General features: G+C 41.9%; 2 protein-coding genes and 1 pseudogene across 3 annotated transcripts in view; all 3 read left to right on the top strand.

The window, feature by feature from the left end:
- Nucleotides 1–5,643, top strand: part of LOC115667070 (putative ABC transporter C family member 15) — a 10,566-nt gene extending 4,923 nt beyond the window's left edge. For both annotated transcript variants that reach the window (XM_056317563.1, XM_056317562.1), the window contains 10 exons: nucleotides 1–748; nucleotides 870–956; nucleotides 1,205–1,855; nucleotides 2,477–2,641; nucleotides 3,129–3,423; nucleotides 3,695–3,909; nucleotides 4,091–4,396; nucleotides 4,778–4,841; nucleotides 4,917–5,156; nucleotides 5,250–5,643. The exon at nucleotides 1–748 is cut by the window's left edge and continues 1,603 nt beyond it. In XM_056317563.1, coding sequence (XP_056173538.1) covers nucleotides 1–748; nucleotides 870–956; nucleotides 1,205–1,855; nucleotides 2,477–2,641; nucleotides 3,129–3,423; nucleotides 3,695–3,909; nucleotides 4,091–4,396; nucleotides 4,778–4,841; nucleotides 4,917–5,156; nucleotides 5,250–5,377 — 2,899 coding nt within the window. In that variant the 3' untranslated portion in view covers nucleotides 5,378–5,643. The remainder of the gene's footprint in view (nucleotides 749–869; nucleotides 957–1,204; nucleotides 1,856–2,476; nucleotides 2,642–3,128; nucleotides 3,424–3,694; nucleotides 3,910–4,090; nucleotides 4,397–4,777; nucleotides 4,842–4,916; nucleotides 5,157–5,249) is intronic.
- Nucleotides 5,644–13,383: 7,740 nt separating this feature from the next.
- On the top strand, nucleotides 13,384–27,253 carry LOC130134640 (ABC transporter C family member 9-like; annotated as a pseudogene).
- A 4,424-nt stretch (nucleotides 27,254–31,677) lies between these two features.
- Nucleotides 31,678–39,779, top strand: LOC115684434 (putative ABC transporter C family member 15). The gene is made up of 11 exons (XM_030609165.2): nucleotides 31,678–31,799; nucleotides 32,499–34,849; nucleotides 34,971–35,057; nucleotides 35,276–35,926; nucleotides 36,597–36,761; nucleotides 37,249–37,543; nucleotides 37,815–38,029; nucleotides 38,212–38,517; nucleotides 38,867–38,930; nucleotides 39,010–39,249; nucleotides 39,354–39,779. The coding sequence occupies exons 1-11, from the start codon at nucleotides 31,766–31,768 to the stop codon at nucleotides 39,479–39,481; spliced, it is 4,536 nt and encodes a 1,511-aa protein (XP_030465025.2). The 5' UTR covers nucleotides 31,678–31,765; the 3' UTR covers nucleotides 39,482–39,779.
- Nucleotides 39,780–72,089: the final 32,310 nt, after the last annotated feature.

The following is a 72,089-nucleotide window of genomic DNA, read 5'->3' as shown; positions in this document are numbered from 1 at the left end:
ACCGGCATTCATCTCTGTTGTGACTTTTGGCGCATGTATGCTAATGGGCATTCAACTTACTGCTGGAAGAGTCTTAGCTGCCCTGGCCACTTTCCGAATGTTGCAAGATCCCATATTCAATCTACCGGACTTGCTCAATGTAATTGCACAGGGTAAAGTTTCAGTGGATAGAGTTGCTTCTTACCTGCAAGAAGAAGAAATTCAGAAGGATGCCATTGAATATATTCCAAAGAATCAAGCACAGTTTGATATAGAGATTATCAATGCTAAATTCAGCTGGAACGTGGACTTGAGTACTCCAACTCTGAACGATATCGAGTTGAAAGTTAAGAGGGGCTTGAAAGTGGCAATCTGTGGGACGGTAGGATCGGGGAAGTCGAGCCTTCTGTCATGTGTCCTAGGAGAAATAGAGAAGCTCTCTGGCCAAGTGAAAATCAGTGGTACGAAAGCTTATGTACCTCAGTCTCCTTGGATACTGACAGGGAATATCAGGGATAACATTCTGTTTGGAAATCCATATGATCCCGAAAAGTATGACCGAACAGTCAAGTCATGTGCTTTGATTAAGGATTTCGAGCTGTTCGCAGCGGGCGATCTCACGGAGATTGGAGAAAGAGGCATCAACATGAGTGGAGGGCAAAAGCAACGGATACAAATTGCACGTGCAGTTTACCAAGATGCTGATATATATCTGCTTGATGACCCTTTTAGTGCAGTGGATGCTCACACGGGCGCACAACTCTTTGCAGTAAGTTTTTACACTCTCATGCAAGAATAACGGTACAATGATGGATTGCAAAATGAAATCCTATGATGGTGTCTCTCATGCTTTGCCACAAAAATTTGCATTCTGAGTTTATTCCCTGTAGGACTGCCTGATGGGAATGCTCAAAGACAAGACAGTACTCTATGTGACCCACCAAGTTGAATTCCTTCCAGCAGCAGACCTCATTCTGGTAAGTAAACTTCACAAAAGTGATTCTCCATTTGACCACGGTGAATACTCAGAAAGAACAGATATTTACTGAAAATACACAAACATCACCTGAAAATAACTCTGAGAAGTAAGATTTTGGCAATTAATTCATCCTTGAGAATCTGAAAGTCCAGAGACCATGGCATTGAACATTCATGTTATGCGTCATTTAAGCGACATCTAAGCTCATATGTTGACTATGCTTCTGTTGATCTCTGACATCAACAGGTGATGCGGGATGGAAGAATAGTACAGGCTGGTAAATTTGAAGATCTCGTAAAACAGAATATAGGATTTGAAGTGTTGGTGGGTGCCCATAGCGAAGCCCTCGAGTCAATTCTCACGGTTGAAAATTCAAGCAGAACAACTCAGGACCCAACAGCTGATGGCGAATCCAATGAAGATTTTGATTCTACAGCTGAACTTCCACCAAGAAGGCAAGACTCTGAGCATGATTTATCCTTGGAGATATCAGAGAAGGAAGGGAGACTAGTGCAAGATGAAGAACGAGAAAAAGGAAGCATTGGAAAAGAAGTTTACTGGTCCTACATGACAACTGTGAAGGGTGGAGCTCTAATCCCGATAATTCTCCTGGCTCAGGTCTCATTTCAGATACTTCAAGTAGCCAGTAATTATTGGATGGCATGGGCTTGTCCTCCAACAAGTGATACTGAACCAGTGTATAAAATGGATATCATCCTGCTCGTCTACATACTGCTCGCTGTTGGAGGTGCGCTATGCGTACTTCTTCGAGCAATGCTTGTTGCAGTAGCAGGATTATGGACAGCAGAGACGCTATTCACAAAAATGCTTCACAGTGTAATGCGGGCTCCGATGGCATTTTTCGACGCAACCCCAACTGGAAGGATCTTAAACCGGGTGAGCAACATAGCGCTCCTGCATTTCGAGTCCTAAGTATGTCATCATACATGAACATCAAAAATGATAGCAAGCATAATTATTTCTTCGTTTCATCATCCTTTCAGTTTCTTGAGAAGCAGATATGAAATCAAACGTACAAGCAACCAGAAAATCAGACATGACCAGTTGAAATGTCACTTAATAACATGTAATTGCTTGTCTGCAACTGTCAAAGATTGCTTAACACCTTTACTCAGATTGAAATAGTATTGCCAGTGTCAGTAGAAATCTGAACGAATGAAACTAGTTTTTCACGCAATTTTCTCTTTATAATTTTAATGAATATAGTAGATCTTTGAAAGAGTTAGAAAGTGTCCAATCCCTGACCAAGGATTCTACATGACCTCTATAAATTATTCAAGACAAATTCTTCAACATTTCACAATTTAACGGCAACTCCATCAGGAACAACTAAAAGACAGATTGAAATCGTTTCATTCCTGGATTAAATTGAATCAGGATCATTTTGCAGTGCCAAATAACTCACCACGACTGCAAATAGTATTTAGTTAGGCCTGATTACGTAACAAGTAAAAAGGCTGATGTTTATAGGATGACATTTTACCATGTTGTATGCAGGCATCTACTGATCAAAGTGTGCTAGACTTGGAAATGGCATGGAAATTAGGTTGGTGTGCTTTCTCCATTATAATGCTTCTAGGAACAATTGCAGTGATGTCACAGGTAGCATGGGAAGTATTTGTGATCTTCATCCCAGTGACTGCAATATGTATATGGTACCAGGTAATTCCATTCCCGACAATAGTCACACAATTCTTTGAAGGACAAGTTTTTGGAAGCGTTTAGCATATGATATTCCATGTATTTTATGTATTTTAAATGCTAGATTTCATTGTCACCTACAGGGAATGGTGTTGGTCGTGATATAAATAACAAGAATCTATAGCTGTATCTAGAATCTGAATCAAATTCTTCAAAGCAGCTCAATCAATGAGTTGAAAAGCCCAGTTTGATAGATAATGTCACGACATCCTTTCCACTTTTATTCTTATGGCATTGTCTCAAGCAAATCAGGATTTTTTAATCCATTCTTTAAAAAGGTTCGAAGATGAATAGGTACGAAGATGTTTTTACTCCCCAAAATAGAGTGACGTGAGTCGGCCAAATTATATGACAAGTAAAATGCTCCTACTAAGTTGCTCCAGAATGTCACCAAAAGATGATACTATATTGAACTACTTATATAAACATTCTTCTTTCCTCATTTCAGCAATACTACATACCAACAGCGAGAGAACTAGCCCGCTTATCAGGGATTCAACGTGCTCCAATTCTACACCACTTTGCGGAATCACTATCAGGAGCCGCAACAATTCGTGCTTTTGACCAAGAAGATCGATTCAGTTATGGAAATTTAGGTCTTGTAGACAACCACTCAAGGCCATGGTTTCATAATGTGTCAGCAATGGAATGGCTTTCATTTCGCCTAAATCTTTTGTCTAACTTTGTCTTTGCCTTTTCATTGGTTTTGCTGGTATCTCTCCCTGAAGGAATTATCAATCCAAGTAAGTCCTGCAAATTTTCTCAGAATATCTCGCTATGACAAGATTATAAGTAGTATGTACTATGCATACCATACTCTTCATTATTCTCCGAACAATATCAGACATCTGCTAGAATCAACAGTACATAATGAGTAATCTCAAACTGAATAATAGTCAAGCAGTTAGTATAAAATCCTTTATGATAAATTCAAGCATAATCTAGTATGAAGCACTTCTCAGAACAGGATATATACAGATAACAATTTAAAGAAAATCAATTATTGTTTTGCAGGCATAGCAGGGTTGGCTGTAACATACGGAATTAACTTGAATGTTCTTCAAGCTTCTGTTATATGGAATATATGCAATGCTGAGAACAAAATGATCTCAGTCGAGAGAGTACTTCAGTATTCAAACTTAGCAAGTGAAGCCGCTCTTTTGATAGAAGACAGCAGGCTTCCCAGCAACTGGCCGGAAACTGGAAAGATTTGCTTCAGAAACTTGCAGGTAAGCCAAACATCAGCTTCCGAGACAATCAATAAAAATTTCAGTTCCCACATCCCGACAATAGTTTGGGATATTCTGCATCACTTATGGATAAGTTCTCTATAATTGCTATCGATCTCACTCTCATCCTCCGGAATGCCCATGAGATGTCTTTGACTGACTTACATGTTGATTCTCCCAGATCAGATATGCTGAACATCTTCCATCTGTCCTTAAAAACATCACCTGTACGTTTCCTGGCAAGAGAAAAATTGGTGTAGTAGGAAGGACAGGGAGTGGAAAATCAACCCTCATACAGGCCATCTTTAGGATTGTTGAGCCCAGACAAGGAAGCATTATAATTGATGATGTTGACATATCCAAAATAGGCCTTCATGACCTTAGATCAAGACTCAGTATCATTCCTCAAGACCCTACAATGTTTGAAGGAACAGTAAGAGGGAACCTTGACCCATTGCGGCAATACTCTGATAGAGAAGTATGGGAGGTAAAACTTCTCTCCCCTAAAGCTTTGCCTCATATGTGACTTGAAGTAAAAGAAGAATTTTTTAGTTAGGATTATTTAGTATGAGAAGATGTCATCATCAAGTCCAAGTTATAGAAAAAGCACATGTGTACGCTCACACAAAAACATTTTACCAGATTAATATTATTGACACAATTTGCAAAGTAATAGATTTTGCCACATTCTGATTATAAAAAAGAAAAGATTTTGCCACATTTAAGTACAGTGGAGTGCAAGCAACTTCATCATGTTTCTCTAACCTACAAAGTTTCTCTATGAGAAGTTCTATAACCACAAATTCATGCATCCCTGTGGAACGGATCTACTTTGGACATCATGATAACAGAATTTCTGATATTACAGGCATTGGACAAATGTCAACTTGGTGATATTGTCAGAGGAAAGGAAGAAAAGTTAGATTCCGCAGGTCTGATCCTTTAATCACATCCATAGTACAGAGTGGCAAGCTTTGTGAAATCTACTAATCATTTTTTTCTTACAGTTGTGGAGAATGGAGAAAACTGGAGTGTGGGCCAAAGGCAGTTATTCTGTCTTGGAAGAGCCTTGCTGAAGAAAAGCAGTATACTTATACTCGATGAAGCAACGGCATCAGTTGATTCTGCTACCGATGGCGTGATCCAAAAGGTCATTAGTCAAGAATTCAAAAACCGCACAGTGGTGACAATAGCTCACAGAATCCATACAGTCATAGACAGCGACCTTGTTTTGGTTCTTAGCGATGGTAGGAACTATAACATTTTTCGGTCCACACTTGCGTAAACAGTTCTATGTTGGAGTTGATACTGAATAGCTCCTTTCATGTTTGATCGAACAGGAAGAATAGCAGAATTCGACACACCCACGAAATTACTGGAAAGAGAAAATTCATTCTTCTCCAAGCTCGTAAGGGAGTACTCCATGAGGTCACAGAGTTTCAACAGCATAGCACACCTCAATAGCTAAACCCGGCAGTTACAACATGAAAGGGAACAGCATCAAGGTGGACTAGGAGAAACCGTGGGTGTCCTACGATTTCATCGACACTATCAGTTTCACATATGGCGGGGTCAACATGGGTGCATCGAACACAAGATCAACAAATCTGTGAAGTAAACAGAGCTTCTGAGTTCCCCTCTAGGATTTGGCAAGCAATTTATTTTTTATTCTTGTTAGGTTGAGTGCAGATACTTCATTGTCATTGAAATTATCAATATGAAGAATTCAATGAACCCTTTTAACCAAAAAAAAAAAAAGAATTCAATGAACCCCCCAGAAAATCCAACTTCATCTGAGACATGTGTAGGTGAGTAAAACTAAGTGTAAGCATTATTTGGAAAATAATCAGAATTTCAAGAACATAAAAGGAAGATGCTTTGCCGAGGTAGCATTTAGCAACAAGATCATGAAAGCATGGTTCAATATTTAGATATCTTAACCCTTCTCCTAACACGTTGGTTAAACTTTGGCCTAATACTAAGGGTCAAACATTGGAAATTAGTTCACTTTCTCAAAAATTGAATTTCCTAAAAACATTTTCTAACGACACGAAGTTTTTGGTGAAACAAACAAACCTTAAGTGTGGAAATATATAAGTAGGGTGATAAATAAAGAGTCTGGAAATATTTGAACTCATGACATCTTGCTCTTGTACCATATAAAACTTTGTGGGGTTACTGTCAACTAATCTGAATAAATAAATAGTTAGATAAAGACGTAGTTTAATATTTAAATATTCTAATAAGTTGCATTCTGTGTTTTAGACTTTGATTGCCTTATTTGGTCTAAGATTGAAAACCTTTGAATGTAGTTATTTAAACTAGAATTTAAATCTTCATGTGTATAACCTTTCCACTTCTATAGTTCAAACCATTAATAAGATTAATAAAAAGGCTCATGCATATATACGTATGCACATAAAAAATTAACAAAAAAAATCTAAAAATGCATACAGAAAAAAGTTATTCGATAATTTGAATTAATTTTAGAAAATATTTTTTTAAAGAAAGTGGAACACAATGACTGTAGGTGAAGAGAGACTTTGATCTAATTTATAAATGTGAAAGATCAAATGAGTAAATAATTTTGTTGAATTGCGATTTTACTTATGCAACAACTAGACCTGTTAAACGGGTGGGTCGGGTCGGGTCATAAATGGTCCGACCCAAATTGACCCATTAACCCGTTTATGACCCATTTATTCATAGTGTAAATATCTCGACCCATACCCGACCCGACCCATACCCAACCCATACCCGACCCGACCCATATTACTAAAACACTTTTATATTTAACATAATCTAGGAATACTTGTTTCTTATGATTTTTTTTAAATTATACTGCTAAAACATTTTATGCAATACAAAGCTAGTGAAATTTTTTTATAATTTTTTAAAAAATTGAGGTTCTGTTTGTTTTACGAAAAATGCGACATTTCTAGAAAATATTTTCCATAAAGTCATTATCCAAGAAAATAAAAAAAAATTAATATTTTTTAAATCGAATTTTTAATTATTTTTTATTTTTATTTTTTATTTTTCCTTTATTTTTGGCCGATCGCCGGCCGCCGTGGCCGGCGACCGACCACAAGCGAGGCCTCGGCCTCGCCGGCCTCAGGCGAGGCTCCAGCCTCGCCGATCTGGCGAGACTCGAGCTCGCCGGCCTCAGGCGAGCTCGACCTCGCCGGATCTGGCGAGGTGGAGCCTCGCCCGAGGTTGGCGAAGCTCGAGCTCGCCGGCCTCAGGCGAGCTCGACCTCGCCAGCCTCAGGCGAGCTCGACCTCGCCCAAGGCCGGCGAGCTCGACCTCGCTTGAGGCCGGCGAGCTCGAGCTTCGCCAGCCTCGGGCGAGGCTCCACCTCGCCAGATCCGGCGAGGCTCCACCTCGCCAGATCCGGCGAGGTCGAGCTCGCCTGAGGCCGGCGAGCTCGAGTCTCGCCAGATCGGCGAGGCTGGAGCGTCGCCGGGATCGGGCGAGCCTCGAGGTCGCCGGAATCGGGCAAGGTCGTCCCGCCCAGGTGGCCGGTCGCCGTGGCCGACCACCTGCCGGAATAAAAAAAAAAGAAGAAAAAGAAAGAAGAGAAAAGAAAAAAGAAAAAAGAAAAAATATAAAAAAAGAGAAAAAAATAAAAATAATTAAATTTCGATTTTTTTTAAACATTTTTGTAAAGAGGGAGAGAGTATGTGGATGGGTCTAGTAGGTGGGTTGAACATGGGTTCCAAACTCAACCCATTTATCTTTAAGCTTTAAAATTTAAAACCCATTTAAGCTTAACTCTTTAAAATTAAAGTGACCCATATATGACCCATTTATTTTTAAATGAGTCATATATGGGTTTAAGACCCATTTTGACACCTCTAGCAACAACATAGAGCTATAATTCATTTGGGAAAAATTACCAAAAAAGTCCTAAAAAGTATTGCACTTGTACAGATTTAGTCCTAAGCATTTTAATTTGGTTAATTCAGTCTTAAACCTTTCGACAATTTGTTAATATAGTTCATCCGGCCCATTTTGACTGAAAATTGCTGACATGGATATCAATCATCCTACGTGGCACCACATGTGCTAATGTGAATTTTTTTAGTAAATTTTGGTATTTTATATTATTATATATATTTTTTGAGGCCGGCGAGAGTAATTTTCCCCATTCATTTGAATAAGATTTAGAGGTCAAAAGAGGTGGCAGAAAAGGACGATTGTGAGGATGACGGCGTCTATTTTGAGTCCGAATCCGCGGTTGGGTTTTCTCAAACTTCCACATTTCACGCCCCTCTGTTTTTTCTCTCTTGACCATGAATAAGCATTTAAGGCATATTTATTTCACAAAAAATAAATAATTTTAAAATAGTTACTAAAAAATAATCACTTATATGCTTAAAATAATTAGTCGATAAAAAATTCTTTTACTGCCAGCAACAATTTATATCTAAATATTTTTATGGACGATGAAGATATTGATCATTAATTCATTTTTATAGGTGATACAAACGGTCATTTTTAGGAAAATGTTTTCCGGATTATTTATTTTTCGCGAAACAAACGGCGTCTAAATCTCTTTTCTTTTTATGAGAATCCATGTCTTATAGATTTGTTCTTTAGATGAGGAAGTCTCACTTCATTTCCCAGGCCCTGATGAGCGGATTTTCACTTTCATGTAAAAGAATTAAGGAATTACCCTTATTCTCTCTCTCTACCTCTATATCATTCTGTAAAAATTCCTGACGATTTCAATGAGTTGTGGGCATAAAACTCATGTTTCGTGCAATCTTTTGCCCCTGAAATTGATTATCATTATAAAAAAAAAAAAAATCATCATGTGCATTCGGCCGAAGGCTACAAACGACATATCTCGATACGAGGCTAGGCTTCTCTGGCAAATATAACCGGCACTGAGTTTTCTCTCCCTCATACCATTTTCCTTCAAATGTATCGAGCAGTAAAGAAGCACGTTGGGAAACTGCCTTCCGGTGCTCTTATCACCAAGATTTTTAAGTACAAAGGGATTTCAATCGCTGACGATCTGAAAGAGGCAAAGTTGGTGAACTTGGAGATAGGGAAAGGGAACTCTGCACAAAATGAATCTGAGGCCACTGTGGATGGATGGATAGACTTGAAGAATGAGGGTGTGAAGGTTGGCGATGCAGATGATGAGAAGTATAAGGCAGTTTTGAAGGAAAAGATGCAGAGCCTGTTGAAATAGCAACAAGAGAAAGCAATAAGTGCCTATGCCAACCCGGTGAAGGAGAAGAAGAAAGCTGAGTGATACCGAAGGTGGTGAAAGCAAAGGCTGAGGGTGAGACTTCAATGAAGAAAGATACTGAGGGGGGCAAATATGATATTGTCCGAGTTGAGGGAAGAAATCAATGCGTTAAAGGCATCCAATGGAGGGATTGCTGAATCTATTGACTCCCTTAAAGAGGGTTTTAGGCGCTATCTTGTTCGCATTGGGCAATCTCTTCACTCGCTTAAATGCTCTGATCATCTACGAGCCCACCTTGATCATTCCCCGAGTTCACTCCCTACCAAATCTCTCTCCCTGTCTCAGCAAAAGGAAATGTTTAGAAAAATAATGGTTGATTGTTGCTGTTGTTGATCTTTTGATGTAATGGTCATATCTCTTGTTATGTTGGCGATATATTTGATGATGTTTCTCTATATCAGATCGAACGAAGTCATGTTTGCTTATGTTCGTGCTATTATATTATTATTATGTTTTATTATGACAAAAATGGGGGAGAAGTACATGTATTGATATGCAGATAAGTCACGAACTAAAGTGGAAAGGATTAGGTAAATTAGGAAGGGGGAGTCAGGTGAGAAGTCACACGATATAAACCACCGACCATTGCAATATTGGAATGAATCTAAACGCTAGTACCTTCAATAAATAGCTCATTTAAAACCTTCAATGAATAGCTCATTTCAGATTATGAAGCTATTTATTAGACTCCATCAATTGTCTCGCGATATTCTCTTGCTCATATCAACACTTGAAGACTATATCAATTGCTTATGAACGCTTAGACTCTTAATTCCTATTTCATCGAGTTCAATAAGCAATTCAAACTTTATTTTACTGCAATATCAAATCTCAAACAACTTATATGTGTTCTTCACATCTACATGTTCATAAATAGTTTTGTCATCATAAAAATGGGAGATTATTAGGAAAACCTCATATGATATTTTGTAATTGACAAAACCATCTATCCCACATTATTATTTGATAAATATAGATCTTTGTCTCATTTCACGTTGTGTTGATATAAGGAATGCTTTATTGCCATTGATGGAATCTGAAGTAAAAAGCAAGAAGACTAATAAAAGCTGGATAGGGTGCACAAATAAGGGAAACAAAAAGTTTACCAGGACTTGGATGTAAGGTAATAAGATGAACAATTGAGTGAAGTCTAGAACACTAGTGAACTTTGGAAGACCACGTGGATAGCAGTTCGTAAGTCTATTACCAGCGGGAAAACTTGGATGGACTCACGGAATTGCTGATAGAATCAGTTCACTATATCAACTGTAAAGAAATTATATTTGACGTATTTATGCAATCTCGAAAAAAAAAACACCCAAGTGTTCCTTTGACCAATTTTATAAGTCAAAAGGATCAACAACTACCTTTAAGGTCTAGAATTTCAAAGTAAAAAGCTGAAGCTAAATCGGATCCAATGTTACCTATTTCACTCACTCGACCAAAGGAATGGACTGTTGGCTAATATAGCTGACTCTATTTGGGAAAACCTCACCATTACCAGAAAGATTTGATTGTATGGGCAACCGAATCTCTGGCGTGTGTCCATAATTTTCCAACAGCTAATTGTAACTATTCAAGATTATCGAACAACTAATTTAGAGATTGAAGACTATATAAGAGAATCGATGCACGCTGAAGGAAATAATGGAGAACTGAGAAAGCTACAAACACTAATGCGGTCACATTCTCTTTGTACAAAGAGCATGATTGTATTCACTTGTGTTCAACTCTATTGAGTGTTGTTATGTATTGTAATATGTGATTTGAGGAGTGTACATGTATTATAGTGGTGCTTAAGTATTGATAGCCACCCACCTGCGCATGGCCGAGTTGGTGGGCGCTTTCCTTCCCTTAGAGAGGTTCTGGGTTCGAATCCCCGCTCGGTTCCGTAATTTAAGTGGGGGGCCCTGGCGGTGGGTTGCTGGGCTAGTCTCTCTCGAGGTATAGGCGCCTCGATTACCTGTACGGGCTCGTCCCCGGGGAATGGTGGCAGATCCTTGGTTATCAAAAAAAAAAAAAAGTATTGATAGCCGGATTTATCAGTTTTGAGTAGAAGCGACACTTGCTACGCTGTAATTATTCAAGTGATTGCTGGTAAATTCCAGTCTGATGGTAGTTGTTACTCAATAAGCCGAATCACTATAAAATTTGTATACGTACTTATTTGATTATTGATATGATAGAAGCATATTGCATCTAAAATTGTCAATATATTCCTGCATCTATCAAACTTAACTCGAATTATTCCGCAAAAATTGTCAAGTTTTGCGAATCAACGTATATACTCCCTCTAGGTGGCATTGTTAGCCTTAACAAAAGGACTTTCAAATGAAGGACTTGGGAGCAGCATATCAAATTCTCAAAGATGAGGATAACACGAGATAGATCCGAAGAATTCTAAAGTTGTCTCAAGAAAAGTACATTGAGAAGATGTTGGACAAATTCGAAGTTCAGAATACGAAACCCTATAACACTCCTTTAGGAAGTCATTTCAAGTTCTCAAACAAGCACTCGCAAAAGACAAATGAGAAGCGGGAGTACATGGCTAAGGTTTCTTATGCATTAGTTGTTGGCAGTTTGATGTGTGACATGGTGTGTACCAGACTAGACTTAGCTCATGTAGTAGGAGCTATTAGCAGATACTTGATTAATCCATGAATAAAGCTTTAAGAAATTATAAAGTGGCTATTAAATACCTTAGAGGCGCTTCAGGCGTGTCACTTTGTTTTATAAAAAAACCAATATAACTATACAAAGCTTTGTCAATGCAATTCTTGGTGGTGACATAAATAACAAGAAAAGCATATTTGGTTACGTTTCTACTTTAGGTGGCAGTGCAATCAGTTGGATGTCTAGACTTCTTAAGTGTGTGTCCCTCTTAACCATTGAAGCAAAGTATGTTGCAATCTATGAAGCTGGCTTTGAGATGATTTGGTTGAAGATTTTTTTTAAAGAGATAGGTAAAGAGCAGAATAGTAATGTTTTTTTCAGTGACAATCAGAATGTTATTTGTCTTGTAAAGAATCCGACATTTCACTCAAGGATAAAGAACATGGAGTCGAAGTATCATTATATTTGTCAGTTGATAGATGATGGCACATTGTGAAGAAGATCCTTTGTGCGAAGAACCCAGTAGATATGTAAACCCAGGCTATCAACACTGCGAAACTGAGGTGTGCATTGCTTCAATTGGCCTTTATGGTTAAAGATGAGGAGGTGCTGCCGCACTAGGACAATTTGGTTTACAAAGACGAGAGAAGACTATGAAAAACTATTGCTGAAGATCAGCCTCCAAGTCGGAGATTAATGGATTTGTAAAGTCTGGTAGAGGAATTTATTGTTAAGGGTATGCATGTAATTTCCACGTAATTTTATATGTCCTAAACTCCCGTCATATATTAAAGCAATTTCTCTTGTAGTTGTAACTTGAAACTGATACTAATAGTAAAAAGATTGCATACTACGACCTGTAATTTTTCCTTTCAGATTTTGAAAGGGTTTTTTACGTCCGTCTTCTCTCAAATTTTTTCTCTTTCACGTTTCACGCTTCTAACAATTACGAGCATGATGAGCCTAAGCATAAGCAATGCAACTGAAGCAAGTAAGCAAATTACATATACAACGAGTTTGCTTGTGAATGATGAATCGCTTTGTCCCCAGAATTAGGGTTCACATCTATTCATGCACGTTCGCTTGTGTTGCACTTCAAGAGAAAATATGTAGGGATGTGGATCCTTTATCTCTCACAGGTGTCTCAACATGCGTCGATCGTGTTGATACTTACCTCGTTTCCGTATGTATCCACAGTTGATAAGTGGTCGAGACATGACAACAGCGCCATGCAGAGCAGAGGATCCTCATGGAATATATGTACGTTCATTCGTTGTGATGTGTGTTCGTTCGTGTGCGTTTGTGTGCTGTCTTAAGTTTTGAGCTTTGGCAACGCTCTTGCATATCAAGCACAATGCCGATGAAGTGAAACGTTATAGTCTCTTCACCTTCTAACAAGATGTGATTGTTTCACAAGAAATGCAATCTGACTTTTGAGTTAAACATGGAGGCATCTTTAAATATGATCGGCCGGCGGGCGGTGAATCCGACAACGCACAAAATAGTTTCTCGTGGTCTTGTCACCGGAGGCAGCTGCTCTTGAACAGCCGAGAGTTACCCCCAAAACATTCCGGATATGGCTTTAGAGTGTCCAAATGATGGGGATTTTTGAGACGGAGATCCTCTATTTCTTGTACAAGATAGGTATAAAAAATTGACCCGTATCGCGAAATTTCTTAGAAATCAAATATTAAACATATACCTTATCATCCTTTGTACCTGAGAGGGATTGGTACGCCGGAATTTTGTTTGCAATGGAATATGGACACTTTCAAGATCATTACGATGGCCAGAAGTATATGTAACACCTTCCAACATTGGCCTGAAATTTCGAACTTATCGATGTAACTTCCAAGTAATCAATCAAATTTGGGAAAGCTTTGATTATTTTTACCCTATTCAGAGTCTTTTTTGTTTTTTGCTACCAAGTTTTATTTCACTAAATCATCCTACCGTTCGCATGTTCCGACATTAATCCAAGAATTCTCAACCTTAAATTATGCGGATTTCATACTAGATTTACGCCTTTTAATGGTTGTGATCCATTCGGTTCATGTGCCCCCATTGACGCAAATATTGCACGATGCTCTAAGTGACAAGCATATATACAAGTTCGCCCTTGTGGGTCATTTGTCGATTTCATCACTATTGCATCGTACGAGTGGAATGATTATGGAAATTTTAGATTTGGCCCGACCAAAACTTGGACGAACCTGGACCACCACTGTTTTGGTAAGTTAATTACTTCGGAACTGTCGGTAATATCTTATAAAACGCTACACCATGTTGCCTCAGGTATACATTCAATGATTTGCTGAGAAAAGTTTGGAATAGAGGATTCACTTAAAAAACAACTGCACAGCACAGACCAGCCTGTATTCTATTCAGTAAGCACCAAAAGCAGTGTTGTTTGTTTTGGGAGAGAATTTCAGGTGAATTCAGTGTCTTTCTTCTCTCTAGTTGGGATGGCCGTCCTAGGGATCGAACTCGGATCTCGTGGTAAGTCTCTCGCCCTTGAAATTTTAATTTTCCTGGTTGAGTTCGATGGTACGTCAGTCTATGTCATACTAAAGTTTTTGTACAAAGGAGGCTGTTTCTAGGACCGCGTTTTGAAGAGGTCATTAGGCATGTTCTTGTGTAGCCATGCCTGTCTGCAGATGAGAGTAAGTAGTTCTTTGAAAAATTGAAAGAAAGAAAGCGAAAAACGATATTTATATGCTAATGAATGATAGATACACTAGCAGTGTATACTCTCAATTCAAATGATTCCTGGAGACAAGCCTGACATGGAAGGAACCAAAGATACAGTTCCTCATTTAACAGTCCTCTTTTGTGTGTCTGTATTGTTTTACAACCGCATACACGACAGGAAAGCCAAAATCGTGAAAATTACTGTTCCGCGTCTTTGAAAAACACTGACTACGCCGCAACCACAACCTGTCTTCTTATTATGTATGCAAATTCCAACTGCAGAGTAGGAATGTCAATTAGTCCTTACAAGCTAGAACACAACAATGGTGGACCAAGCATCGCCGGTTTCATTGTGGATGAAACAAAGAGCTCTTCTGTTTGCTAATTATGCAGAGTTAATTTAGCATAGTAATAAAGTTCGCAATGTGAGCTTAACCCTGTGTTTCTTTGTGAAACAGAATCGCAGATTCTTCATGAACTTCAGTGAGCAGGCCGAAGATGAACTTACCTTGCCTGAGGGAGCAAGTCAGCATCATTTTGCAACTCGGCTTCCTTGGAACCCTTCTACTAGTTTCCTTGGAGAAATTAGTGCGCCTTCTGGGAAATTGGAGCAACACTACGGATCAGGCAACAGATAGACACCTGATTGGTAACCAATCCAGCATTGTCTGCACAGCTTTTGTACTGGGGACCCATTTAGTAATGCTGTCGATGCGGTCAATGGCAACGACACCACATGTCGTTCTAAAACTCAAGCATTTTCATCGAAGATCATGCAAATAGTATTCTGGGCAGTAACACTCATAGTACTGTACAAGATACGTAGAGAGAAGTATACAAAGTTCTCATGGATTCTAAGGGCATGGTGGATGTGCAATTTCCTCTTATCTGTTTTTTGCACAACTCTCGACATCAACTATATAATTTCGTACCACAGCCACTAAAGGACACGAGACTTCGCGAACTTCATGTGTCTGCTAGCCTCCACTGGACTGTTCAGCATTTCCATTTGTGGGAAGACAGGCATGGTCTTCTCGAATGCCAATGGCATGAGGGAACCACTTCTTTCTGAAAACGTCGAGAAACATTCAGAATCCGAAAGGGAATCTTTATATGGGAAAGCTACCCTCTTGCAACTCATTACCTTCTCTCGGCTGAACCCATTATTCGCGGTGGGGATCAAGAAGCCCCTTGAGCAAAATGATGTGCCTGATCTAGACATCAAGGATTCTGCGGCATTTAATTCCCATTCTTTTAGTGACTGCCTAAAGCAAGTCAAGGATAAAGAGGGAGCCAAAAATCCATCCATCTACAAAGCAATCTTCTTTTTCATTAGAAAGAAAGCAGCAATCAATGCACTTTTTGCTGTAGTAAATGCCGGAGCATCATATATTGGTCCATACCTCATAGACGACTTTGTCAATTTCCTAACTGACAAGAAAAGCAGGAGCTTGGCGAGTGGCTATATTCTAGCATTAGCCTTTCTAGGTGCTAAGGCCCCGTTTGGTTCAGCTTTGGGAAGGGGCTTTCGGCCTCGAAAGCCCCTTCCCAAAATGCTGAACCGTTTGGTTCGGCTTTCCGGACTCGGAAAGCCGAAAGCCAGCATTTGGAATGCCATTGGAATGCTGAAGCCTATTTTTCCTTCCCAAATTGCCCTCACTCAAATTTCAATTTTCCGGTTTTGTCCTGTCACTGTTCATCTTCTTCACGTGGCCGGCGAGGGTGGCCGGCGAAGGGCCGGCGAGGGCGGATCTGGCCGGCGACGGGGCCGGCGAGGTCGCTCGACCCAGCGACGACCGCCCGGGTCGGGCGACCGCCCAGCGCCGTCGCCCGGGTCGCGCGACCTCGGGTATGGCGGTCCCTGGGTCGCGCGACTCCAGGCGACGGCGCCGCCTGGGCGGTCGCCCGACCCCAGGCGGCCGTCGCCTAGGTCAGGCGACCTCGTCGGCCCCTCGCCGGGCCTTCACCGGCCAGATCCGCCCTCGCCGGCCACCCTCGCCGGTGAAGAAGATGAATAGTAATAGGGGCAAAATCGGAATATTAAGAATAAAAATTGCCAAAGCCCCTTGCAAAAAAAAATTTACCAAACACTATTTAGGCCAAAGTAGTTTTACAAATTTTTTTTTACCAAACACCATTTGCATTTCCCCAGTGGCTTTCACCTAAAGGTATTTGCATTTCCCCAAGTTGCATTTGAAAAGCCGAACCAAACGGACCCTAAAATGGTTGAGACTATAGCACAGAGACAGTGGATTTTCAGAGCACACCAACTAGGCCGTCGGCTTAGAGTTGCTCTGATATCACATATGTACAAGAAGGGACTAGTTCTGTCAGGCCAATCTCGCCAAAGTCACACCAGTGGAGAGGTCATCAACTACATGAGCGTGGATGTCCAGAGAATCGCACTTCTCATGTCACGCCCCGAACCCCTCGTAGCACGAACATCCCATGTACTGATCGATTATAGAGCAACGCTCCCAGGAAGCGTCGCCGACCCACGCCCAAAACAGAGATCAAGCACAAGCAGAAGCATTAAATAAACAAACCCAGACAACTACAATATGAGCCAAGGATAGCTATACATCAAAACCTCGTATAAAATAATTACATATTTATATTACTATTAAAAACCATTTATACAATATTTACAAGTACAAACAAAAATGTACACACGTTCAGTAGCCACTTGGTCAAAAAGTGGTAAGCGGCTAGGGAGGTCAGGCTAAAACTTGGGAAGAGGGCTACAGTTCAAAAAGTAGCGGCCCTCGCTACTAGCTAAGGACACAGGGCGACCCTAGGGCTTCCAATCAGGGTCGGACGACTCGGTAGAATCATCTGGCAACTCGTTGGAGGCATCCTCGTTAGAGCCTGACTCCTCCGAATCCATGGCCTGTGCTCGCTCATCCTCGGCTGCGATCATCTCGTCCTCCGAATCTAGCTCTAACTCTGGGTCCAGATAAAGACCTAACTCGTCATCTTCCTCGGCTCCTATCTCCACATCGGACCCTACCTCGGCGACCTCTCCAATTTCTTCCTCATCATCTATGTTCATGTCTTCAAATTCCTCTTCTTCGTCTTTGAGCTGATCAGGATCTTCGGCGATTACTTGAGGCTCCCCATGCATGGGCTCATCCACGCCGTCTACGTCATACACATCCTGAGGATTGACTATCTCACCATCAGCCATCCGTGGAATCATCAATCCATCTTGGTCGACCGGCACATGAAAAGTCCTAAGGGGTTGCCCTAGGTTTCCGTCTGCATCTCGCAAGCACCAGGCTACGTACTCCTGAGTCTGATGAAAATACTCTCCCACGTTTATAAACACCACGGACCGGTATCTTACATATGATTCCCCATTTCCTGCGGGGTAGGTATTGGTATACTGGTGTATCTGTACAGGTATTCCAAAAAGTGGCGGATTCGGCATCTTTACGGCTGAGGGTCTGAAAAGTTTCGGTTTACACAACCGTGAGACGAATCTCAGTGAGTTCAACCCCTAAACCTAGGCTAGGCTAGCATGCAATCTCCTGACCGGACACAAATATTTGAAACCATAATGCAACAACAATCAAACAATTCTCTAACCCTGCAGGTTAGACAGTTCAATATATAATAATCACGGCACATACGTGGCACACATTATTACACGTACGCCAATCACATGCTCATGCACCGAGTCTCACATACTCGCATGCCAGTCCATGCATGTTCATGCATGCAAATGTCGTCGACATGTTATGTGCATCTCCCGGCCCACATTGGCACACTGGCAATCGCCCGATTTATTATTTATTACGACTCGAGTCAACAACATTCACGACCCGGTGCGTCTAGCCTGCTTCAAAGTGCATGAGGCGCAGCAACCGATCTGGCCCAGTGTCTCTAGCCTGCTTCAAAGTGCATGAGGCGCAACACTGATCTCCTTACGAACCAGAGCCTGCTTCAAAGTGCATGAGAATGGTCATCTTCCGGACGTACCGGGCATCGTCCTGCTTCAACTTGCATGAGGACGGTATCGACCCGAAGGTCACAACCCGAAGGTCCTTAGGTGATCACACAATCAATTATTATCTGAACCCCGCGTAACACGCTTCAGGGCATTTTAGGTGATCACATGCTCATGGCGGGCACGCATTCTCGCACAATTTCACCACATGCCTCACTCTTGGCATACACAATGCGTGTCCATGTTATGCAATGCAATGCATCACGAGCACCAATAGAATTCAAACACTCAATGTCACAACAAGTGCCCAATTGGCCCAATTAATACTGTGTGGCCTAACGTGCAGTTCACAAATCAACAATTAATTTCAAGCCAGACAGTGGCCAGTCGCACTCCACAAAAATTAGTCACACAACATGCGACATAGCAGTACTCAATCAATCACAATTAAGCACGAATTACATACAATCAGTCAACCCGGACATACCCGGTGTAACAGTCTGAATTTTCAATCCTTTTCCCGGGATTTAAGAAATGAATTTGACCAATGCACTATAGTGAGGTCTCACCCGGAAATGCGCATTCACGGGATGCTAACCTTAGGGGTAGGGCCGTTACGGGATTGAGTTCGCACAACCAAAGAACTTGACCTGGGTTCGATCTTCGACCATATGGATTGACGAGGGAATGTTTTGAGCCAACCGAAACCGATCTATTTGATTGATCGTGTCCAAAGGGCACTAGTGACAGACCCTCGCAATTATATGACAATCGAGGTCGCCTTGGTTCGAGCAAACTTAAACGTGATTTGACTTAGTGTCGGTCACGGGTCGAGAGCGCGTAATTCCAGAGAGCCACCCGTTAGCCAGAGATAAGCTAAAGTTGCGATTGCTCGATTTTAGTCATTTCTTGGAATTCGGGCCCGGGAATCGAGAATTTTGAAAGTGACAATTTTGGACGGCCGATGAAGTTTTTGGCTTGGCCAACCTTGGGGCCAACCATTTCTGCAAAAAAATGGATTTCGGTTCGGGACCGGGAAAATTACGATTTTGCCCCTGTGGACACCGATGTTGGATTTTGAGGCCGTTTGAGGTTATTTTTCGCGGCCAAGGTCAATTTGGGGTGGCCACGCACATTCAGAGTGTTTTTGGCCAAAAATTGGAATTTCGACAAAAATTGGGAAAATAATATTATTTTATTCCCGAAACTTTGACGTGGATTTTCGAGGGCTTGCGCGATGAATTTCGCGATTCCGACGCCATATTATGTTGGCCACGCACATATGGAACACGTATGTGCGAAAATTGGAATTTCGGTTCGGGATCGGAAAATTACGAAAATACCCCTAGGCCATTTTTAATTAATTCCGAAATTTGGATTTAATTTTGGGATTAACCAAGGTGAGTTAGGCTTAACTCAGGTCTGGTCAACCATGGTTAAGAGCAAATGACCATTCTACCCTTGCTTTTATGGATTAGAACAAATATGAGCCTTTGGATTAGGGGCAAAAGTGTCCAAGGCTTTGGATTTTTGACACTTGGCACCCTAATCTATAATGTTTGACCAGATATCTCTCTCTCTCTCTCTCTCTCTCTCTCTCTCTCTCTCTCTCTCTCACGTACAGAAGCATTCAACCATTTTTTTTCCCAGAATTTTCCTCTTCTTCTTCACGTTTACGGTTGCTAGTCCCGTTTACGCCATTTCCAGATCTTCCCATTCACGCGAACGATGCAGGCCGGAGCTGTCCCCACCAAGCCAGCACCACCATCAACCATTTCCACCTCTGTGCAGCCATCACAGCCCCGGTTTTTGTCCAAAACAGCCTTGTTTTTCTCCTTTTCTCTTTCCGATCTGCAAACGAGTGCCGCCAGGAGCTTCGCCGGAGCTCCGATCGCCCGTTCCGTCGACACCCGGCCGTCCCGGCCTCGCCGTACGTCGCCGTCCAGCCACAGATCCGTACGGTGTCCGTGCAGTGCTGTTCACCGTCCCCGTATGGATCACCATTCACCTGTTGGACCGTACGGACGCCGCGGCTGTCACCGGCACCTCGCCGGCCACCGTCCCAGCCTGTCCGTACAGTGTCCGTACGGGGGGCGGTACTGTTCACCGCGTCCCCGTACGGGGTACACTGTTCACACCGTCCGTACATCGCCGGCGACGCTGCTCCCGTTGCTGCCACTGTCCCGGCCCGTTCCAGCCCCGTTCTGTCTCGCCTTTTTGGGTAAGTATTTTCCCCAAATGTCATTTAGGACCTCGGGTATTTCTAGACTCGTTTGAAGTTCGGTTTAGTGATTTTAGGGACTGTTTGTGGCTGTTTCGTGGCTGTCTTCGGGACTAAATTAGGGGTTGAATGTTTGGAGGTTGCGGGCTGATTGGGCGACGAAATTCGAGGTTTAGGAATGCTGAGTTAGGGCTGTGATGTCGAGGATCGATTGGGAATTAAATGGGTGATTAATTGGAAATGTATTGGCTTGATTGGGTTTATCGGATTAATTGTGTAGTTTGCGGTCATTGGCTTGTTCTAGTTTGTGCTTGGGCCGAATGTGATGCGGTGCTATGCCGTGTGTGTGGCTGTGAGGTGTGGTGGCATGGACATGTGAATGTACATTGAGTTCGTGTGCCGAGTGTGGGTGATCATGTGGTGTTCGTGTGATGAGAATGCGTGTTTGTGAAGTGTACGTGAGATGTGAATTTGGTGCGTGGCTATGTATGTGTGAGGCGTATATGTTTGGCCGTGCGTGTGCTGGTTGTGTGTAAGTGTGGTTTGAGTGGAACGAGGGTACGGAAATGTGGTTTGGTTGAAAAGGTCCGTCCTGAGGCGTGTACGTTTACGCGGGATGATGCCGTCCTTGACGAGGTGACGATGCCCGGCCCGACGGGGTGTCGATGCCTGACGTGGTCAGAAGACCGTTGGCCTGATGCGTTTTACACGGGCGCGGTAGAAGGAAAGTGTGTGTAGGATTCCGTCCTGAGGCGTGTACGTTTACGCGGGACGATGCCGTCCCTGACGAGGTAATGATGCCCGGCCCGACGGGGTGACGATGCCTGACGAGGTCAGAAGACCGTTGGCCTGATGCGTTTTACGCGGGCGCGATAGTGGTGGAAAGGTAGAAAATGAGTGGGATTTGGCAAGACAAGCGAGAGGATTGTGGAAAGTGACGCATGGTGTGAGTAGCGTGCGAGTATGTTTGTATCGCGTGATGTGATGCTTAATTATGGAGTAGAAACTGCTAGGCACGGTATGGGACGTGCCCAAGTGGTTTCTGTCTTATAATTAAGGCACGCGCGCGTCTGTGATTCCTTGCTGTGATGTGTTGGTTGTGTTATTGTCTAACGTGCAGGAACGTGTGTGATGGGTTCCAGGTAGGGTCGTATGTGATTGTTAGTTTGGCCGATGGTTGTGTGTTATGTGTGTTTTCGTCTGGCGGTACGTGAGTGCCTACATGGGGTTTGGGGTTGTACACTTATTGAGATTCGTCTCACGGTTGTATAACCGCCACTTTCAGACCCCCGGCCCTAAACCCGGGAAGTGCGCCTTTTCTTTTTGGAAGTCCGGGGAGCTACTGTTGGTGCCCAGTGGAGCTACAGGTGAGTTCCAGAAATTCAAGCCAGATATTCAGAAGCAGACTGGAGGAGGGCGATCCTTAGGTTTTTCCTTAAGATTTTTGGGGGTTGTGTAAATCGGGTTGACCCATAGGGAAGTTAAGTTAACCAGACCCTGATATTTTGTTGACGGTGATTTCGGATGCTAGTTTGTTAATTATGCCTGTAATATGATGTATGAATATGTGGTTGCTGGATTGTTCTGTTGTTCTACCCCGTTGTCGTCATTATTTGTCCGGGGTTTTATTATTCGCTTCCGCATGTGGCTCTGATGTTTGGGTTGGGTCGGCGACGTTCCTGGGACGTCGCATCATTTCGACCGGAGCAGGGGATGTCGCGAGCTCGATGGGGTTCGGGGCGTGACACCCGGCAATTCCACCAATGGGCTCCTAAATTGGCCAATCAATCCAATTACTTTCCCCAATAAATTCTCATTGATCCACTACATTTTACCTGATAATAATTCCTACCAATCGGTACACTAATTCCTTTAAGCATGCACTAGTATTTCTAAACCAGTCCAGAAAAATGCACTATCAGTTCTAATCCCGGTTTAGGAATTTTACTCACTTAATCCAAGGTCACGACGACGAGGAACGGCGGCCGATCACTGGTGAACAGTGGAACCGGCGGCAGCGTTCCCGGCGACGGCAGCGGTGCTAACCCGGGAGAGAAAAAGGGAGAGAAAGAGAGAGAAAGGGAGAGAGAAAGGGGTCGGACAGAGGCAAGGCTGAAGCTGAGGACTGAGGTGGTCGACGGGGAGGCACGGTGGCCTGCGGCGGCGCTCCGGTGGCCGGCGGTGAGCTCCGGCAAAGCCAAGCCGAGAGGGAAAATGAGAGAGAAAGAGTCATCGGGAGGGAGAGAGGAAGTTCTGGCCGAAATGAGAGTGAGAGGAGAGAGAAACAGATTTAATTTGGTCAAATTTTAGGGGCTAGGGTGCCAAGTGTCACAAATCTAGCCCAAAATGACTATTTTGCCCCTCATCCAAGGGCCACCATTAAATCCTATCCAATAATTCAAGAGCGTTTTGGTCCTTTGCTGCAATAATTAGGATAAGTCCAATTTTAATTAATTTCCTTAATTATCCCCCAAAATTCGGAACCAAAAATTAGCCCATGGGCAAAACCGTCATTTTTCCAGTCCCGGGGTGAAGTTCCATTTTTCGCCCGTACCAACCCTCCATGTGCGTGGCCAACATAATGTGGTGTCGGAATCGCGAAAACAGCCCTCTAAGCCCTCGAAAATCGACTGCCAAGTTTTGGGAATAAAATAATATTATTTTTCACTTCCGAGCCAAAATTCCAATTTTTGACCGAAACCGCTCTAAATGTGCGTGGCCACCCTAAAATGACATTGGCCGCGAAAAATAACCTCATACGGGCACAAAAATCAACATCGGCACCCAGAGGGGCAAAATCGTAATTTTTGACTTCTGGGTCGAAATTCCATTTTTCGACCGGACTAACTCCAAACGTATGTGGCCCATATAATATGACATCAGAATCGTGAAAATAGTCGTGCAAGCCTTCGAAAATCGGTATCAAAGTCCGGGTCCAATTTCGTGACCAAAACTCGCTCGATTTCTAATTTCAGGGTCTCTCACTAACGGGCGGCTGTATAGAGGTTACGCGTATCGACTTAGGGTTATCCGAGTCATGACGGTCCTGATCATTGAAAGAATGAGAAATTATCACCAATCCCAGAGGTCACGATCGTCCGGTTTAAGTTCAGGACTGGTTGGCCACGTGCACTCTCGGTCATGCAGAATCACCTGCGATCCGATTGTACATCGTTGGCCTTGGCCGAACCAAATCCGTTATTTTTCCTAAGATCGATCCACATTGGTTCATAATATTCTCTCATCATTTCTCGTGATTGGTGTCCGCTTCGCGATCGAATCCTTGGTCCACGTACCGCTTTCTAATTAGCCTTACCCTATTGGTTAGTATCCCGAGAGTGATCAGCTCTAGGCGAGACTTATTAAAATGAAATGCGAAATATTGTCAATTTTATTAATCTCGAAATTACATCGAAATTCGGGCTGTTACATCTCATCTGGTACTTAGACACTGTATGGATGTTACCCATACAAATCTCATTAGCTATGTACATTTTGCATATTAATCTAGGTTTAGGGTCTGTCGCTGCGCTAGCGGCAACGTGGACTGTGATGGCTTCCAATATACCTCTAATGAGAACTCAGCAAAGATACCAGTCCAAGATCATGGAAGCTAAAGACAGCAGGATGAAATCCACATCAGAGGTTCTTCGAAACATGAAAACCATAAAACTTCAAGCTTGGGACAATCAGTTCCTCAACAAACTAGAGAGCTTGAAGAAAATAGAGTACGAGTGGTTATGGAAGTCGCAAAGACTGGGAGAACTATCAGGTTTCATCTTCTGGGGTTCACCGCCATTCATCTCCCTTGTGACTTTTGGCGCGTGTTTGCTAATGGGCATTCAACTTACTGCTGGAAGAGTCTTGGCAGCCCTGGCCACTTTCTGAATGTTACAAGATCCCATAATTAGTCTACCAGACTTGCTCAATGTAATTGCACAAGGTAAAGTTTCAGCGGACAGAGTTGCTTCTTACCTGCAAGAAGACGAAATTCAACAGGATGCAATCGAATATATTCCAAAGAATCAAGCACAGTTTGATATAGAGATTATCAATGCAACATACAGCTGGAATCCTGACTTGATTACACCGACTCTGAGCAATATCGAGGTGAAAGTTAAAAGGGGCATGAAGGTGGCGATCCGTGGGACAGTAGGATCAGGGAAGTCAAACCTTTTATCATGCGTCCTAGGAGAAATAGAGAAGCTCTCTGGCCAAGTCAAAATCAGTGGTACAAAAGCTTATGTTCCAGTCTCCTTGGATACTGACAGGGAATATAAGGGATAATATTCTTTTTGGAAATCCGTATGATCCTGACAAGTATGACCGAACAGTCAAGTCATGTGCTTTGATTAAGGATTTCGAGCTGTTCTCAGCGAGCGATCTCATGGAGATTGGAGAAAGAGGCATCAACATGAGTGGAGCGCAAAAGCAAAGGATACAAATTGCACGTGCGGTTTACCAGATGTTGATATATATCTGCTCGATGACCCTTTCAGTGCAGTGGATGCTCATATGGGCACACAACTTTTTGCAGTAAGTATTTACACTCTCTTGCGAGAATAATGATATGATGATGGATATCAAAATCAGATCCTAGTACTACGTCTCACATGCTTTACGACAAAAATTTGCATTTAGAGTTTATTCCTTGTAGGATTGCCTGATGGGAATGCTCAAAGACAAGACAATACTCTATGTGACCCACCAAGTCGAATTTCTTCCAGCAGCAGATCTCATTCTGGTAAGTGAACTTCACAAAAGTGATTCTCCATTTGACCACAGCAAATGTTCAGGAAAAACAGATATCTAATTAAAATAGACAGACATATTCTGAAAATAACTCTGAGAAGTAAGATTTTAACAATTAACTCACCCATGAGAATCTGAGAGTCCAGAGATCATGGTATGGAACTTTTATCTTTTGCTTCAGTTAAGCGATGTCTAAGCTCATATGTTTATAATGCTACTGTGGATCTGACATCAACAGGTGATGCGGGATGGAAGAATAGCACAGGTTGGCAAGTTTGAAGATCTCTTAAAACAGAATACAGGATTTGAAGTGTTGGTGGGTGCTCATAGTGAAGCCCTCGAGTCAATAATCAAAGTTGAAATTCAAGCAGAACAACTCAGGACCCAACAGCTGATCGCGAATCTAACAAAGACTTCGATTCTAAAGCTGAAATTCAACCAAGAAAGCATGACTCTGAGCATGATCTATCCTTAGAGATATCAGAGAAGGAAGGGAGACTGGTGCACGATGAAGAACGAGAAAAAGGAAGCATTGGAAAAGAAGTTTACTGGTCCTACCTAACAACAGTGAAGGGTGGCGCACTAATCCCGATAATTCTCCTGGATCAGTTCTCATTTCAGCTACTTCAAGTAGCCAGTAATTATTGGATGGCATGGGTTTTTCCTCCAACAAGTGATACTGAACTAGTGTATAAAATGGATATCATCCTGCTTGTTTACGTACCGCTTGCTGTTGGAAGTTCACTCTGCGTACTTCTTCGAGCAATGGTTCTTGCAGTAGCAGGTCTATGGACAGCATAGACGCTATTCACAAAAATGCTTCACAGTGTAACGCGGGCGCCGATGGTATTTTTCGACTCAACCCCAACTGGAAGAATTTTAAACCGGGTGAGCAAGATATTGCTCCTGCATTTCAAGTTTTAAGTTTGTCATTATACATGAACATCAAAAGTGATAGCAAGCGTAATTATTATTTATTTTTTCCATCCTTCCAGTCTCTTGAGAAGCATATCTAAATTCAAGGGTATAAGCAACCACAAAATCAGACATGAGCAGTTGAACAGGGACATGTATTTGCTTATCTGCAACTGTCAAAGATTAACTTACACGATACTCAGATTAAAATAGTATATCCTGTGCCAGTAGAAATCTGAACAAATAAAACCTGTTTTTTATATAAATTTCGCTTGATATGAAAAACAGGTTTAGGTAGTGCCCACTCCCTCATTAAGGATTCTGCATGAACCCTATCAAACATTCAAGACAAATTCTTCAAATTTTCAAAATTTAACAGCAACTCCACATAAAGAACTAAAAGACAGATTGAAATCATTTCACTCCTGGATTAAATTAAAATGGGATCATTTTGCAATGCCGAATAACTCACCACAACTGCTGCAAAAGTCCGATCCCTTTTAACATGCCATCTTATCATAAATTCTACACATGCGAATATTATTGAGTTACGCCAGGTCACATGACAGGTACAAAGGCTGATGTTGGTATGATGACGTTGAACCATATTGTATGCAGGCATCCACCGACCAGAGTGCACTAGACTTGGATATCGGACATTAGGTTGGTGTGCTTTCTCCATAATACAGCTTCTAGGAACAATTGCAGTAATGTCGCAGCTAGCATGGGAAGTATTTGTGATCTTCATTCCGGTGACTGCAATATGTATATGGTACCAGGTAATATCATTCCTTACAAAAGTCGCACAATTCTTCCTAGGACAGTTTGTTGGAAGCATGTGAAGCATAATGGCATATTGATAGTCCACGTATTTTAGTATTTTAAATGCTAGATTCATCATTTCCTACAGGAAATGGTGTTGGTCATGGTCATACTCTAAAAAAAACAAGAACCTAATAGCCGTATCTAGAATCTGAATCAAATTCTTCAAAGCAGTTCAATCAAAGAGTTGACAAGGCCAGTTAATAATGTAAGGACATCCCTTCCACTTCTATTCTTTGTCCGATGTGACACTAGCATCGTCTCAAGCAATTCAAAAACTATTGAATATGTACCAAAAGTTCATATAGTTCAAGGATTAAATTGAATATGTACCAAAAGTTTAGGGACCAAATTAAACATTAGGCTAAAGTTTAAGGACTACATTGAACAAATTAAAAGTTCAAGGATCAAATTACACATTGGATCAAAGTTCAGAAACTGTTTGTGTCATTTTCCCAAAAAAATAAGACAAAGCTCTCAACTCAAAATATGACACTTACGAATCTCCACTAGAAATTATTATTGTAGAAAAACCCATCCCAGCAAAAACTTGTGGATTTTGGTAGGTCTAATCCAACGTAGAACAAATTTGCATTAATTCCTCTCATTCAGTAAGGATAGCTTTTTGTACGTCCATATAAGCAAGCTCATCTTAAATAAGTAAATCCCTAACTTGTGAATCTAATCTTATATACTATGTAAAGACACGAGCTAAGGCATATGGAGAATGAAATCATTTACACTTGATGATGTAGAAAATGGAATTTACATTGTATTCTTGCTGATCCAGACACGTATGCAGACTCCGGTCTTTAAGTATGAAGTCAAATTTTATGGCCTAAAACAAGACCATAAAAGGGATGAGGGACTAAGACATCATTTACTTTGTTTGTGGCAACGCATGCATCCCCTCAATTAGCAGGTGTTTCGCTGGAATTGCTCTCGCGACGAAATATAATTCATTGAGCGTCATCCTTCGGTTTTTAATGAGAGGAGATCGGGTTCTGTGGCGACTCCGGATAGGAAATATCCAGGTAGACAAGAAATCAACAGCTTTACTTCGAACCGAACTGTACATACAAACCGTGCCATAATTTAATCGACGACAAAGCTTAAAAATACAGTCACACTTACATAAAGATGTAATGCCAGGATTTAATCGACGACAAAACTTGAAAATACAATCACACGCGTACACAAAGATGTAACGCCATAATTTAGTCGACGACGCAATACCTGGGATAGAGACACACGCCGAAATTTAATCGACGACGCAAATCGGACGGAAAACTACAATTAAGGAAAAGTAAAGTGCATAATAGGAAAGTAAAGATAATCGAAAAATAACATGTTGATGGATTTGTCGGGAGGCCTTCCAAAGAGTACAATAGTGGTTTGTAAAGCCTACAATTGATGGTTATCAACAGAGGTTACAAAAGGTTACTAACAGAGGTTACAGATGATTACAAATAGTGGTTACGGATGGTTACTAACAAAGGTTACAAACGATTATTAACAGAGATTACAAATGGTTACCAACAATTACGTTGAATCCACTACCTTGATGGTTTATTCGACTCCACTATGTTGGCGGTTGCTTCAACTCCACTACTTTGACAGTTACTTCTTCGATAGTTGTATTCGAGATTCTTGACTTCACTTTTAGTCGATTCCTTCAAGTTGGCTATTCTTCACCGAAGTTCCTATCCTATTTTCGCATTCTGACGAGTAACGACCATCCACTTCCTTCCAAAATAGATGACTCTACAATGCTTTCCTGAGAAAACTCAAAACATAAAAGTTGTAGATCCATGAGTCTTCGTTCTTTTGGATTTGGAATCAGGTCAATCTAATATGTATCGATACAATTATGACCATTTTCCCGAACTGGCACAGAACTGAAATTTCTGTATTCTGACCAGTCACGACCGTCCACTTCCTTCCAAAATAGACGATTCTACAGTGCTTTTCTGAGAAAACTCAAACATAAAATTTGTAGATCCAGGAGTCTTCGTTCTTTTGGCTTTAGAATCAGGTCAATCCGATTTGTATTGATAAAGTTATGACCATTTTCCCAAACTGGCGCAGCACTGAAATTTCTGCTCGTTTTCCTGATCTTGTCGATAATAACAAAAAAATTGGTCATTTTTGGGTGTAAACAGCAGGAAACAAGACAAAAAGTAAATGAGTCCATACAATCTGCCAAATGGACCGTCCTCTATCTCAATTCCATAATCGCGTCGATGCTTGCCTCGTTTTCGTATGCTTCGGCAGTCGAGAACTGGTCGAGACACCAATCAAAACGCCGTGCGGAGTAGAGGATCCTCGTTGAAGTACCTACGTTCATCTGTTGTGTCTGCATACATTGTCCTTTTCTTTTATTTGTATGTGTGCGTGGTTTTGTGTGTCTCTGTGTTCTGTGTCCTGCAATTTTTAAGCTCTGGCAGTGTTCTTGCATATCAGGTACATCTGCTAAACGTTATGAGTATCATCACGTCCTAACAAAATGCGATTGTTTCACAAGAAAAGCAAGCTGACTATTGAGTTAAACTTGGAAGCATTTTTAACTTTGATTGGCCGGCGCGGTGAATCCGACAACCCACAAGATAATTTATCGCGCTCTTGGCACCGGAGATAGCTGCTCTTGAACAGCCAAGAGTTTCCCTGAAACATTCAAGACATGGCTTTAGAGTGTCGGAATGAATTTTCGAGACGGAGATCCTCTATTCCCTTATTAATGTCTCGATCCGCGACTTATGTGTAGGAAACGACATTAATCGCTAGATTTCTTAGAAATTAAACTTTAAATATATACGTGTTATCATCCTCTGTATTGTTACAATACAATGGCCAAAAGTACAGTCAAAATGGTCCTCCGTTAGCCTGAAGTTTCCAAGCTGTCGATCCAATTTAGAAGTAATCAAGACGTCAATTTAGGAAAGCTTTGACTATTTTACCCAACTTTGAAGTCTTTTTCTTTTTTTTTTTTTGCTACCAAAGTTTTATTTTACTAAATCACGCTATCGTTGACATGCTCCGAGAAAATTATCACATGCTCTCTCGATACATGTGAACCTAATAATTCTCAATCGTTAATTTACGTGGATCTCATATCAGATTTACATCAACCGCTGATGCAAATATTACTCCATGCATTCAGCTGCAAGCATATACATCGTCCACTTCATCAATGTTTCAACGTACGTGAGTGGAATGATTATGGAATTCCAGATTTGGCCCAGACCAAGATTTGGACCAACGTGGATCACCTATTTTTTGGGGCATAATTCTTTTAAAAAATCTCAACTTTAAGTCTGATTCTAATTCTGACTCGAATTTTATTTTGTCTAAAAAAAAAAAATTCTCAACTTTCGCTTTAGTCCCAAATCAGCCCACACTTCCGGAAATCACCACGACTTTCTTCAAAATTATTAGTATCAAGGCCAGTTAAAGGTTCATTATTAGAACTCGCGTCTTTATTAACACCCCCACCTTCGCATGGAACAACAGCAACATCTTGATGTTGATAATCTTGAAGAGACTGATGGCGATTTTTGGACGCATCGGCATATTTGGGAATAGAGTGAAAGTTGAGGATATCTTTTTAGACTAAAAGAAAAAGTTCAGGGCATAATTGAAATAGGAGCTAAAGTTGAGATTTTTTTTTAGGGAATTAGGCCTATATTTAGGTAATGCTTGTTACTTAGGAACCGCCACTAACATCTATTACAACACTGCACTACGAGGCCTCAAGAGAACATTCAGTGAGTTGCCGAGAAAATTTGGAATATCGGATTGTGCTTTGAAAATAACGTTTGTGATTCAGAAATGGTCATGTAGTTTTCGAAACATTCGAATTTAGATAGCGGGATAAAGACGCGAGAGTTTGCAAAGCGGTTGCAATAGAAGGAGGATCAGATTCTGCACACAAGACAGGTACAATATCCGACCAAAAAAAAAAAGTACAATAGAAGTAGGATCAGATTCTAATAAATTGAACCTGATATTGACAATTTTCAAGAAACCAGTGGCGATTTTTGGACGCGTGGGTAAATTTGCAACTATAGTAAAAGTTGGGGGTTTTTTTTTTTAAACAAAACAAAGTTCGGGGAAGAATTTGAATTGCACCTAAAGTTGGGGTTTTTTTTGGGGATTAGCCCTGTTATTGGGTAATGCTAGTTACTTAGGAACCGTCACTAACATCTTTTACAACACTGCACTGCAAGGCCTCAAGAGAACAATCAGTGAGCTGCTGACAAAATTTTGGAACATCGGATTGTACTTTGAAAATAACGTTAGTGCTTCGTAAATGCTCATGTAATTTTCGAAACATTCGAATTTAGATAGCGTGATCAAGGCGCGAGAGATTGCAAAGCGGTTGCACTAGAAGTAGGATCAGATTCTACACACAAGACAGCTGCACAGCACAGACCAGCTCAAATTTTGTTCAGGAAGCAACAAAAGCAGATTCGGTACAAGGAATCCCTTGAACGTGACATCTTCGACTTCGATCTGCATATATATATTGTTCGTCTTGGGAGTGGATTATATTGAGGTGAATTCAGTGTTTTTCTTCTCTCACTGTTTTCTTTTTCCCATCGCTCGGTAGTTTTCATGCGCGTGAGTCCGGATGGTTGTCCTGGGGATCGAAGCCGGATCTCGCGGTAAGTCTCTGGCCATCAAAGTTTAATTTTCCGGGTTGAGTTTGATGGTGCGTCAGTCGTGGCATGAAAGTTTTTGTGCACATGAGGCTTTTCTCTAGGACAGTGAATCTTGTGAAGGTCATTAGGCATGTTCTTGTGTAGCCATGCCTCTCTGCAGATGAGAGTAAGTAGTTCTTTTCAACGTATGTATATGTATATAACAAAGCAATGCCCAAACAAATGGAAAAATTGAAAGAAAGGGCGAGAAAACGATATTGATTTATGCTGACCAATGATAAATACATCTGCACAGTGTATACCCTCAATTCAAGTGCTTCCTTCAGAAAGGCCTGCCATGGAAGTAATCAAAGATACGGTGACTAAGACAACAGTCCTCTTTTGTATGATTCTATTGTTTTACAACTGCAGAGACGCAGCGAAAGGCCAAATACGAAAAATAACTGTTCCGCGTGTTGGAAAACACTAAGTACGCTCTGCATCCACGATTTTCTTATTATGTATGCAAATTCCAACTGCAGCATAGGATGGTCAATAAGTCCTTAGAAGCTAGAACATAATATGGGGGAACAAGCATAACCAGTTCCATTTTAGAGGAAACAAAGAGCTCTTCTATTTGCTAATTTAGCAGTGTCAATAATAGCATACCAATGAAGTTCTCACCTGAATGTGAGCTTGAACCTGTATTTCATTGCAAAACAGAGTCTCAGATTCTTCAGGGACTTTGGAGAGCATGGCTGAAGATGAACTCACCTTGCCTGAGGGAGCAAGTCAGCATCAGTTTTCAACTCGGCTTCCTTGGAATCCTGCTACTAGTTTCCTTGGGGAAATTAGTGTGCTTTCTGGGAAAGAGGAGCAACGCTACGATTCAGGCAATGGATGGACACATGATTGGCAACAAATCCAGCATAATATACAAATCCAGCATTGTCTGCACAGCTTTAGTGCTGGGGACACATCTCTTAATGCTATTGATGTTGGTATATGGCAATGACACCACATGTCGTTCCAAAACTCAAGCATTTTCATCGGAGATCATGCAAGTAGTATCCTGGGCAGTTACACTCATTGTACTGTACAAGATACCGGAAAAGAAATATATGAAGTTCCCATGGATTCTAAGGGCATGGTGGATGTGCAACTTCCTCTTGTCTGTTTTTTGCACGACTCTCGACATCAACTATGTGATTACGTACCACAGCCGCTTAAGGACACAAGACTTCATGAACTTCACGTGTCTGCTAGCCTCCACTGGATTGTTCAGCATTTCCATCCAGGGGAATACAGGCATCGTCTTCTCGTATGCCAATGGCATCAGGGAGCCGCTTCTTTCTGAAAATGTCGAGAAACTTTTAGAATCCAAAACGGAATCTCCATATGGGAAAGCTACCCTCTTTCAACTCATTACCTTCTCTTGGCTTAATCCATTATTTTCTGCGGGGTTCAAGAAGCCCCTTGAGCAAAATGACGTGCCCGATCTAGACATCAAGGACTCCGCAGCATTCGTTTCTTGTTCTTTTGGTGACTGCCTAAAGCAAGTCAAGGAAAAAGATGGAGCCACAAATCCATCCATCTACAAGGCAATCTTCTTTTTCATCAGAAAGAAAGCGGCAATCAATGCACTTTTTGCGGTAGTTAGTGCCGGAGCATCATATGTTGGTCCATACCTCATAGATGACTTCGTCAATTTTCTAACTGACAAGAAAAGCAGGAGCTTGGAGAGTGGCTATGTGCTAGCATTAGCCTTTCTAGGTGCCAAAATGGTTGAGACAATAGCACAGAGACAGTGGATTTTCGGAGCACGCCAACTAGGCCTTCGGCTTAGAGCTGCTCTGATATTGCATATATACAAGAAGGGACTAGTTTTGTCTGGCCAATCTCGCCAACGTCACACCACTGGAGAGATCATCAACTACATGAGCGTGGATATCGAGAGAATCACAGATCTCATCTGGTACTCAAATTTGATATGGATGTTACCCATACAGATCTCGTCAGCATTCTATGTTTTGCATACTAATTTAGGTTTAGGGTCTGTTGCTGCGCTAGCGGCAACATCAATTGTTATGGCTTTTAATATACCTCTAATCAGAACTCTGAGGAAATACCAGTCCAAGATCATGGAAGCTAAAGACAGCAGGATGAAATCCACTTCAGAGGTTCTTCGAAACATGAAGACCATAAAACTTCAAGCTTGGGAAAATCAGTTCCTTAACAAACTAGAGAGCTCGAGGAAAATAGAGTACGAGTGGTTAAGGAAAATGCAACGACTGGCAGCACTAACGGGTTTCATCTTCTGGGGATCACCGACATTCATCTCCATTATGACTTTTGGCGTGTGTATGCTAATGGGCATTCAACTTACTGCTGGAAGAGTCTTAGCTGCCCTGGCCACTTTCCGAATGTTACAAGATCCCATATATAATCTACCGGACTTGCTCAATGTAGTTGCACAGGGTAAAGTTTCAGTGGACAGAGTTGCTTCTTACCTGCAAGAAGATGAAATTCGGAAGGATGCCATCGAATATATTCCAAAGAATCAAGCACAGTTTGATATAGAGATTATCAATGCAACATTCAGCTGGAATCCGGACTTGAGTACTCCAACTCTGAACGATATCGAGCTGAAAGTTAAGGGGGGCTTGAAAGTGGCGATCTGTGGGACGGTCGGATCAGGGAAGTCGAGCCTTCTGTCATGCGTCCTAGGAGAAATAGAGAAGCTCTCTGGCCAAGTGAAAATCAGTGGAACTATAGCTTATGTTCCTCAGTCTCCTTGGATACTGACAGGGAATATCAGGGACAACATTCTCTTTGGAAATCCATATGATCCCGACAAGTATAACCGAACAGTCAAGTCATGTGCTTTGATTAAGGATTTTGAGCTGTTCTCAGCGAGCGATCTCACGGAGATTGGAGAAAGAGGCATCAACATTAGTGGAGGGCAAAAGCAACGGATACAAATTGCACGTGCAGTTTACCAAGATGCTGACATATATCTGCTCGATGACCCTTTCAGTGCAGTGGATGCTCATACAGGCACACAACTCTTTGCAGTAAGTTTTTACGCTCTCTTGCAAGAATAAAGACACGATGATGGATCTCAAAATCAGATCCTAGTATGAAATCTCACATGCTTTACCACAAAAATTTGCATTCTGAGTTCATCCCATGTAGGATTGCCTGATGGGAATGCTCAAAGACAAGACAATACTCTATGTGACCCACCAAGTGGAATTTCTTCCCGCAGCAGACCTCATTCTGGTAAGTAAACTTCACAAAAGTGATTCTCCATTTGACCACAGTGAATATACACAAACATCATATGAAAATAACTCTGAGAAGTAAGATTTTGGCAATCAACTCATCCTTGAGAATTTGAAAGTCTAGAGATCATGGTATTGAACTTTCATGTTATGCTTCATTTAAGCAAAATCTAAGCTCACATGTTGACTAAGCTACTGTTGATCTGACATCAACAGGTGATGCGGGATGGAAGAATAGCTCAGGCTGGTAAATTTGAAGATCTCGTAAAGCAGAATATAGGATTCGAAGTGTTGGTGGGTGCTCATAGCGAAACCCTCAAGTCAATTCTCACAGTTGAAAATTCAAGCAGAACAACTCAGCACCCAACAGCTGATGGCGAATCCAACAAAGACCTCGATTCTACAGCTGAACTTCCACCAAGAAAGCATGACTCTGAGCATGATCTATCCTTGGAGATATCAGAGAAGAAAGGGAGATTGGTGCAAGATGAAGAACGAGAAAGAGGAAGCATTGGAAAAGAAATTTACTGGTCCTACATGACAACAGTGAAGGGTGGAGCTCTAATCCCAATAATTCTTCTGGCTCAGTCCTCATTTCAGATACTTCAAGTAGCAAGTAATTATTGGATGGCATGGGCTTGTCCTCCAACAAGTGATACTGAACCAGTGTATAAAATGGACGTCATCCTGCTCATTTATATACTGCTTGCTGTTGGAAGTTCACTGTGCATACTTCTTCGACTAATGCTTCTTGTAGCAGCAGGATTATGGACAGCACAGACGCTATTCACAAAAATGCTTCACAGTGTAATGCGGGCTCCTATGGCATTTTTCGACTCTACCCCAACTGGAAGGATCTTAAACCGGGTTAGCAACATAGCACTCCTGAATTTCAAGTTTTGATCATGTCATCATACATGAACAACAAAAGTGATAGCAAGCATAATTAATTTTTTTGTTTCATCATCCTGTTAGTTTTTTGAGAAGCAGATATAAAATCAAACGTATAAGCAACCGGAAAATCAGACATGAGCAGTTGAAATGTCACTTAAGAACATGTAATTGCTTGTCTTCAATTGTCAAAGATTGCTTACACCTTTACGAAGATTGAAATAGTATTGCATGTGTCAGTAGAAATCTGAATGAATGAAACTTGTTTTTCATATGATTTGCTCTTTATAATTTTAATGAATATACTAAATCTTCGAAAGGGTTAGAAAGTGCCCACTCCCTTACTAAGGATTCTACATAATATCAATTATTCAAGACAAATTCTTCAACATTTCAAAATTTAACGGCGACTCCACAGAAACAACTAGAAGACAAATTGAAATCGTTTCATTCCTGGATTAAATCGAATTAGGATCATTTTGCAGTGCCAAATAACTCAATGCGACTGCCACAAATCCCCGAGGCATTTTAACATGCCATCTTATCATAAATTCTATACAGGCAAATATTATTGAGTTAGGCCTGATCACGTAACAAGTACAAAGGCTGATGTTGGTATGATGACATTGTACCATATCGTATGCAGGCATCTAGCGATCAAAGTGTGCTAGACTCGGAAATAGCATGGAAATTAGGTTGGTGTGCTTTCTCCATTATACAGCTTCTAGGAACAATTGCAGTGATGTCGCAGGTAGCATGGGAAGTATTTGTGATCTTCATCCCAGTGACTGCAATATGTATATGGTACAAGGTAATTCCATTCCTCACGATGGTCACACAATTCTTCCAAGGACAGGTTTTTGGAAGAATTTAGCAGCATGATATTCCATGTATTTTTGTATTTTAGATGCTTGATTTCATCATCTCTTACAAGGAATGGTGTTGGTCATACTATCAATAACAAGACCTGATAGCCGTATCTAGAATCTGAATAAAAATCTTCAAAGAAGTTCAATCAAAGAGTTGACAAGCCCAGTTCCGATAGATAATGTCACGACATCCCTTTCCCTTTTTATTCTTTATGGCATTGTCTCAAGAAATTCAGGATTTTCCAATCCATTCTTCAAAAAATTTCGAAGAAGAATAGGTAGGAAGATGTTTTTACTCCCCAAAATAGAGAGACGTGAGTTGGCCAAATTCTAAGTAAAATGCTCCTACTAAGTTGCTCCAAAATATGCTGCCAAAAGCTGACACTATATTGAACAATTTATATAAACATTCTTCTTTCCTCATTTCAGCAATACTACATACCAACAGCGAGAGAACTAGCCCGCTTATCAGGAATTCAACAAGCTCCAATTCTGCACCACTTTGCGGAATCACTATCAGGAGCAGCAACAATTCGTGCTTTTGATCAAGAAGATCGATTCACTAATGGAAATTTGGGGCTTGTAGACAACCACTCAAGGCCATGGTTTCATAATGTGTCAGCAATGGAATGGCTTTCGTTTCGCCTAAATCTTTTGTCTAACTTTGTCTTTGCCTTTTCATTGGTTTTGCTGGTATCCCTCCCTGAAGGAATTATCAATCCAAGTAAGTCCTGCAAATTATTTCAGAATATCTCACTATGACAAGATTACAAGTAGTATGTACTTTGCACACCAACTTGTTTCGGTATTATCCGAACAATATCATACATCTGCTTGATTCATCAGTACATCACAAGTAATCTCAAACAGAATAATAGTCAGGCAGTTAATATACAATCCTCTCTACCAAATTCAAGCATAGTCTAGTATGAAGCACTTATTAGAACAGGATATATACACAAAACAATTTAAAGATAATCAATTTTGTTTTGCAGGCATAGCAGGGTTGGCTGTAACATACGGAATTAATTTGAATGTTCTCCAAGCTTCTGTTATATGGAATATATGCAATGCTGAGAACAAAATGATCTCAGTCGAGAGAGTACTTCAGTATTCAAACTTAGCAAGTGAAGCCGCTCTTTTGATAGAAGACAGCAGGCTTCCCAGCAACTGGCCGGAAACTGGAAAGATTTGCTTCAGAAACTTGCAGGTAAGCCAAACATCAGCTTCCGAGACAATCAATAAAAATTTCAGTTCCCACATCCTGACATTAGTTTGGGAAATTCTGCATCACTTACGGATAAGTTTTCTATAATTGCTATCAATCTCACTCTCATCCTCTTGGAATGCCCATGAGATGTCTTAGACTGACTTACATGGTTATTCTTGCAGATCCGATATGCTGAACATCTTCCATCTGTCCTTAAAAACATCACCTGTACGTTTCCTGGCAAGAGAAAAATTGGAGTAGTAGGAAGGACAGGGAGTGGAAAATCAACCCTCATACAGGCCATCTTTAGGATTGTGGAGCCCAGACAAGGAAGCATTATAATTGATGATGTTGACATATCCAAAATAGGCCTTCATGACCTTAGATCAAGACTCAGCATCATTCCGCAAGACCCTACAATGTTTGAAGGAACAGTAAGAGGGAACCTTGACCCATTGGAGCAATACTCTGATAGGGAAGTATGGGAGGTAAAACTTCTTTCCCCTACAGCTTTGCCTCATATGTGACTTGAAGTAAAAGAAGAATTCTGTAGTTAGGATTATTTAGCATGAGAAGATCTCATTATCCAAGTCCAAGTTATAGAAAATGCGCATGTCTACGCTCACACGGACACATTCTACCAGAATAATATCATTGACCAAATTTGCAAAGTAATAGATTTTGCCGCAACCAAGTACAGTGGATTACAAGCAACTTCATCATGTTTCACTAACCTACAAAGTTTCTCTATGAGAAGCTCTATAACCACAAATTCACGCATTCCCCTGGAATGGCTCTACTTTGGACATCATGATAACAGAATTTCTGATTTTACAGGCTTTGGACAAATGTCAACTTGGTGATATTGTCAGAGGAAAGGAAGAAAAGTTGGATTCCACAGGTCCGATCCCTTAATCACATCTGTCATACAAAGTTGCAAGTTTTGTCATAGTAAATCTACTAATCAATTTTCCTAACAGTTGTGGAGAACGGAGAAAACTGGAGTGTGGGCCAAAGGCAGTTATTATGTCTTGGAAGAGCCTTGCTGAAGAAAAGCAGTATACTTGTACTAGATGAAGCAACGGCATCAGTTGACTCTGCCACTGATGGCATTATCCAAAAGGTCATTAGTCAAGAATTCACAAACCGCACAGTGGTGACAATAGCTCACAGAATCCATACAGTCATAGACAGCGACCTAGTTTTGGTTCTTAGTGATGGTAGGGAATAAAGCATTTTTCCGTAAACACCCATTCTCTCTTGCCTAAACATTTCTATGCTAGGATTTATACTGAATAGCTCCTTTCAATTTTTCATCGAACAGGAAGAATAGCAGAATTCGACACACCCAAGAAATTACTAGAAAGAGAAAATTCATTCTTCTCCAAGCTCTTAAGGGAGTACTCCATGAGGTCACGGAGTTTCCGCAGCATCGCACACCTAAATAGCTAAACCCGGCAGCTACAACATGAAAGGTTACAGTATTAAGGCGGACTAAGAGAAACTGTGGGGGTCCTACGATTTCATCAACACTACCAGTTTCAAATTCGGCGGAAATACTCAGGGTCAACATGGGTGCAACGAACACAAGATCAACAATATGGGAAGCGAATCGAGCTTCTGAGTTCCGCTTCCGCTCTAGGATTTGGCAAGCCATGATATTTTTGTTACGCTGAGTGCAGATACTTCCTTGTTATTGGAATTATCAATCCGAGTAATTCAATAAACCCCACAAGATGATCCAACTTCATCTGAGACATATGTAAGTATTGTTAGGAAAATAATAAAAATTTCAAGAACAGAAGAGGAAAATGCTTTGCCGAGGTGACATTTAGCAACATGATCCTGAAAGTGTGGTTCAATATTTAAATACTCTAATGCTCTCCCTAACACGTAGGTTAAACTTAGCCTAAAACTAAGGTTCGGTTTGTTTGATAAAACCATTTCCGGAATAGTCTTCGGATTTTCCAGCATTTAGATGACGGAGTAATCGATCGGTGGAAAGCATTTTCCATGAGCTGAAAACAACTGCCTTAGATTGGGGAAAATGGCTTCCCCTTTTGGTAACAAGGAAATCGTTTTCCATGATTTGTTACTTCCTATCTTCATCTCTCTATCTTTCATCAATTTTTTTTTCTTTTTTTTTCTTGACAAGTCTCATCTATTATTTCATATATATTATCTACCATCTCCTGAATATACTTCATTAATGCTCGTCTTCTTCTACATTATCTAAAAAGACGATTAAGTATATTATTGTACAAATATGAATTCATAATTTCTCTCCAAATTTCTTTGTTATTTGTGTCATTTTGATGGGTTACAGAATAAACAAAGAAGAGATTAATTCCAGCTTGTTAGTTATAATATGTCATTTTTAATGATACAAGCTGTCTTTAGTGGACTCACTTATTATTAAGTACCATAAAACCAATGGCAAAAGGACACTATAAGTGCCATAAGTTGTGTACGACGCTCACTTTAGTGCCAAAAGTTTTCGCCGGCTCACTTAAGCGCCAAATCGGAAGAAAAATGATCACTTAAGTGCCAAAAGGTTTTTTTGGATCACTTCAGTGCTAAAATTTTTGAAAAACGATCACTTAAGTGCTAAAATTTTTGAAAAACGATCATTTAAATGCTAAAAATTTTTTAAAACGATCACTTAAGTGCCAATCTCCGGCGAGCCACGTCAGCTTCAGATTTTAATAAAAAAAAATGCCACGTCAGATTTCCGGCGAAAAATTGTGTACGGCATCGGAGTTGGCACTTAAGTGATCGTTTTTCAAAAATTTTAGCATTAAAGTGATAAAAAAAAAATTATGGCACCAAAGTGAGCGCCGTACACCACTTATGGCACTTGTAGTGTTCTTTTGCCTAAAACGAATTATTTCACCATTGTTTTCAGCAAAAGCAAAAACCAGAAAATAGTTCACTTTCTCTAAAATTGAATTTCCCAAAAACAATTTCCAAAGACACAAAGTTTTTGATGAAAGAAACAAATCTTAAGCTTGGAAATATATAACAAGGGCAGTAAATAAAGGATTTAAAAAAAATTGAACTCAGGATCTGTCACGCCCCGAACCCCATCGAGCTCGCGACATCCCGCTCCGGTCGAATAGTTGCGACGTCCCAGGAACATCGCCGACCCAACCCAAACATCAGAAAACACATGCGGAAGCGAAAACAAAACCCCTGACTATAAAGACGACGATGGGTGTCACGCCCCGAACCCCTACGAGCTCGTGACATCCCCTGCTCCGGTCGAAATGATGCGACGTCCCAGGAACGTCGCCGACCCAATCCAAACATCAGAGCCACATGCGGAAGCGGATATAAAAACCCCGGACAAAAAGATGACGACAACGGGGTAGAACACCACAACAATCAAACAACAACATCTTCATACAACACCAAACATACAAACATCATATTACAGACATAAATACAGACGAACATACTCCGCCACCGTTTTAACAAAAGATCAAGGTCTTGTTAACTTAACTTCCATATGGGTCAACCCGATTTACACAACCCCAAAAATATCCTAGGGAAAGCCTACTGGTCGCCCTTCCGCTCTGCTTCTGATTCTTCGGGTTTGAGCCTCCGGACACTCACCTGCAATTCCACGAGGCACCAAAGGCGGTTCCTCGAACTTCCAAAAAGAGGAGGCAAACTTCCCGGGTCTAAGGCTGGGGGTCTAAAAGTGGCAGTTATACAACCGTGAGACGAATCTCAATAAGTGTACAACCCCAAACCCCACGTAGGCACTCACGTACCGCCAGACGAAAACACACATAACACACAATGATCAGCTAAACTAACAATCACATGCGACCCTATCTGGAATTCCTCACGCACGTCCCTGCACGTTAGTCAACCACACAGCCAGTATGCCACAGAAATACATCACCGCCGCGCGCGTGCCCCGATTATAGAGAAAACCCACTTGGGCATGTCCCATACCATGCCTAGCAATTTTTACCCCATAATCGAGCATCACACCACGCGATACAAACACACTCGCACACCAACTCACACCACACGCCACTTTCTTAATTTCACTCGTCCCGCAAATTCTTGCTCATTCTCAGCCTTTCCACCACTACCGCGCCCGCGTAAAACGCATCAGGCCAACGGTCTTCTGACCTCGTCAGGCATCGTCACCCCGTCGGGCCGGGCATCGTCACCTCGTCAGGGACGGCATCGTCCCGCGTAAACGTACACGCCTCAGGACGGAATCCTACACACACTTTCCTTCTACCGCGCCCGCGTAAAACGCATCAGGCCAACGGTCTTCTGACCACGTCAGGCATCGACACCTCGTCAGTCCGGGCATCGTCACCTCGTCAGGGACGGCATCGTCCCGCGTAAACGTACACGCCTCATGACGGACCTTTTTCCAATCAATCCTACACATCCGAACCTTCGTTCCACACTCTCTACACGTACCACGCCACCACACAAACGCACTGCCAAACATACACACTTCACACACATTTCACATTTACACAACCTCGTCACGCGAACACCACACAAACACCCAAGCTTGGCACGCGAACTCAATGCGCAATCACGCCACCACACCTCACAGCCACACAATCACACATACGAGCTCATTCAAGCATCAAAATACCCGTCAAAATGCCATGATAACACCGAATAATTCTCGCGAGAGAGAGAAAAACCGAGAATATATAAAATCGGGTCAAAACTGGGCAGTTTACACAGTGACCAAAATCCCAATAAAATAAATAGTAAAAGAACTCCAAAAATTATAAATTTTGGATATGTCATAAAACACATCTTGATCAACATTTCTTATGAAGAACACAAAATCCGGTTCAATCTGCAACCATTCCTTTTTGTCCCTCGAAGTCAGACCAAAATCAGTTCGCTCAAACAGACCGTTTTGTCCTCAAAATACATTTATTTCAACATCCAGATCACCTTGAAAAGCTTTGTAATTTTTATATGTTATAGAAAAAAATGTACCCAACAACTTTTATGAAGGAAGTATTTTGAAAATATTCCTGAAAAAATTTATAAAAATTCGAACAGACCCGAAGGTCGGGTGAACAGTAAATCGGGCAGTTTTATTTCGGTCCAAAGATGGGCTTCCGAATGGCCTCAACTGATCTCCAAAAATTCCCAAATTAAAATATGTTATACTTCAAGATGTTGGGAACAACTTTCATGAAGAACACTTCCTCAAATTCGGGCCACATAAGTCACAGTAAAAATAACAAAAACCAACGACGCAGCAGCAACCTAACTGGAAATCAGCCAACACACACCACCGAGCAAACCAGCCACTAAATTCACCCTAAACCGAGCCCTAAACAAGCCTAACAATACCCGAGGTCCTAGGCGACATTTGGGGAGGTCACTTACCTAAGAAAGGCGAGACGAACGGGTTGGATTGGAGGCTGAAACGGGCGGAACAGCAGCAGCAGCAGCAGCAGCAACACCGGCGGTGATGGGAGGAAATGAAGATGAAGAGAGTGAGAGAGTGAGAGAGAAAAAAAAAAAAAGCTGATCGTGGGGGTTCTGGCCAGAATGAGGGGGAGGAGAGAGAGAGAGGTCAGAAATAGTGGGCCTAGGGTGGACACGTGTCGGCGATCCGCAATTTTTCCCAAATTACCCTTGATCCAACGGTCCTCGTTTGTCTTTATCCAATAATTCAAGGGCAAGGTGGTAATTCAATAATTCCAATTTCTTTTTCACTTATTTTAGTCCTCAATTATTGTCCAAAATTGTCCAAAATTCGGAATTCCCAATACCGGGTCCAGGGGTAAAATGATAATTTTCCGGTCCCGGGGCGAAATTCCAATTTTCGCACATACGGGTTCCATATGGGTGTGGCCAACATAATATGGCGTCGGAATCGTGAAAATAGCTTCTTAAGCCCTCGAAAATCTACTGCAAAGTCCTGGGAATAAAATATTATTATTTTTCACTTCCGAGCCAAAATTCCAATTTTTGACCGAAAGAACTCTAAATGCGCGTGGCCACCCCAAAATGACACTAGCCTCGAAAAATAACCTCAAACGACCTCAAAATCCAACATCGGTGTCCACAGGGACAAAACCGTAATTTTTCCGACCCCGAACCGAAATCCATTTTTTTGCAGAAATGGTTGGCCCCAAGATTGGCCAAGCCAAAAACGTCATCGGCCGCTCAAAATTGTCACTTTCAAAATTCTTGATTCCCGGGCCCGAATTCCAAGAAATGACTAGAATTGAACAATCACGACTTTAGCTTATCTCTGGCTAACGGGTGGCTCATTGGGATTACGCGCTCTCGACCCGTGACCGACACCAAGTCAAATCACGTTTAAGTTTACTCTACCCGGGACGACCTCGGTTGTCATATAATTGCGAGGGTCTGTCACTAGTGCCCTTCAGACACGATCAATCAAATAGACCGGTCTCGATTGGCTTAAAACATTCCCTCGTCAATCCATACGGTCGAAGATCGAACCCAGGTCGAGTTCTTTGGTCATGCGAACTCAATCCCGTAATAGCCCTACCCCTATGGTTAGCATCCCGTGAATGCGCATTTCCGGGTGAGATTTCACTACAAATGCATTGGCCAAAATATTCATTTCATAGATCCCGGGAAAAGGATCGAAAATTCAGACTGTTACAATGGGGTAGCTCAACAAGTCAGACAAAGAAAAATACATTCATTAATATACATTACTATCATCCCGAGCATACAAACCACTTTATATACAACTAACAAAACATGTAACATCCTGAATTTTGACGCGAACTTCGATATCAAAATTTCAAGGGTGATTACGAATATTTTTTCAGACTGGCGTCATTTTATAGTGGCCAAATAAGTTTGGGACAAGTACGGTTGAAAACTGAAATTTCGACAAAAAATTGAGAAAATTTCAATTTTGCCCCTGGGGACCTCGATGCCCGTTTTCGAGGCCAAACGAAGTTATTTTTCGGAACCGATGCCAAATTGGAGTGGCCACGCATGTCTGGAGTGCGTGCGGTTGAAAATTGGAATTTCGACCCCGGAACGAAAATTTACAGTTTTACCCCTCCAGACTTTCGGATTGATTTTCGAGGGCTTAAAGGATAATTTTTAAGGATCCGACACCATATTATGCTTTCCATGCGTAAATAGGACCGGTATGGACAAAAATTGAAATTTCAGTCTGGGATCGGAAAATTACGAAAATGCCCCTAGGCTTATTTTCATTAATTCCGAATTTGATCAATTTTTGGGAGATTAACCAAGGTTAATTAGACTAAACCAGGTCTGGTCAGCCCATGGTTGGGGACAAATGACCAATGGGCCCTTAAATTATTGGATTAGATCAAATACTAGCCATTGGATCAAGGGCAAAATGGAGATATGACCTAGGATCTTGACACTTGGACTCCACTAAGTCACCTTGACCAGCATTTGACTACTCTCTCTCTTCTTCCCATTTTGGCTCGGCAAAAATTCCCTCATTTTCCTCTCCTTCTTCGTCGTCTCCTTCCTTTCCCGTTCTGCTTGACCGACTTCTGTTCACGCCGGAACAGCCACGCCGCCGGAGCTGCTGTCTGCAGGCCACCGTGCTCAACCACCTAACACCACCCCAGCCACCGTCGACCAGCCTCGCCCTCTGAATCACCGCCCACAGCCGCTATTTAGCAGGGGAGGCCGAAAGAGCCAATCGGGACGCCGCCGCCCATCGCCGGTACCGCGCCGCCGTCCACCGCCCGTGCACCACCCGCGCCGACCACCTCACCCTCACCATCTCTCTCTCCACCGTCCTCAGCCCACCCCCTCAGCAGCCCCCCCTGTTTCGGCCTTGGTGGCCGAGAGCCTCACCATCGCCGCCGTGACCGCCGGCTTGCCCGCGGAACGCCGCCAACGATTCTCACCGCGTGTCGGTAATCGACCGCCCGTTCCCGTCGCCGCGAGTTAATATTAGGCGAGTATAAGCCCCTAAACCCTTAATTAGTCTAATTGTGCATTTTAGAGGGTAATTTAGAGGGTTAATTAAGCTTAATTAGGGCCTAATTAGGTCTAATGTTGTGTGGGGTGATTAGGGGACCTAATTAGTGCTTAATGAAGTGATTTAAAGGTGGTTTAGGGCTAATTAGTGTTCTGCCCTGGTACTGTTCATTAGTACCGAATTTGCCTAAAATGGCTTAAGTTGTGCAATAAGCGGGTTCAATGACTAAGGACTTTGAATTGGGTATTTTAGGGACTAATTAGGCTTAGTTAAGGCTTAGTTAGGTGTATTTGTTAGTGGGGTGATTAGGGTATGTGATTAGGGCCTAATGGGGTTGTTTAAGCGTGGTTTAGTGGGCAAAGTATGTTCTGCCCTGATACTGTTCATACAGTACCGAAATTGTATAAATGATCTAAGTTGAACATTAAATGGATTATTGATTTATGGCTGGAAATTTAGGCATTTTTAAGGGCTAATGAGGACTCGTTGGAATCCTAGTGATGACGCCGTGTCCGAGGAGTTGATGGTTAGGTTTGGTTGGTCATGGCGGGCCTTGGGCGCATTGAATTGCTTTGGAATAAATGCGCGGAATACAAGTTGGATTGATTAGACCAAAATGGAAATAATTTAGGAGTGCCGAAAATGTGTGGAATATGTCTAATTTGAGAATAATTATGCTTGGTATTTTGGCATCGGCAATTGATTTTGAGTTCTCGGGCGTGTAATTTTGCAAAAGTGCGTTATGATATAACTCAATTTGGGTGCTTTGATGTACATGTCTGAGTTTTATTCAATTGTGGCATTCGGGTCGGGTCTACGGGTCGTTTTATTCAATTGTGGCCTTCGGATCGGGCCTACGGGTCGTTTTATTCAATTGTGGCCTTCGGGTCGGGCCTACGGGTCGTTTTATTCAATTGTGGCCTTCGGGTCAGGCCTCCGGGTCGATTTATCAAACCGTTGGCCTTCGGGTCGTTATATTTGTGGGCCTTCGGGTCGGAATAATTGCACGTGAATATTTTTGTTGTTGAACGCCTAACCTGCAGGGTTTCGAGATAATGTATTGGGCTGTGAACCCAGGATAATTATAGTGTTTTACCGGTTCATTAATTGGCATGTTTGAATTACCTGTCTGGAGGTGCACCTTAGCCTAGTTTAGGATTAGGGGTTATTTACTTGCTGAGATTCATCTCACGGTTGTTGGAAACCGACTTTTCATATCCCCGGCAGTGAGGATGGTAGAGGTGCCAATCCGTTTTGGGTTTCCCAGTTCATTGGGACGACTATGTCCATGCATGTCGTACCTTTTTGACCAAGCTCCGCCTTAGTCTAGTATCCCCGGGCCACCATCCTTTTTGTTCATTGGCTGTTGCTCAGCTTGTCTTCTAGTTGCTTTTCTTGTAATGGATATTGTATAAGTTTCTATATGTTTAAAAAGGGTAAAGTTGTTTTATGTTGGTAATCGTTCGTGGTGTTGCTATCCTTGGTCCCTGTAAATTTTGTCTGGGTGATATATTTATTTATATATCGTGCTTCCGCGTGGGACTTGATCTCTGTATTGGGTGTTGGGTCGGCGACGCGTCCTGGGACGTCGCACACAAATCGACCAAGGTAGGGATGTTGCGCTTCGTAGGGTACGGGACGTGACATCCCCGTCCGAATTGGTATCAGAGCAAGGTCAGCTCGGTCCAATCTGGTCGAATCTTGGAGTGATAAGGAGTAGTGACCATGGGTAGCCGTAGGGTGACCTGGTGTGCTAAGTGTACCTCCGGACTACTTGTGTTGAGTGTTTTGGTGATTAATTGAACCAGTGTTATGCAGGTGCGGCAGGACCCGAGGTGAGTATGTGAATCCCTTGGGTGATGAGTTGGCTAGTTTTTATTAAGCCGCATGCTGATTGTTTAATTGATGTTTAATACCTGCCTAGGACTTAGACTGGGATAGATTGGTTTAAGTCTTTAATTCCTTTATGGAATTATAGCAGGTAGTTGTAGAACCGAGTAGCCAAGATGAGTAGCGAGGGGAGAGGTATAGGAAGAGTTCCCAGAAGGGGTGCAGGAAGAGGAACCAGAGGTGGAGGTCGTGCTCGAGCTAGAGCAGTAGAAACCTTGGAGTTAATGTGGGAGCTGTAGTAGACCCTCGAGTTGATGTGAGACCTGTGGAAGATCCACGTATGGAAGGAGTTCTACGGGTGTTAGAAAGGATTGGGAATGTGCTGGATAGGCAAGCTCAAGGGCGTGACAATGTGGCAGCCCAGGCTGCTGAGATGGTAGCCGCTGCTGCTGTGAATGAGAATCAAGCTAATGTTGGACAGGCTCAGCCAGCAGGAGTTAGACCGATGCACCAGTTGGTGGAACAGTTTCTCAAGCTGAAACCGCCCAAGTTCACGGGCAGAGGTGACCCAGAAACCGCCCCACGTTGGGTGGAGGAATTGGAAAAAGCGTTTGATTTGTTGGGATGTACAGAGACTGAAAAGATTTCCCTGGCCACCTATCAATTACAAGACAACGCCAATGACTGGTGGAAGGCAGTTAGGGAAAGAGTGTTCCCAGAGAATATGGAACAGACCTGGGCAGTATTTGTGGAGAATTTCTATGGGCAATATTTCTCAGAAAGTGCCCAGGAGAAAAAGATGGCGGAGTTCATGAGACTTCGTCAGGGGTCGATGACAGTAGTCCAATATGAAGCAGAGTTTGCAAGACTGTCGAGATTCGCCCCAAGGATGGTAGAGAATCCTCTGGACAGAGCTCGAAGATTCCGGGATGGACTAAAACCGGATCTTTGCACCCAGATGCTCCTGTTGAATATCAGAGATTATAGAGAACTGTATGAACGAGCCCAAACCATGGAGAGAGATCAGATGGAAAGGGCAGCAGCATCAGGATCAAGATTTAATCAGAACCGGGACAATCGTCGTTTTGGAAAGAAATCGATGACCAGCAATAAACGGTTTGTTCCCCCTCCAAGAAGGAATGTAGGGAAGCCCAGTCAGCCACCGAATAGATTCGGGGCTTGCTTTCGCTGTGGAAGTTTGGAGCATCAGATAAAGAACTGCCCCCAGCAACGCCCTTTGGGATCCCCAGGACAATATCAACAGCCCAGAGTTGGAAATCAAGCCGGGAATCCCCCACCGGCTATCCAGGGAAGACCACCGGCACAAGGAAGAGTATACGCAATGGCGCGCAAGGATGCCGAGGACGCGCCGGGCGTGGTCATAGGTACCATTTCTCTCTGTGATCATGCTGCCTATGCGTTATTTGATCCCGGGGCAACCCACTCGTTTATCTCAGAACAGTTTGTTAGATTGATTGGTATTGAGCCCGTATTACTTGAGATTATGCTATGTGTGACGACCCCACTGCATGATAGGGTGTTAGTATCATTGGGGTGCTTGGACTGTAAAATTGTGATTGGGAATGTAGAGGAAAGGATTGATTTGGCTGTGTTAGCCATGTATGACTTCGATGTAATCATCGGTATGGATTGGCTGATGAAGCAGAAAGCCGTTATGGATTGCGGTAATAGGATGATCCAATTCAATCCGATTGGAAATCCTAGGTTTGAATTTCAGGGAAACCGAGGAGGAACCTCGATCCCTCGGATTTCCTCGCTTGAGGCGACTAAGATGCTCGATGAAGGTTGTGAGGGATACTTGGTAAATGTAAATGATTCGACATTGGCGGAACTTAAGTTGGAAGAAATCCTTGTAGTGTGCAACTTCCCCGAAGTTTTTCCTCAAGAGTTGCCGGGTTTACCGCCGGAACGAGAAGTGGAATTTGTAATAGAATTGGCCCCAGGTACTGAGCCAATCTCTAAGGCTCCATATCGGATGTCTCTATCCGAATTGAAAGAATTGAAAGTCCAGATGCAGGAATTGCTAGATAAGGGGTTTATTCGTCCTAGTGCGTCTCCATGGGGAGCGCCAGTCCTGTTTGTGAGGAAAAAGGACGGGACGTTGAGACTATGTATAGACTATCGGCAGTTGAATCAGGTGACTATAAAGAACAAGTACCCATTGCCAAGGATTGACGACTTGTTCGACCAATTACAAGGAGCGTCAGTGTTCTCTAAGATCGACCTATGGACTGGGTATCATCAGCTGAGAATCCGAAAGGAAGATATACCCAAGACTGCCTTTAGAACGAGGTACGGGCATTATGAGTTCACAGTCATGCCCTTCGGTTTGACAAATGCCCCTGCAGCTTTCATGGATTTGATGAACAGAGTCTTCAAGGAATTTCTAGACCAGTTCATCATTGTGTTTATTGACGATATTCTGGTATACTCGAAGAGCCCGGAAGATCATGAAGTGCATTTGACTGAGGTGCTACGGACGTTAAGGGAACACGCACTTTACGCGAAGTTCAGCAAATGTGAATTCTGGCTTAGCAAAGTAGCATTCCTTGGACATATAGTATCGGGAGAAGGAATATCTGTGGATCCAGCTAAGATTGAGGCAGTACTTAAGTGGCCCAGACCAACATCAGTGACGGAAATAAGGAGTTTCTTGGGATTGGCCGGCTATTATCGACGTTTTGTGGAGGGATTCTCATCGATAGCCATGCCACTAACGAGATTGTTGAAAAAGGAGGTTAAGTTTGAATGGGATGACAAGTGTGAACGAAGCTTTCAGGAACTAAAGCACAGACTGACGACAGCCCCAGTCTTAACTATTTCGTCTGGACCTGGGGGATTCGAGGTCTACAGTGATGCTTCATTTAGGGGACTTGGTTGTGTGTTGATGCAGCATGGGAAAGTAGTCGCGTATGCGTCACGCCAGTTGAGGCCGCATGAGATGAATTATCTGACGCATGACCTAGAGCTGGCTGCCATTGTTTTTGCACTCAAGATCTGGAGACACTATTTGTGCAGGGAAAGATTCCAAATTTATACGGATCACCAGAGTCTCAAATACCTGTTCTCGCAGAAAGAGTTGAATATGAGGCAGCGTAGGTGGATGGAACTTCTGAAAGATTATGATTGTGATATCATGTATCACCCTGGAAAGGCAAACCGAGTAGCGGACGCGCTGAGTCGCAAGTCAAGTATAGCGCACATGATGATCAAGGAGTGGACATTGCTAGAAAGACTCCGAGACTCAGAGTTTAAATTTGAATTAAGCCATGTGTCGAATCTGCTGGCCACATTGAGAATCAAACCTGAGATTCAGACTAAGATTAGGGCGCTGCAGTCCACGGATCAGGAAATTCAGAAGATTGTGGGAATGGATGCTGCTACAAGGAAATCGGATTTCCAAGTGTCAGACAATGGAACTTTGAAATTTAGAGGACGATGGTGTGTACCCGATGATACCGAGCTTAAGGAAGAAATACTAAGAGAAGCTCATCGCAGCAATTATGGTATCCACCCCGGCAGCACGAAAATGTATCAGAATTTACGGCAACATTATTGGTGGAACGGAATGAAGACGGATGTGGCTAGGTATGTGGCTAAGTGTTTGACCTGCCAACAGGTAAAGGCGCAACACTGCAAACCTGGAGGACTGCTGCGACCGTTGGAAATTCCCGAGTGGAAATGGGAACACATCACCATGGACTTTGTGACCGGATTACCGAGAAGCCAGAGGGGGCATGATTCCATTTGGGTGATTGTGAATCGACTTACGAAGTCGGCACACTTCTTAGCTGTGAGGAAGGATTTTGAACTAGAAAGGTACGCAGAGCTGTACGTGAGACAGATCGTCAGACTACATGGAATACCAGTGACGATTACATCGGATCGTGACCAGGTTTACTGCGAATTTTTGGAAGAGTCTGCAGACAGCCTTGGGAACGAAGGTACAATTCAGTACAGCTTACCATCCACAAACTGATGGACAATCGGAAAGGACGATCCAAACCCTAGAAGATATGTTGAGGGCTTGTGTACTGGATTTCCAAGGTAAATGGGAAGAGCAGCTACACTTGGTGGAGTTTGCGTATAATAACAGTTACCAGCAGAGCATTCAAATGGCCCCATTTGAAGCCTTGTATGGCAGAGCATGCAGGACTCCAGTATGCTGGGACGAAGTAGGTGAGCGAAGTATTACCGGACCAGAGTTAATACAGCAGACAGTGGAAGCTGTCGAGATTATTCGAGAAAGGTTGAAGACAGCACAAAGCCGACAGAAAAGTTATGCCGATCGGAGATGACGACCTTTGGAATTCCAAGTCGGAGATCATATTTTCCTCAAGGTGTCGCCTATGAAAGGGTTATCTCGATTTGGCAAGAAAGGAAAGCTGAGTCCGAGGTTCGTCGGACCGTTCGAGATTCTGGAAAAGATTGGCGATATGGCCTATAGACTTGCCCTGCCACCTAACTTGTCCCAGGTACACAATGTCTTCCACGTGTCAATGTTGAGAAAATACGAGCCAGATCCGACACACGTTCTGAGATATGAAGAAATAGACGTGGACGACAAGGTGTCGTACGTGGAGAAACCAGTCAGAATTGAGGACTGGAAAGATCGAGTATTGCGGAATAAGACAATCGTGATGGTTAAGGTAGTCTGGGAACACCACGGGACAGAAGGCGCTACATGGGAAAGCGAGGAGGCCATGCGACGTCAACACCCCCAGTTGTTTGCGGAGCAAGTTTAGAGTACAAATTTCGGGGACGAAATTTTTATAAGGAGGGAAGAGTTGTAACATCTTGAATTTTAACCCGAACTTCGATATCAAAATTTCAAGGGTGATTACGAATATTTTGTCAGACTGGCGTCATTTTATAGTGGCCAAATAAGTTTGGGACAAGTGCGGTTGAAAACTGAAATTTCGACAAAAAATTGAGAAAATTTCAATTTTGCCCTTGGGGACCCCGATGTCCGTTTTTGAGGCCAAACGAAGTTATTTTTCTGAACCGATGCCAAATTGGAGTGGCCACGCATGTCTGGAGTGCGTGCAGTTGAAAATTGGAATTTCGACCCCGGAACGAAAATTTACGGTTTTACCCCTCCAGACTTTCGGATTGATTTTCGAGGGCTTAAAGGATAATTTTTAAGGATCCGACACCATATTATGCTTTCCATGAGTATATAGGACCGGTATGGACAAAAATTGAAATTTCAGTCCGGGATCGGAAAATTACGAAAATGCCCCTAGGCTTATTTTCATTAATTCCGAATTTGATCAATTTTTGGGAGATTAACCAAGGTTAATTAGACTAAACCAGGTCTGGTCAGCCCATGGTTGGGGACAAATGACCAATGGGCCCTTAAATTATTGGATTAGATCAAATACTAGCCATTGGATCAAGGGCAAAATGGGGATATTGCCTAGGATCTTGACACTTGGACTCCACTAAGTCACCTTGACCAGCATTTGATTACTCTCTCTCTTCTTCCCATTTTGGCTCGGCAAAAATTCCCTCATTTTCCTCTCCTTCTTCGCCGTCTCCTTCCTTTCCCGTTATGCTCGACCGACTTCTGTTCACGCCGGAACAGCCACGCCGCCGGAGCTGCTGTCTGCAGGCCACCGTGCTCGACCACCTGACACCACCCCAGCCACCATCGACCAGCCTCACCCTTTGAATCACCGCCCACAGCCGCTGTTTAGCAGGGGAGGCCGAGAGGGCCAACCGGGACGCTGCCGCCCATCGCCGGTGCCGCACCGCCGTCCACCGCCCGTGCACCACCCGCGCCGACCACCTCACCCTCACGGTCTCTCTCTCCACCGTCCTCAGCCCACCCCCACAGCAGCCCCCTGTTTCGGCCTTGGTGGCCGAGAGCCTCACCATCGCCGCCATGACCGCCGGCTTGCCCGCGGAACGCCGCCGTCGATTCTCACCGCGTGTCGGTAATCGGCCGCCCGTTCCCGTCGCCGCGAGTTAATATTAGGCAAGTATAAGCCCCTAAACCCTTAATTAGTCTAATTGTGCATTTTAGAGGGTAATTTAGAGGGTTAATTAAGCTTAATTAGGGCCTAATTAGGTCTAATGTTGTGTGGGGTGATTAGGGGACCTAATTAGTGCTTAATGAAGTGATTTAAAGGTGGTTTAGGGCTAATTAGTGTTCTGCCCTGGTACTGTTCACCAGTACCGAATTTGCCTAAAATGGCTTAAGTTGTGCAATAAGCGGGTTCAATGACTAAGGACTTTGAATTGGGCATTTTAGGGACTAATTAGGCTTAGTTAAGGCTTAGTTAGGTGTATTTGTTAGTGGGGTGATTAGGGTATGTGATTAGGGCCTAATGGGGTTGTTTAAGTGTGGTTTAGTGGGCAAAGTATGTTTTGCCCTAGTACTGTTCATACAGTACCGAAATTGCGTAAATGGTCTAAGTTGAACATTAAATGGATTATTGATTTATGGCTGGAAATTTAGGCATTTTTAAGGGCTAATGAGGACTCGTTGGAATCCTAGTGATGACGCCGTGTCCGAGGAGTTGATGGTTAGGTTTGGTTGGTCATGGCGGGCCTTGGGCGCATTGAATTGCTTTGGAATAAATGCGCGGAATACAAGTTGGATTGATTAGACCAAAATGGAAATAATTTGGGAGTGCCAAAAATGTGTGGAATATGTCTAATTTGAGAATAATTATGCTTGGTATTTTGGCATCGGCAATTGATTTTGAGTTCTCGGGCATGTAATTTTGCAAAAGTGCGTTATGATATAACTGAATTTGGGTGCTTTGATGTACATGTCTGAGTTTTATTCAATTGTGGCCTTCGGGTCCGGCCTACGGGTCGTTTTATTCAATTGTGGCCTTTGGGTCGGGCCTACGGGTCGTTTTATTCAATTGTGGCCTTCAGGTCGGGCCTACGGGTCGTTTTATTCAATTGTGGCCTTCGGGTCGGGCCTACGGGTCGTTTTATTCAATTGTGGCCTTCGGGTCAGGCCTCCGGGTCGATTTATCAAACCGTTGGCCTTCGGGTCGTTATATTTGTGGGCCTTCGGGTCGGAATAATTGCACGTGAATATTTTTGTTGTTGAACGCCTAACCTGCAGGGTTTCGAGATAATATATTGGGCTGTGAGCCTAGGATAATTATAGTGTTTTACCGGTTCATTAATTGGCATGTTTGAATTACCTGTCTGGAGGTGCACCTTAGCCTAGTTTAGGATTAGGGGTTATTTACTTGCTGAGATTCATCTCACGGTTGTTGGAAACCGACTTTTCAGATCCCCGGCAGTGAGGATGGTAGAGGCGCCAATCCGTTTTGGGTTTCCCCAGTTCATCGGGACGACTATGTCCATGCATGTCGTACCTTTTTGACCAAGCTCCGCCTTAGTCTAGTATCCCCGGGCCACCATCCTTTTTGTTCATTGGCCGTTGCTCAACTTGTCTTCTAGTTGCTTTTCTTGTAATGGATATTGTATAAGTTTCTATATGTTTAAAAAGGGTAAAGTTGTTTTATGTTGGTAATCGTTCGTGGTGTTGCTATCCTTGGTCCTTGTAAATTTTGTCTAGGTGATATATTTATTTATATATCGTTCTTCCACGTGGGACTTGATCTCTGTATTGGGTGTTGGGTCGGCGACGCGTCCTGGGACATCGCACACAAATCGACCAAGGTAGGGATGTTGCGCTTCGTAGGGTACGGGACGTGACAAAATAAACATCCATAATTCCACCGACATAACAAAAAGATCAGGTGGCTTGGTTAATCTAGCTTCACTATAGATTGACCTATTCCGCGCAACCCCTAAAATACCCTAGGGAAACCTACTGGTCGCCCTCTTCCCTTCTGCTCCTGCGTCTTCTGGCTCAAGCCCCCGGAGGATCATCTGCAGCTCCACTGGGCACCATGGCGGCTCCCCGAACTCCAAAAAGAGGAGGCGGACCTCCCAGGTTTAAGATTTGGGGTCTGAAAGTGGTGGTTACACAACCATGAGACGAATCTCAATAAGTGCACAACCCTAAACCCCACGTAGGCTCTCACGTACCGCCAGACGGAACACACACAACACACAACAATTAACCATACTAGCAATCACATGCGCTCCTACCTGGAACCCATCACGCACGTTCCTGCACGCTAGATAACAACACAGCCAACATACCACAGTAATACATCACAGTCGCGTGTACGCCCCGATTATAAGGCAAAACCTACTTGAGCACGTCCCATACCATGCTTAGCAGATTTTACCCCATAATCGAGCACTACAATACGCGATACAACCACACTCGCACACGAACTCACACCACCACACATCAGCATTCACCATCTTCACACGTCTTACCAAATCCCACTCATTCTCAACCTTTCCACCACTACCGCGCCCGCGTAAAACGCATCAGGCCAACGGTCTTCTGACCTCGTCAGGCATCGTCACCCCGTCGGGCCGGGCATCGTCACCTCGTCAGGGACGGCATCGTCCCGCTTAAACGAACACGCCTCAGGACGGAATCCTACACTCAACTTTCCTTCTACCGCGCCCGCGTAAAATGCATCATGCCAACGGTCTTCTGACCTCGTCAGGCATCGTCACCCCGTCGGGCCGGGCATCGTCACCTCGTCAGGGACGGCATCGTCCCGCGCAAACGAACACGCCTCAGGACGGACTCACCCCGCGTAAACGAACACGCCTCAGGGTATCACCTTCCCAACCGATCCTACATTCTCGTACCTTCGTTCCAGTCATACCACACATACCATACGGCCACATATACACACGGCCACACACAATCGCACACTTCACATACACTTCACAAATACACATTCTCGCCACATGAACACCACAAGATCACCCGTGCTTGGTACGCGAACTCAATGCGCAATCACACCATCACGCCTCATGACCACACACTCTCGGCACACAATCACGCCACATTCAGCTCAAGACACAATCCGGAATCAACCAACAATCACAAACCATACAATCGCATATACGAACTCCAAAAATTCTAAATTTTGGATATCATAAAAAAACATCTTGATAAACATTTCTTATGAAGAACACAAAATCCGGTTCAATCTGCAACCATGCCTTTTTGTTCCTCGAAATCAGACCAAAATCAGTTCGCTCTAACAGACTGTTTTGTCCTCAAAATACATTTCTTTCAACACCCAAATCACCTTGAAAAGCTTTGAAATTTTTATATGTTATATAAAATAAAGTCGCCAACAACTTTTGTGAAGGAAGTTTATTGAAAATAAATCTGGAAAATTTTATAAAAATTCGACCAGACAAGAAGTTCGGGATGAACAGTGTTCCGGGCGGTTTCAATACGGTCTGAAAATGGGTTTTCGTACGACCCAAATGGCCTCCAAAAATTCCAAATTTAAAATATGTTATACGTCAAGATGTTGGGAGCAACTTTCATGAAGAAAACTTCCTCAAATTCGGCCCCAAAAATTCTCCACAAAAATAGCAAACCGGACGGGTACAGTAGTCACGAATCCGAGAATCACACCAAAACTCACGGATTCAAACCGTAATCGTTCCATATCATCCCGGCCCTATCCGAACCTCCCAAACCTCGCATTTTCCATCGCCAAACCAGTCCACAACCACCAAATACTCATCCCTCGTCACAGTCCCAAAACAGCCACTAAATTCACCTAAGTCGAGTCCTAAACGTGTCTAACAATACCCGAGGTCCTAGGTAACGTTTGGGAAAGTCACTTACTTTAGAAAGACGGAACAAACGGGCTGGACAAAAGCTGGAACAGTCGGCCCAGCAGCAGCAGCAGCAGCGTCGCCAGCGGCCAAGCAGCGAACGGCGGCGGCGTGCTTGGCGATCGGCGATCACGCCCGGACGGAGGAGGGGATGATCGGCGGGAAATGGAAAGGAAAATGAGAGAGAGGGACTGATCGTGAGGGAGAGAAAGAGAATAGGGGAAATGGCCGGTGAAGAAGATGAGCAAGAAACAAAGCTAATAAATTTGGTCCAAGGAAGTTTGACCCAATTTCCAAAATTCCAACTTTGCCCCTTAATACTTGGCTCACATTAATCCACATCAACTTAACTAGGGGTAATTTGGTCCAACTAAATTGGCATTATTGGGCTGAAACAATAATTAATTTAATCCATAATTTAATCCCCAAAATTGCCCAAAATTCGGAATACCCCAAAATAGCCTAGGGGCAAAATGGTAATTTTCCAATTTCGGACCGAAATTCCAATTTTCGGCTATAACAACCTCAAATATATGTGGCCACTCAAAAATGGCGTCGGCCTCGCAAAATAGTCACTTACGCCCTCGAAAATCGGCATTGAAGTCTTGAAGGGCAAAATGGTAATTTTTTTCGGTCCCGAACCGAAATCCAATTTTTTTGCAGAAATGGGTGGCCCCAAGGTTGGCCAAGCCAAAAATGTCATCGGCCGCTCAAAATAGTCACTTTCAAAATTCTCGATTCCCGGGCCCCAATTCTAAGAAATGACTAGGATCGAACAATCGCGACTTTAGCTTATCTCTTGCTAACGGGTGGCTCGTTGGGATTACGCGCTCTCGACCCGTGATCGACACTAAGTCAAATCACGTTTAAGTTTGCTCAAACCAAGGCGACCTCGATTGTCATATAATTGCGAGGGTTTGTCACTAGTTCCCTTCGGACACGATCAATCAAATAGATCGCTCTCTGTTGGCCCAAAACATTCCTTCGTCAATCCTCATGGTCAAAGGTCGAACCAAGGTCAAGTTCTTTGGTCGTGCGAACTCAATCCCGTAATAGCCTTACCCCTAAGGTTAGCATCCCAAGGATGCGCGGTTCTGGATGAGATCTCACTATAAGTGCATTGGCCAAATATTCATTTCATAAATCCCGGGAAAAATGATCGAAAATTCAGAATGTTACAGGATCTCTTGCTTTCATACCATATAAAATTATGTGAAATCACCGTCAACTAATATAAATAATTAAGGAGTTAGATAAAGACGTGATTTAATAATTAAATATTCTAATAAGTTATATTTTGTGTTCTAGACTTTGATTGCCTTATTTGAAGGTAATTATTTAAACTAGAATATATTTTTTTATGCAAAGCATTTCCAGTGACGGCTGCCTTCTGTAGTATAATTGATTCAAACTATTATTAAGAGTAATATAAGAACTAATGCGTATAGACATATACGCGTTAGAAAAATTGAAAAAAAAACTAGAAATGTATACACAAAAAAAGTTAACTGAAAATTTGAATTAATTATAGAAAATGATATTTTTTTAGAAAGTGGAACAAAATGACTGTAGGTAAAGAGAGACTCAGATCTAATTTTCAAATGCGAAAGATCAAATCAATAAATAATTTTGTTGAACTACAATTATACGATTGTGCAACAACATAAAGCTATCAGTCATTTCAATAGCAAATAGGGAAAATTTCAAATCAGTACCCAAAGTGGGGTCATTTTCTAAAAAAATGGGTCCAAAGTGGACATAGTGTCAAATAAGGGCCTAAAGTGCCCAATCAGTCTCAAATAGGGGTCCGAAGTGCCCAATTAGTCTCAAGTAAGGGCCTGGGTTCGCCGGCCGGCGAACACGTTCCGACAATCGGAACAAGGGAAATTTCGTCTTTTACTTTCTTTTTTTTTCTCTTTTCCTTTTCTTCTTCTTCTTCTTTTTTTCCTCTTTTCCCTCCGCCGGCCATAGCCGGGGCCGGTAGAGGTTGCCGACCTCAAGCGGAGGCCGGCCTCGCCGGCGTCGGGCAAGGACCGCCCGACACCGGCGAGGGCCGGCCCTGGGTTTCCCTCGCCTGGGCTGGGCAGGCGAGGTCGCCCTCGCCGGATCTGGCGAGGGTCGACCCTCGCCCACCCAGCCCAAGCGAGGGCGGCCCTCGCCCGACGCTAGCAAGGGCAGCCTCCGCCTGAGGTTGGCAACCTCTATCGGCCCCGGCTATGGCCGACGGAGGGAAAAGAGGAAAAGAAGAAGAAGGAGAAAAGGAAAAGAGAGAAAAACAAAAAAGTAAAAGACGAAATTGCCCTTATTCCGATCGTCGGAGCAGTGACGTGCTTGCCGGCCGGTGAGCATTTGACCGGCCGGCGAACCTAGGCCCTTACTTGAGACTAATTGGGCACTTCATGTCATTATTTGATAATATGTTCACTTTGAACCTTTTTTTGAGAAAATGACCCCACTTTGGATATTGATTTGAAATTTTCCCTAGCAAATATGACCATTCAATAAACTTTTCTGGTTTTTTTTTCTTTTGAAGATATATTTGACTTTGGAGACTAAGGAGGAAATTCAAAAAAGGAAAGGAAAGGCGAAGATGGCAGAAGAAACGAAAGAAGAGGTAGACAAAGCTCCACCAAGGAAGCAGGATTTAGAGGTCAAAAGCGATGGCAAAAAGTCTACTTTGAGTTCGAATCCATTGTTGGATTTTCTCTAGTTTCCACGTTTCAATCCCCCCTGTTTTTCTTTCTTGACCATGAAAAACAATTTAGGGTGCGTTTGTTTCACAGAAAATGTAACATTTCTAAAAAGTGTTTTCCTGGAAATCATTTTCCAGAAAAATAATTAGTTTTCCTTTGTTTGGTGGTATGTGATCAAAAAAGTTTTCTCATGTTTGGATCTCATTAGAAAATGATTTCAAAATGCGTTTGTTTCGCCAGCCCGCGCCTGTGGCCTGTCACCAAGGCTGGCAACCAGCGGAGGGAGGAAGAAGGAAAAAGAAAAACAAAGAAAATAAAAAAGAAAAAAGAAAAAAAGAAAAGAAAAGAAAAACTAAAATTCAAGATGAGCAATTCCGGAAAGTGTTTTCACCTTCTTAGATTAAAGACTTCACTTTCCTAATTTTACACATGAATATTTTCCTTGATCGGAAAGTGTTTTCGGTTGACTTATCATTTTCGACGAACCAAATGGGTGAAAGTTCGGAAAACGGATTCCCGAAAAACACTTTTGGATAATTGCTCATCTTGAATTTGTTAATATTTTTTCTTTTCTTTTCTTTCTTTTTTTTCTTTTCTCTTCTTTCTAAGAAGGAAAACATTCATGTATTTTATTTTCTTAATAAAAATACTTTAAAAATAACAAATAATTTTAAAAATACAAAAAAAAAATTTGATAATTTTCACCATCAGATTTTCCTCACCAAACAACTGAAAATACTTTCCAAGTCTTTTTAGGTTTTAGCCAAACACCGAAAAATGAACTCATTTTCCTGGAAAATTTTCCAGAAATGGTACATTTTTTGTAGGGTGCGTTTGTTTCACGAAGAATGAATGATTTGGAAAATGATTTCTTGAAAACGTGTCGCTTAAAATAATAAGGCAATGAAATATTTTTTCATTATCAATAACAATATATGTCTAAAAAATTTCTTGGACAATGAGAATATTTTTCGCTGTAAGCGATACAAACGATCATTTTTAAGAAAATATTTTTCAAATTATTCATTTTCTACGAAACAAACGCACCCTTAAATCTTTTCTTTTTTGAGAATTTATGTCTCATCGATTTGTTGATTTTGAGTTCTTCAACTCCCATGGCATTTCTATTACTCAAATTTTTGTTGTTTAAATGAGGAAGTCTGTCTTCGTTTCCCAAGCCCAGATGAGCTGATTTTCTCTTTCACAAACAACGCATCTCGCTATGAGGCCAGGCTTCTTTGGCAAATATAACTGGTATTGAGTTTTTTCTCCCTTGTACCATTCTCTTTCACATGTATCGAGCGATAAAGAAGCACGAAAATTGCCTTCTGGTGCTCTTACCGCCAGGTGTTTACACCAAAAAATGGCCAACTTGTCGACATGGTTCAGTCATGGTTCATGAGTATTTGTACCAAAGATCATCAAAGAACACATGACAGAGACTTGAGGCAACACGAAAGCAAATATCATCAAGTTACCAACATAAGGGACATATGTCAGAGACATAACACATGTCTCTGTCATGTGTATATGTTTACACCCAAAGATGACCAATTTTTGGGTATTATTGACAAGACTAGTCATAACTTCATCGACGAAATTTCAGTTCTGCACTAGTTCTGGAAAATGGTCATAACTTCATCGAGATAGATCAGATTGACCTGGGTCCAAAGCCAAAAGAACGAAGACTCCTGGATCTACAACTTTTATGTTTTGAGTTTTCTCAGAAAATCACTGTAGAGCTGTCGACGGTCGCGACTAGTCAGGATGCGGAAATTTCAGCTCTGCGCTAGTTTGGAAAAATGGTCATAACTTCGTCGAGACAGATCGGATTGACCTGAGTCCAAAGCCAAAAGAACGAAGACTCCTGGATCTACAACTTTTATGTTTTGATTTTTCTCATAAAATCACTGTAGAGCTGTCGACGTTAAAAGGAAGTCGACGGTCGCGACTGGTCAAGATGCGGAAATTTCAGTTCTATGCTAGTTCGGGAAAATGGTCATAACTTCGTCGACACAGATTGGATTGACCTGGGTCCAAAGCCAAAAGAACGAAGACTCCTGGATGTACAACTTTTAAGTTTTGAGTTTTCCCAGAAAATCACTGTAGATCTGTCAACGTTAAAAGGAAGTCGACGGTCGCGATTTGTCAGGATGCGGAAATTTCAGTTCTGCGCTAGTTCGGGAAAATGGTCATAACTTTGTCGAGACAGATTGGATTGACCTAATTCCAAATCCAAAAGAACGAAGACTCCTGGATCTACAACTTTCATGTTTTGAGTTTTCTCAGAAAATCACTGTAGAGCTGTCGACATTAAAAGGAAGTCGACGGTCTCGACTGGTCAAGATGCGAAAATTGATAGACACTTTAGTGAAGAATTGCCAACTTGAAGGAATCGACAAAAAGTGGAGTCAACAATCTCGGATACAACTATCGAAGAAGTAACCATCAACATAGTGGGGTCGAAGCAACCGTTAAGGTAGTGGACTCAACGCAACTGTTGAAAACCACTAAGGAGCATACATGTATATTTTGAGGGAACAGTTACTTGGAAGCATGATCATGAGGCAGTTATTACTTGTAGACAAGATCTTGAGACAGTTATCTTGATAGCAGGATCCTGGCATCACATGGACATGAAGACAAGATTTTCAGAATGGAAGAACATGGGCACAACCGTTGAAAATCGCTAAGGAGCAGTTACCACACAACCATTACAAATATCACCGGCCATCTACTAGAGACGCCCCTCCGACAAATCAAACAACACGTCGTCGTCGTTATTACTTGTATAGGTTATCTTTCAATAATCTTTACTTTCCTATACCGCACTTTACCTTTCCTTAGCTATAGCTTTTCGATTCGCGTCGTCGATTAAATTATGGCGTGTATCTATATCCTGCATGTTGCGTCGTCAATTAAATTATGGCGTTACATCTTTGTGTACGTGTGTGGCTGTATTTTCAAGCTCTGTCATCAATTAAATTCCGGCACGGTTTGTACGTATAGTCCGGTTCGAAGTTCGAAGTAAAAGTTCACAGTTTTTCCTTGTCTTCCTGGATATTTCCTGTCCAGAGTCGCCACGAAACCCGGTCTCCTCTCATTAAGAACCGAAGAATGACTTTCGGTGAATTGAATTTCGTTGCGGGAGGTTTTCCGGCGAAACACCAGGATTTTTAAGTAGAAAGGGATTTCAATCCCTGACGATTTGAAAGAGGGAAATTTGTTGAACTTGGAGATAGGGGAGGAAACTCTGCACAAAATGAATCTTGAGGGCCACAGCGGACGGATGGATAGACTTCAAGAATGAGGTTGTGAAGGTTGGTGATGCAAATGATGCGAAGTGTAAGGAAGTTTTGAAGGAAAAGATGTAGAGCCTATTGAAATAGGCAAAAGAGAAAGCAATTAGTGCCTATGCCAACCTAGTGAAGAAGAAGCAGAAGAAGAAAGTTGAGAAGTTGACACCGAAGGTGGTGAAAGCGAAGGCTAAGGGGGAGACTTCAATGAAGAAATATGCTTTGGGGGGCAAATCTGATATTGTCCAGTTGAATGAAGAAATCAATGCTTTAAAGGCGTCGATGGGGGGATTGCTGAATCTATTGACTCCCTTAAAGAGGGTTTTAGGCGCTATCTTGTTCGCATTGGACAATCTCTTCACTCGCTTAAATGCTTCGATCATTTACGAGCCTACCTTGATCCTTCACTCCCTACCAAATCTCCCTCTCCGTCTCAGCAAAAGAAAATATTTAGAAAAGAATGACTGATTGTTGCTGCTGTTGATATGCTGATGTAATGGTCATATTTCTTCTTGTACTGATGTTATCTTTGATGATGTTTCTCTACATCAGATCGAATGAAGTCATGTTGCTTATGTTCATGCTATTATATTATTATGTTTTATTATGACAAAAAGGGGAGAAATACATGTATTGATATGCAGATAGGTCAAGAACTAAAATGGAAAGGATTACGTAAATTAGAAAGGGGGAGTCATGTGAGAAGTCACATGATATAAACCACCGACCATTGGAATATTGGAATGAATCTAAACGCTAGTACCTTCAATAAATAGCTCATTTGAGATCATGAAGCTATTTATTAGACTCTATCAATTGTCTCGTGATATTCTCTTGCTCATATAAAAAATTGGAGACTATATGAATTGTCTCATGATATTCTCTTGCTCATATAAAAAAATTGGAGACTATATCAATTGCTTCTAAATGCTTAGACTCTTAATTCCTATTTCACCGAGTTCAATAAGCAATTTAAAATTTATTTTACCGCAATATCACATCTTAAACAACTTATATATGTTTATCACATCTACATGTTCATGAATAGTTTTGTCATCATAAAAAAAATAGGAGATTATTAGGAAAACCCCCTATTATACCATCTCTTCCTCATCATTATTTGATAAATATCGATGTTTGTCTTATTTTAGGTTGTGTTGATATAAGGAATGCTGTATTGCCATTGATGGAATCCAAAGTACAAAGCAAGAAAACTAATAAAAGCTGGATGGAACTCAATGGAGGGTGCACAAGTAAGGGAAATGAGAAGTTTATGACGACTTGAATGTAAGGTTGAGGTGAACAGCCGAGCGAAGTCTTGAACACAAGTGAACTCAGGAAGACCACACGGATAGTAGTTCATAAGTCAATTACCAGCGACAAACTTGGATAGACTCACGGAATTGCTGATAGAATCAGTTCACTATATCAACTATGAAGGAAATATATCTAATGTATTTATGAATCTAAAGAAAAAACACCCAAATGTTCCTTTGATCAATTTTAGATCAATTTTATAAGATGAAAAGATCAACAACTACCATTAAGGTCTGCAATTTCGGATAAATCGGATCAAATGTTACCTATTTCACTCACTTGACCAAAGGAAATTGTTGGCTAATATAGCTAACTCTATTTGGGAAAACCTCACCATAACCAGGAAGATTTGGTTGTATGGGCAACCAGATCTCCAACAATTGTGTCCACAATTTTCCAACAGCTAATTATAACTATTCAAGATTATCAAATGGTTAATTTAGAGACTGAAGACTATATATGAGAATCAAAGCACGTTGAAGGAAATAATGGAAAACTGAGAAAGCTACAATCACTAATGTAGTCACATTCTCTTTGTACAACAAGCATGATTATACTCACTTGTGTTCAACTCTATTGGGAGTTGTTATGTATTGTAATATGTGATTTGAGGAGTGTACAAGTGTTATAGTGGTGCTTAAGTATCGATAGTGGGATTCATCAGCTTCGAGTAGAAGCAGCACTTGCTATGCCGTAATTATTTAAGTGATTACTAATGGATTCCAACCTGGTAGTAGTTCTTAGTCAATAAGCCAAATCACTATAAAATTTGCGTACATCACCCTCTATCCCTATACTTAGTTGATTATTTATCTGATAGAAGGATACCGCATTTGATATTGTCAATCTATTCCTGCATCTATCAAACTTAACGCAAAATTATTCTGCAAAAATTGTCAAGTTTTGTGAATCAACTTATATACTCCCTCTAGTTTGCATTGTTAACCTTAACTAAAGGAGTTTAAAATGAAGGACTTGAGAGCAGCAAATCAAATTCTTGGGATGAGGATTACATGAGATAGATCCGAAAGAATTCTAAAGTCATCTCAAGAAAAGTATATTGAGAAGGTGCTGGACAAATTCAAAGTTCAGAATACAAAACCCAAAAACACTCCTTTAGGAAGTTCCTTCAAGTTCTCAAAGAAGCATTTGCTAAAGACAAATGAGGAGCAGGAGAAATGGCTAGGGTGCTTTATGCATCAACTGTTGGCAATTTGATGTATGCTTGGGTGTATACCAGACTAGACACAGCTCATGTAGTAGGAGTCGTGAGCAGATACATGGCTAATCCATGAATAAAGCATTAAGAAGCTATAAAGTGGCTATTAAATACCGTAGATGAGCTTTGGGTGTGTCACTTTTTTTTATCAAAAATAATATAACTATATAAGGCTTTGTCGATGCAGAAAATAATAGGAAGTGCATCTCTAGTTATGTTTCTACTTTAGGTGGCAATGCAGTTAGTTGGATGTCCAAAAGTGTGTGTCCCTCTTAACCACTGAATCGAAGTATGTTGCTATCTATGAAGCTAGCAAGGAGAAAATTTGGTTGAAGATTTTTTTGAAGGAGATAGGTAAGGAGCGGAATAGCATTATTCTTCTCAGTGACAGTCAGAGTGTTATTTGTCTTGTAAAGAACCCGGCATTTCACTCAAGGATATAGAACATGGAGTTGAAGTATCATTATATTTGTTAGTTGATAGATGATGGCACATTGTGAAGAAGATCCTTTGTGCGAAGAACCTAGTAGATATGTTAACCAAGGCTATCAACACTAAGAAACAGAGGTTGTGCATTGCCTCGGTTGGCCTTTATGGTTAAAGATGAGGAGGTGCCGCCACACTAGGACAATTTGGCTTACAAAGAAGAGAGAAGACTATGAAAGACTATTGCTGTTTTGAACATCAGCCTCCAAGTCGGAGATTAATGGATTTGTAGAGTCTGATAGAGGATTTATTGTTCAGGGTATACATGTAATTTTCACGTAACTTGCCCTAAACTCCTGTCATATATCAAAGCAATTTCTCTTGCAGTTGTAACTCGAAACTAAAACTGATAGTAAAAAGATTGCCTCGTGTGGCTCCGTGATTTTTCCGTTTCTAATTTTGAAAGGGTTTTCTACGTAAAATTCATGTATCTTCTTCTTTATTTTATTTTTTTCTCTTACACGTTTCACGCTCCTAACAATTACGAGCATGATGAGCCTAGGCATAAGCATTGCAACTGAATCAAGTAAGCAAATTACATATACAATGAGTTTGCTAGTTTGATGAATAGCTTTGTCTCCAGAATTAATGTTCATGTCTATTCATGCACGTTCGCTTGTGTTGCACTTAAAAGAGAAAGTATGTACGGATGTGGATCCTTTTTCTCTCACAAGCGTCTAAACATGCGTCGATCATGTTGATACTTACCTCGTTTTCGTATGTATCCACAGTTGAGAAGTGGTCGAGACACTGACAAAAGCGCCATGCAGAGCAGAGGATCCTCATGGAATATATGTACGTTCATGCATTGTGTCCGCCTAATGTGTGTTCTTTTGTGGGTGTGTTTGTGTTCTGTCTTGTGTTTTGAGCTTTGGCAACGCTCTTGTACATCAAGCACATTGCCGGTGAAGTGAAACGTTATAGTCTTGTCACCTTCTAACAAAATGTCATCGTTTCACAAGAAAAGCAATCTGACTTTTGAGTTAAACATGGAGGCATCTTTAAATATGATCGGCCAGCGGGAAAATTACCAAAAAAGTCCTAAACCTTTTGCAATTATGTTAATTCAGTCCTAAATCTTTTTTTTTTGCCTTGTCAGTCCTAAACCTTTTGTATTTGTGCCAATTCAGTCCATCCGGCTACTTTTGGCCGGCCGGCGCTGACGTGGACGCCGGCCGGCGCCGGTCGGCTGACGTGGCATTATTTTAATATTTTTTTTTCCTTTCTCTTTTTTTTTTCTATCCTTCTTCCCCCTGGCCGGACCGGCCAGGGGGAGGCTCACCGGCTATGGGCGAGGTCGAGCTCGCCCGGTGACGGCGAGGCCTCGCCCAGACCTGGCGAGACCTCGACCTCGTCCATGGCCTGGTGAACTCGGCCTCGCCATGGCCGGGCGAGCTCGACCTCGCCATGGCCGGGCGAGGTCGAGCTCGCCCAGCGACGCCGAGGCGAGGCAGATCTGGGCGAGGCGAGGCCTCGCCGTCGCTGGGCGAGGTCACCTCGTTGGCGAGCCTCCCCCTGGCCGGTCCGGCCAGGGGGAAGAAGGAAAGAAAAAAAAAAGAGAAAGGAAAAAAAATATTAAAATAATGCCACGTCAGTCGCTTGGCGTCCACGTCAGCGCCGGCCGGCCAAAAGTGGCCGGATGGACTGAATTGGCACAATTGCAAAAGGTTTAGGACTGAAATGGTAAAAAAAAAGGTTTATGACTGAATTAGCATAATTGCAAAAGGTTTAGGACTTTTTTGGTAATTTTCCCGCTGGCCGATCATATTTAAAGATGCCTCCATGTTTAACTCAAAAGTCAGATTGCTTTTCTTGTGAAACGATGACATTTTGTTAGAAGGTGACAAGACTATAACGTTTCACTTCACCGGCAATGTGCTTGATGTACAAGAGCGTTGCCAAAGCTCAAAACACAAGACAGAACACAAACACACCCACAAAAGAACACACATTAGGCGGACACAATGCATGAACGTACATATATTCCATGAGGATCCTCTGCTCTGCATGGCGCTTTTGTCAGTGTCTCGACCACTTCTCAACTGTGGATACATACGAAAACGAGGTAAGTATCAACATGATCGACGCATGTTTAGACGCTTGTGAGAGAAAAAGGATCCACATCCGTACATACTTTCTCTTTTAAGTGCAACACAAGCGAACGTGCATGAATAGACATGAACATTAATTCTGGAGACAAAGCTATTCATCAAACTAGCAAACTCATTGTATATGTAATTTGCTTACTTGATTCAGTTGCAATGCTTATGCCTAGGCTCATCATGCTCGTAATTGTTAGGAGCGTGAAACGTGTAAGAGAAAAAAATAAAATAAAGAAGAAGATACATGAATTTTACGTAGAAAACCCTTTCAAAATTAGAAACGGAAAAATCACGGAGCCACACGAGGCAATCTTTTTACTATCAGTTTTAGTTTCGAGTTACAACCGCAAGAGAAATTGCTTTGATATATGACAGGAGTTTAGGCAAGTTACGTGAAAATTACATGTATACCCTGAACAATAAATCCTCTATCGACTCTACAAATCCATTAATCTCCGACTTGGAGGCTGATGTTCAAAACAGCAATAGTCTTTCATAGTCTTCTCTTCTTTGTAAGCCAAATTGTCCTAGTGTGGCGGCACCTCCTCATCTTTAACCATAAAGGCCAACCGAGGCAATGCACAACCTCTGTTTCTTAGTGTTGATAGCCTTGGTTAACATATCTACTAGGTTCTTCGCACAAAGGATCTTCTTCACAATGTGCCATCATCTATCAACTAACAAATATAATGATACTTCAACTCCATGTTCTATATCCTTGAGTGAAATGCCGGGTTCTTTACAAGACAAATAACACTCTGACTGTCACTGAGAAGAATAATGCTATTCCGCTCCTTACCTATCTCCTTCAAAAAAATCTTCAACCAAATTTTCTCCTTGCTAGCTTCATAGATAGCAACATACTTCGATTCAGTGGTTAAGAGGGACACACACTTTTGGACATCCAACTAACTGCATTGCCACCTAAAGTAGAAACATAACTAGAGATGCACTTCCTATTATTTTCTGCATCGACAAAGCCTTATATAGTTATATTATTTTTGATAAAAAAAAGTGACACACCCAAAGCTCATCTACGGTATTTAATAGCCACTTTATAGCTTCTTAATGCTTTATTCATGGATTAGCCATGTATCTGCTCACGACTCCTACTACATGAGCTGTGTCTAGTCTGGTATACACCCAAGCATACATCAAATTGCCAACAGTTGATGCATAAAGCACCCTAGCCATTTCTCCTGCTCCTCATTTGTCTTTAGCAAATGCTTCTTTGAGAACTTGAAGGAACTTCCTAAAGGAGTGTTTTTGGGTTTTGTATTCTGAACTTTGAATTTGTCCAGCACCTTCTCAATATACTTTTCTTGAGATGACTTTAGAATTCTTTCGGATCTATCTCATGTAATCCTCATCCCAAGAATTTGATTTGCTGCTCTCAAGTCCTTCATTTTAAACTCCTTTAGTTAAGGTTAACAATGCAAACTAGAGGGAGTATATAAGTTGATTCACAAAACTTGACAATTTTTGCAGAATAATTTTGCGTTAAGTTTGATAGATGCAGGAATAGATTGACAATATCAAATGCGGTATCCTTCTATCAGATAAATAATCAACTAAGTATAGGGATAGAGGGTGATGTACGCAAATTTTATAGTGATTTGGCTTATTGACTAAGAACTACTACCAGGTTGGAATCCATTAGTAATCACTTAAATAATTACGGCATAGCAAGTGCTGCTTCTACTCGAAGCGATGAATCCCACTATCGATACTTAAGCACCACTATAACACTTGTACACTCCTCAAATCACATATTACAATACATAACAACTCCCAATAGAGTTGAACACAAGTGAGTATAATCATGCTTGTTGTACAAAGAGAATGTGACTACATTAGTGATTGTAGCTTTCTCAGTTTTCCATTATTTCCTTCAACGTGCTTTGATTCTCATATATAGTCTTCAGTCTCTAAATTAACCATTTGATAATCTTGAATAGTTATAATTAGCTGTTGGAAAATTGTGGACACAATTGTTGGAGATCTGGTTGCCCATACAACCAAATCTTCCTGGTTATGGTGAGGTTTTCCCAAATAGAGTTAGCTATATTAGCCAACAATTTCCTTTGGTCAAGTGAGTGAAATAGGTAACATTTGATCCGATTTATCCGAAATTGCAGACCTTAATGGTAGTTGTTGATCTTTTCATCTTATAAAATTGATCTAAAATTGATCAAAGGAACATTTGGGTGTTTTTTCTTTAGATTCATAAATACATTAGATATATTTCCTTCATAGTTGATATAGTGAACTGATTCTATCAGCAATTCCGTGAGTCTATCCAAGTTTGTCGCTGGTAATTGACTTATGAACTACTATCCGTGTGGTCTTCCTGAGTTCACTTGTGTTCAAGACTTCGCTCGGCTGTTCACCTCAACCTTACATTCAAGTCGTCATAAACTTCTCATTTCCCTTACTTGTGCACCCTCCATTGAGTTCCATCCAGCTTTTATTAGTTTTCTTGCTTTGTACTTTGGATTCCATCAATGGCAATACAGCATTCCTTATATCAACACAACCTAAAATAAGACAAACATCGATATTTATCAAATAATGATGAGGAAGAGATGGTATAATAGGGGGTTTTCCTAATAATCTCCTATTTTTTTTATGATGACAAAACTATTCATGAACATGTAGATGTGATAAACATATATAAGTTGTTTAAGATGTGATATTGCGGTAAAATAAATTTTAAATTGCTTATTGAACTCGGTGAAATAGGAATTAAGAGTCTAAGCATTTAGAAGCAATTGATATAGTCTCCAATTTTTTTATATGAGCAAGAGAATATCATGAGACAATTCATATAGTCTCCAATTTTTTATATGAGCAAGAGAATATCACGAGACAATTGATAGAGTCTAATAAATAGCTTCATGATCTCAAATGAGCTATTTATTGAAGGTACTAGCGTTTAGATTCATTCCAATATTCCAATGGTCGGTGGTTTATATCATGTGACTTCTCACATGACTCCCCCTTTCTAATTTACGTAATCCTTTCCATTTTAGTTCTTGACCTATCTGCATATCAATACATGTATTTCTCCCCTTTTTGTCATAATAAAACATAATAATATAATAGCATGAACATAAGCAACATGACTTCATTCGATCTGATGTAGAGAAACATCATCAAAGATAACATCAGTACAAGAAGAAATATGACCATTACATCAGCATATCAACAGCAGCAACAATCAGTCATTCTTTTCTAAATATTTTCTTTTGCTGAGACGGAGAGGGAGATTTGGTAGGGAGTGAAGGATCAAGGTAGGCTCGTAAATGATCGAAGCATTTAAGCGAGTGAAGAGATTGTCCAATGCGAACAAGATAGCGCCTAAAACCCTCTTTAAGGGAGTCAATAGATTCAGCAATCCCCCCATCGACGCCTTTAAAGCATTG

The sequence above is a fragment of the Syzygium oleosum genome, unplaced genomic scaffold, assembly GCF_021117445.2.
Source record: "Syzygium oleosum isolate NSW1041296 unplaced genomic scaffold, Sole_v2.1 Sole_v2.14, whole genome shotgun sequence".
NCBI lineage: Eukaryota > Viridiplantae > Streptophyta > Magnoliopsida > Myrtales > Myrtaceae > Syzygium > Syzygium oleosum.
This window is presented reverse-complemented; position numbering and strand designations above follow the sequence as displayed.

Excerpts from the sequence above, each read along its gene's own strand:
- LOC115684434 (XM_030609165.2), top strand. The coding sequence starts at position 31,766 with ATGGTTGTCCTGGGGATCGAAGCCGGATCTCGCG. Across the intron at positions 31,800-32,498 it reads GATCGAAGCCGGATCTCGCG|AGTCTCAGATTCTTCAGGGA; the intron begins GTAAGTCTCTGG and ends ATTGCAAAACAG. Across the intron at positions 38,931-39,009 it reads AGAAAAGTTGGATTCCACAG|TTGTGGAGAACGGAGAAAAC; the intron begins GTCCGATCCCTT and ends TTTTCCTAACAG.